At 51.7% G+C, this 72,089-nt stretch overlaps 2 protein-coding genes across 2 annotated transcripts; both read left to right on the top strand.

Moving 5' to 3' along the window:
• The first annotated feature begins 26,604 nt into the window (after positions 1 to 26,604).
• On the top strand, positions 26,605 to 29,439 carry LOC140408483 (interleukin-8-like). Its single transcript, XM_072495736.1, has 4 exons — positions 26,605 to 26,755; positions 27,502 to 27,637; positions 27,770 to 27,853; positions 28,692 to 29,439. The coding sequence occupies exons 1-4, from the start codon at positions 26,692 to 26,694 to the stop codon at positions 28,708 to 28,710; spliced, it is 303 nt and encodes a 100-aa protein (XP_072351837.1). The 5' UTR covers positions 26,605 to 26,691; the 3' UTR covers positions 28,711 to 29,439.
• Positions 29,440 to 53,679: 24,240 nt separating this feature from the next.
• Positions 53,680 to 56,514, top strand: LOC140408482 (interleukin-8-like). Its single transcript, XM_072495734.1, has 4 exons — positions 53,680 to 53,830; positions 54,577 to 54,712; positions 54,845 to 54,928; positions 55,767 to 56,514. The coding sequence occupies exons 1-4, from the start codon at positions 53,767 to 53,769 to the stop codon at positions 55,783 to 55,785; spliced, it is 303 nt and encodes a 100-aa protein (XP_072351835.1). The 5' UTR covers positions 53,680 to 53,766; the 3' UTR covers positions 55,786 to 56,514.
• The last annotated feature ends 15,575 nt before the right edge of the window (positions 56,515 to 72,089 follow it).

The following is a 72,089-nucleotide window of genomic DNA, read 5'->3' as shown; positions in this document are numbered from 1 at the left end:
GGGGCCGGTCGCGCAAGGAAGTAGGGGGGGAGAGGCCGGTCCGCCGATCGGGGAGCCCCGATCGCTGGCCAGACCCCATCGGAGGCCCCCCACGGGAACGGAGCCCCTCTCCACCCCCCCCAGGCCGCCCCCCAAGCCTTCGCGATGAGTAGCAGCTGGGTCCTGGGATCCAGCAGCTCTGCGACTGCTGTCTCGCCTGGGGGTTCCTGCCTTCACCTGATGTACATCAGCAGCTGGGTGATGCTCACCAGATTGTGCCCCAGAAGCCTGACAAACCTTTCCCACTGAGGTGTGTGTTTCTGCGCTGTTCTAGCCCCAACTAGAACAGTTGGGGCTGTTCTAGCCCCAACATTGAGGGGCTAGGCCGATGCCGGAGGAATTTCCGCCCCGCCAGCTGGCGGAAACGGCCTTTGTTGCCCCGCCAGCTGGCGCGGAAATGACATCTCGGGGCGGCGCATGCGCGGGAGGTCGACAGGTCCTCCGGGTGGGTCCAGTGGTTCCTCACCTCTGCGGCTTCCATCAACCTCCGCATTGGTGAATGCCCTGTCCTCGGCCACCCCCATCATCTCCAGGACCTGGGGCGACATTCTCCGACCCCACGCCGGGACGGAGAATCGCCGGGGGCTGGCGTGAATCCCGCCCCCGCCGGTTGCCGAAGTCTCCGGCACCGGATATTCGGCGGGGTCAGGAATCGCGCCGCGCCGGTTGGCGGCCCCCCCCGCTCGATTCTCCGGCCCGGATGGGCCTGTCCTGCCGGCGTAAATTAAATCACCTACCTTACCGGCGGGACAAGGCGGCGTGGGCGGGCTCCGGGGTCCTGGGGGGGGCGCGGGGCTATCTGACCCCGGGGGGTGCCCCCACAGTGGCCTGGCCCGCAATCGGGGCCCACCGATCCGCGGGCAGGCCTGTGCCGTGGGGGCACTCTTTCCCTTCCGCCTCCGCCACGGTCTCCACCATGGCGGAGGCGGAAGAGACTCCCTCCACTGCGCATGCGTGGGAAACTGTCAGCGGCCGCTGACGCTCCCGCGCATGCGCCGCCCCGAGATGTCATTTCCGTGCCAGCTGGCGGGGCAACAAAGGCCGTTTCCGCCAGCTGGCGGGGCGGAAATTCCTCCGGCGTCGGCCTAGCCCCTCAATGTTGGGGCTCGGCCCCCAAAGATGCGGAGCATTCCGCACCTTTGGGGCGGCGCGATGCCCGTCTGATTGGCGCCGTTTTGGGCGCCAGTCGGTGGACATCGCGCCGTTCCGGGAGAATTTCGCCCCTGTTCCTCGAAGTTGGTGAGGATTCTTAAGTCTGACACCCCGCCGCCAGTCTGGGCCCTCTCTCAATGGATGTGCGAGAGATCCTCCTGTGGAGGCACAGAGAGGGCATCGTTAGCCACATGCGTGGTTCACTGTGGTCGGGTGTGTGTGTGTGAAGGAAGAGTTTGGGGTGTTGAAGGGAGAGGGTGGGTGAAGGGAGGGTTGTGGGCCGCATGGAGATTTGGGGGAAGTGGATGCTCGCGTGGGGGCAGATAGGCCTCAGTGGGTGGGGTGGGCGCATTGGTGTCTAGTCACCCATGCTGCCGAGTGTAGGTCATTGACCTTTTTATGGAACAGGAGGCCAGTCCTCCTGGTAACGCTCCCAGAGCTCCCAGTCACCGCCATCTCGTCCCAGGCCACAGTGGCTGCCCTGTGGCTCACCCTCCGGGACCCTCGGAGGAACATGACATCCCTCCTGACCTCCACCGCATCGAGGAGCCTGGCCTAGCCTGCACCGCCGAATCCTGGGGCAGGTCTTCTCAGCGTTGTGGTTGCAAGCTGACTGGGTTTCGCTGTGCGACCTTGTTAGCGAGGGGCTGGCGAGCGCGCTCCCGGTGAATCGACTGGCGAGCCTTCATTTGCGGCGAGAAGTCCATAAGCCCTTGTTAAGTGGACCAATTAACGTTGAATAATGTTGCTGGTCTCGCTGGGCCGTGCACCAGGAAGCTCACAGCAGTTCCCACTCACTACCACACTTAGACATCTTTCCAGAGAATCATGACCATAAACTGTGCATTTTACATTAAATAAAGCTTAGATCCCAGACACTCATTGAGGGAGTCTTGAGTGACAAAGGATCCACGTTTGAAAGAGGTAATAGGTTTCGTAATGGGTGAGTTGTTATATTACCCTTGGTGGTAAGATGTTGTTGTTCTTTGCCTTTTTTTCCAGAATGGTCCGTTGAGTTGATGACAAAGAAACCACCAATTATTAAATTGAAAGAAAACTAATTTATTGGATAACGTTTAATTAAATGAAGTTCGCACACACTACTGAGCTACAGTTAATAATAAAGTAATCAGGGTGGCATTGGTGCAATGGCTAGCAGTGGGACTGCGATGCTGAGGACCCGGGTTTGAAACCCAGCCCTGGGGAACTGTCCGTGTGGAGTTTGCACATTCTCCCCATGTCTGCGTGGGTTTCACCCCTACAACCCAAAAGACGTGCACGTTAGGTGGATTGTCCATGCTAAATTGGTCCTTAATTGGAAAAAAAATAATTGGATACTCTAAATTTATTTAAAAATTAATAAACAAATAATAAAGCAATATTGAATCTGTCTAGCAGTAATCCAAATCATCACTAATAATATCCTCGTGTTAACTCTCTCTAATCTAATCTACTCCTCGTGCTGTTCTCATGCTTTCTCCTTTGCTAACCACCCAGCATTCCCTGAGGTCTGATTTAAGTACTGAGAACTGGTGGTGCCCTCTAGTGTTTGAATTACACAGTGTTTTAATAATTAACCCTTCACTAGCTTGCCAATATACATGTCATTACAAAGTCTTCCATCAGGGGGTAACTGGAATCTGTTTAACTGTGTAAGCACTGGACTGGTAATCTCCCTCTAGTGAGAGCTGATTCTGTGTCTTGCAGGTAGATAGGGCGGGATTCTCCACTCCCGCGCCGAAATGCCCACGCCGTCGTGAATGCCGTAGAGGTTCACGACGGCGCGAAACGGCCCTGATCCTGAACGATTCAGGCCCCGACAATGGGCTAGGATCGGGGCCGTGTCATCTACACGCGCCAAGCCTTGTCGCCGCGTAAAGGCGGCGCCGCATAGATGACGCGGCTGGCGCCGCATAACTGGCGTCACCCACGCATGCGCAGGTTGCCGTCCTCTCTAAGTCCGCCCCGCAAGGAGATGGCGGACTGATCTTGCGGGGCCGCGGAAGGAAGGAGGTCCTCCTTCAGAGAGGACGGCCCGACGATCGGTGGGCACCGATCGCGGGCCACCCCACATTTGAGGTACCCCCCGATGCAGGATCCCCCCTCGCCCCCCCGCAGGCCGCCACCCCCAACGTTCGCGCGCTGTTCCCGACGGCAGCGACCAGGTGTGGACGGCGCCGGGGGGAACCCGCCGTTTTGGCCTGGCCACTCGGCCCATCCTGGCCTGAGAATAGCGGGGGTGCCGAAGAATCGCCATTTTAGGTGTCTCCGGCGATTCTCCGGCCTGCGGCCCACGGAACTCGACCGGGCCGTTCACGCCGCTTGGGAGAATCGCGGGAGGGCGTCGGACCGGCGTCCCGGGAAATTTTGGCGGCCCAGGCGATTCTCCCAACCGGCGCGGGAGTGGAGAATCTCGCCCATAGTTTTTCCTCCTCTGGTTGCTTCGTCAGAAATAGATGTGTAAGATTAATCATTCAGGTCAGGGAATTCCTAAACTGGCAACTGTTGATGCCCAACGTGGGACTTGCGAGGTTTATCCTCATAAAAATATTTAAAACAAGATACGAGAAAAAAAGTGTGATTCCAAAGAGAAGGCGTTTGAACCTGAACACATGGCAAATAAACAAACTGCAGGAAAAATATCTAGAGCAGCCCAAGAAATATATGAAGTAGTAAAAGCAGAGGTCCCTCAATGGGTTAACAATTTGCAGCCAGAAAGTTTTGGCATCCAGAGACTGTGCTTATTAGTCAAGCTTCGACATGAACAATCTTGGCAGCAGTTCTTGCTGTCACAAGATATCTTCCTTCGGGGAGACAGGGCTTCCTGTAGCAGCAAGTATTAGCCTGCTTGATTAATAGTAGCAGACTACCCATTCTAATTAATAGGACCCCTCAACCAAGCAAAAGTTAAGCCAGTCCTTGCAATGATCTTTGTGCCAGCTTTAACAAAATAGTTTCTTTTAAAAAAGGTTAGCTAAGAGACAGCGGACTCATAGCAGCCTATGAAAAAAAACATCTCTCAGAAGAGATAATAGGGGCTCATGGGGACCCCGGTTCCATCAACGTCAATTATTCTCAGCGGGATCCCCTCAAGGATCCCCTTAACAACCAACACTAAACAGCAGCTGTGGTGATATGCATCACCGTCTCTAAACAAGGGGTTAATATAAATACACTACAACTAAGTAAACACTAGGGGCGTCATTCTCCGACCCCCCGTCGGGTCGGAGAATGGCCGTTGGCCGCCGTGAATCCCGCCCCCGCCCCCGCCGAAGTCTCCGCTCCCGGAGATTGGGCGGGGGCGGGAATCCGGCCGCGCCGGTTGGCGGGACCCCCCGCTGGATTCTCCGGCCCGGATGGGCCGAAGTCCCGCCCAGGAATTGCCTGTCCCGCCGACGTAAATCAAACCTGGTATTTACCGGCGGGACCAGGCGGCGTGGGCGGGCTCCAGGGTCCTGGGGGGGGGCGCGGGCCGATCTGACCCCGGGGGGTGCCCCCACGGTGGCCTGGCCCGCGATCGGGGCCCACCGATCCGCGGGCGGGTTTGTGCCGTGGGGGCACTCTTTCCCTTCCGCCTCCGCTACGGCCTCCACCATGGCGGAGGCGGAAGAGACTCTCCCCACTGCGCATGCGTGGGAAACTGACAGCAGCCGCTGACGCTCCCGCGCATGCGCCGCATTTCCGCGCCAGCTGGCGGGGAAACAAACGCCACTTCCGCCAGCTGGCGGGGCGGAAATCCCTCCGCCGTCGGCCTAGCCACTCAATGTTGGGGCTAGGCCGCCAAAGATGTGGAGCCTTCCGCACCTTTGGGCCGGCGCGATGCCCGTCTGATTGGCGCCGGCTTTGGCGCCAGTCGGCGGACATCCCGCCGTTGGGGGAGAATTTCGCCCAAGAGGGAGCACCAGAGATGTCATGACAGGCAGACATACAGCTAATGAACACATAGAATAGGACACAACCAATGGGCAGTCAAGACACCCAGAGGTGGCATTACCACAAGGGGGCATTACACAACCCATATAAAAGGACAGGGCACACATGCTCTGTCTTTTTCCACAGACAGACACTTAGAGAGTAGGACGGGGCAGATCAGAAGCATCACACCCACCACGTGGCTTACAGCAGACTGGTTAGTTAGACTGAGTTACTACAGCAAGATTAGCAGAAGAGTCGATCTCATAGAGAACTGTGCTAATGGTTCAATAAATCACATTGAACTTACTTCAAAGTCTGGAGTATCTTTTGGTCAAAGCTGCATCAAGTTGCAGCCTGTGTTATCCCAGAGTACATAACACATCATGGTACCAGTAGTGCCTGGTGAATCTATATAGTTCAACTCAGCAAAATCCGTGGCTGCCAGCAACAGCACCCAGGCAAGATAATCGAGATTCCGGTTCCTCAGCAGCTCAGGTACCACGACAATCTCAGTGCCAACTGGCGTGCATTCAAACAGAGATTTGAGATCTACCTGGTAGCGTCCGACGTAGATGGCGTGGCCAATGCTGAGAAGATAGATCTTCACTCACCATTGCGGGTGAAAGTGCAACAGAAATCTTCAGCTCCTTCAAGTACTCCGAAGGGCAGGACAAGAGAGACTTCCAGACCTGTCCTGGACAAGTTTGAAAACTACTGCGAGGTAAACACAAAGAAAATTGGTAAAACTGGCGCCTATACTCACCACGAGGCAAAGGTAGGCTTGCAGCAGGGGGGAACGGCAGTTTTGATAGGCAGCCATCTTGCGCAAGGAGCCGCACATTCGCAGTTCCCGAGAATACACGAACCAGCAAAACAGTGTTTTGCGCATGCGCGAGAAGCCGCGCATGCACAGTTGCATTGAGAGTGCACAGATCGACTCCACAGCGAGACCACTGCATGACTCCACACAGGGAACGATGCCAGATTCCACAGAGAGAGCGTTACAAGCCTCCACAGCGAGCTCGTTGACAGACTCCACGGTGGAAGCAACGCAAGACTCCAGAGCGCAGTCCTTGCATGAACAAGACCATGAAGATCTAGCAACTTTATCTGAGCAACCAGCAGCAGACGATGCAAGTCTGCCACGCTCAAGTGCACAGCAAGACGACTATGACAGTCTACCCAGATTATTTGAGCCCCCAGAAGAAGACTCTGACAGTCTATCCAGCTGATCTAACCGACAAGAAGACACTGAAGGTCTACCCAATGTATGTGCGACTAGTGACAAAGGCTTCACAATTTCCAGACAAGATGTGCGACATCTCAGCGAGACTGACCAATCTCAGCTAGTATGTACAGAGGCACTCGACAATCAAAGTGAGGCTACAGGTGACTCCAGTGACACTACGTTAATACAAACCTCATCTACTCGAGCCTCTCCACAAGAACCTGAAATGACTCCAGACGGGTAGCATCAAGAAACCAAAGGTGATTCAGGTGAACCAGAAAGGGTTCCAGACGGGGAGCATCGACACGCCAAGGATGATACAAGTGGACCGGACATGACTCCAGACGGGGAGCGCCGAGGAATCAGAGACGGCACGCTCAATGAAACAGCAGATGCCACGAAGGACACTGACACAAGTAACTTTGTGAAGGATTCAAATTCTCCACTCGATGTGGTCATTGAGTGCAACAAACACAACAACAAAACCTACAAAAACAACACAGACAACAACAAGCATGACAAAAACAACAATGCTGGAACAACAACTGGTATGACATGGTACAACTCTGCCAATGCAGGACACTGACAGCACAGCTGAAGACAATGGCAAGTGTGCAGACATACCATGGCATGATAACGCATCTTACAAATTCACATTTGCTCCACTACACAAAAGCAGACCAGCTTTCAAGGCAGCTGACATACGGCATCAATAACGCAAACACAGACCCCAGTCCAGGTCAGACAGGAAAGATGACATCAAGAATCGCTTCCACAAGCGTAAAAAAAAAGAGTCCAAATCAGACAACGAAGTGATTTGACCATTTGAACACCTCCTGATGACTTCCAGGTTACGTACACACCAGGACACTGACGGCACTTCCATAACAGCACAAGAAAGCCACTCGACCATATAAATTCATGAACTTTGGACTCATACATATTATTTGGTATTGTATAATCATCACTGTCATCATTATTTGTACATGTCATCACTTATCTACTTATTTTGTTCAATTTTCTTTAACATTGTACAGAAAATATGTAACACGTAAAAAGGGGGGATGTGGTAATATGCATCACCGTATATACACAAGGGGTTAATGTAAATACACTACACCTAAGTAAACACTAGAGGGAGCACCGGAGATTTCATGGCATGCAGACATACAGCTAATGAACACATAGAATATAATACGACCAATGGGCAGTCAAGCCACCCAGAGGTGGCATTACCACAAGGGGGCATTACACAACCCATATAAAAGGACAGGGCACACATGCTCTGTCTCTTTCCACAGACAGACACTTAGAGAGTAGGACAGGGGCAGATCAGAAGCATCACACCCACCACGTGGCTTACAGCAGACTGGTTAGTTAAACTGAGTTACTATAGCAAGATTAGCAGAAGAGTCGATCTCATAGAGAACTGTGCTAATGGTCCAATAAATCACATTGAACTTAATTCAACATCTGGAGTATCTCTTGGTCAAAGCTGCATCGAGTTGCAGACTGTGTTATCCCAGAGTACATAACACATCAGCAGTCTCCTAGAAATAAAATTCCTAATTCCAAATACTATGGTAATTAATGGGAAAATCAAGGAAAGATTTCCCGAAACCCCCCTCTCACCCCCCCCCCCCCCCCCCCCCACCCCCCTCACCCCCATGACAGGGAGGAAAATGAGAATGGCCTTAATTAAACATTGACAGGTCAGCAAACTCCAGGACATGTCCAGACTAATATGGTTAAATCTAAACAGACAAGGAGACACCAAGATCAGACTCATCAATAGGAAATTGGAGGGCAGCACAGTGGCTCAATGGTTAACACTGCTGCCTCATGTCGCTGAGGATCCGGGTTCGATCCCAGTCCTGGGTCACTGTCCGTGTGGAGTTTCCGTGTTTGCCTATGTCTCACCCCCACAACCCAAAGATGTGCAGGGTAGATGGATTGGCCACTCTAAATTGACCCTTAATTAGAAAAATAAGAATTGGGTTCTTAAATTTATTTTTAAAAAGCAATAGGAAATTGGCATACCCAATGCAAGCCAGGAGAATTAGTACCCATATGTTAATATTAAAATCAGAGATAAAATTGGAACAGCATTAATTGACACAGGAGCAAATATCTCAATTGTAGATCCTCTTGTAAATTTTAAGTCCCGGCTGGAGGAGCCCATACAACCAATAGAAATAATTGGAACCACTGGGGCAGTCACAATGGACTCAAATTTTTTAATTGCCCCATAAAATTAGATGGAATTCAGTACAATTTAAAAACTGCGATGTTCAAATATCAGACAGCTCCTTTTGGTAAAAATGCTTTGTTACGAATAGGAGCTAAAGATTCAAAATAGTTTTTTTAATACCACTCCAGTCAATTCTGAAGCAGATGAGAGAACCAGACATATTTTGAACCAGTTTGAATATCATGCAGACAGATCTACGAAGGCAAGTTCTAACACCACTTGAACAAATACTGGGAAATCTAGCAGCAGCACAACGATCACTGTGGCCAACTGGGAATAGAACCAACCATCGAGGGGTTAATCCATTTCCCGTTCAGGAATGAAATGGCATTTAGAAATTCATCGCAAAATCTTTTCAGTTTGAGTAATGGATATGTTGTCAGATTAACCCAAACATGGATGATATCTATCTAACCACAGACAATTTTAATCAACTCGATCTCACAGGTTATGTTTTTAAATGGTTCTGTGATCATGGCTATTTAATCAGTCAGAACAATCTGATCTTTGCAGACAGGAAATCAGCTTCCTCTGTGTGTGAGCCACAGACACAGGCAGAGATCTGACAGATGGGTTTCGAGAAAAAGTCGCCCAACTGCGCATTAAAGTTAAAAAGCAGGATTCCCCAATCCAGCGCTGGGTTGCAGAATCGCGAGGGAGGGGCGTGAATCCCGCGGTGCGCTCGCCGCGGCACTGATCGGGGGCCGCGGAGCGATTCTCCGCGCTCGACGGGCCGAATATCCACCGAGTTCAGCCGAGTCCCGCCGGCATCATTCGCGTGTGGTCCTACCCTGCGGGACCTCGGCGTTCTGGCTGCGGGGGCCGTCCTGGTGAGGAGAGGGGAGATCCGACTCCGGAGGGGGCCTCCACAGTGGCCAGGCCTGTGATCGGAGGCTACCCATTGGCGAGCGGGCTAATTCCGGGGGGTCTATGTTCCTCCGCGCCGGGCCCCCGTAGGGCTCCGCCATGTTGCCCGGGGGCCGGCGAGGAGATGCAACCCACGCTCATGCGCGGACACGCGCCGGCCGTGCTGGGGCACGTATCGGCAGCTGGAGCTGAGTGAAGCACTCCAGTGCCTTGTTGGCCCCTTGTGTGGCGCAGGATCGTTGCTCCTAGCGGCCAGATGATGTCGGCGTAAACCGCTCCGGGGTTTACGACGGCGTCAACATTTCGCCCTATTATAGGAGAACCCCGCCCAAAGACTTTCAATCAATTTTAGGATTAATAAATCACGATAAGGCATTCATCCCTAATTATTCTGCAAGAGCAAAACCTCTTTATGACTGATTTACACCCAAAAAAAATCCATTAATTTTCACCCATGATGACTATCAATCCCCAGGAAAACTGTTGGATGACGTACAAAAAGGCCATAAACACCATAAAAGGTCAGTTACAGCTTGTTTTTAAGATTAGAATTGAAACTAGGGCAGGGATAGCAGTAGCTTGCAATAAAGATGAAATGATTCCTCCTGGATAAGATTCTTACAATTTTACTATTAATGAACAACATTACAACGCTGTTGAAAGAACTCTGACTTTCATCCTACAAGTACTCATTAAAGTACGATCTTTACAAGGCCAGTCCTCAATTCTAATACAGACTTCAGGTGCGTCATTCTCCGACCCCCCGCCGGGTTGGAGAATGGCCGTTGGCCGCCGTGAATCCCGCCCCCGCCGAAGTCTCCGGTACCGGAGATTGGGCGGGGGCGGGAATCGGGCCGCGCCGGTTGGCGGGACCCCCCGCTGGATTCTCCGGCCCGGATGGGCCGAAGTCCCGCCCAGAAATTGCCGGTCCCGCCGACGTAAATCAAACCTGGTATTTACCGGCGGGACCAGGCGGCGTGGGCGGGCTCCGGGGTCCTGGGGGGTGGCGCGGGGCGATCTGACCCCGGGGGGTGCTCCCACGGTGGCCTGGCCCGCGATCGGGGCCCACCGATCCGCGGGCGGGCCTGTGCCGTGGGGGCACTCTTTCCCTTCCGCCTCCGCCACGGCCTCCACCATGGCGGAGGCGGAAGAGACTCTCCCCACTGCGCATGCGCGGGAAACTTTCAGCGGCCGCTGACGCTCCCGCGCATGCGCCGGGAAACTGTCAGCGGCCGCTGACGCTCCCGCGCATGCGCCGTATTTCCGCGCCAGCTGGCTGGGCAACAAACGTCATTTCCGCCAGCTGGCGGGGCGGATGTCCCTCCGGCGTCGGCCTAGCCCCTCAATGTTGGGGCTAGGCCGCCAAAGATGTGGAGCATTCCGCACCTTTGGGCCGGCGTGATGCCCGTCTGATTGGCGCTGTCTTTGGCGCCAGTCGGCGGACATCGCGCCGTTGGGGGAGGATTTTGCCCCTTGTCACGCTTTTTAAACGTTGAGCAGACAGCCAGAGAATGAAAGAAAAGCTACACTTATTAGATATGATAAATAGGGAGGCGCGGGCGTAGTGGTTAGCACTGCTGCCTCACGGAGCCGAGGACCCGGGTTCGTTCCTGGCCCCAGGTCACTGTCCGTATGGAGTTTGCACATTCTTCCCACATTCTCCCCGTGTCTGCGTGGGTCTCATCCCCACAACCCAAAGATGTGCAGGCTCGGTGGACAGGCCATGCTCAATTGCTTCTTAATTAAAGAAAAAGGACTTGTGGTAAATGGCTGACATTACTTCAGGACCTTACACTAGAGTGGGAAGTTGTTCCTGAACAATTTAATTTGCAATCCCTTCCTCAAATGCAAGATGGGGACCCCGAAGTAGAAAGAGACAATAACCCCCCACCCCCCCCAACACAATCTCACAGACTACAAAGGATTGTGATGGCTCTGCAATGAAAATACTCCAGCCAGATGGATTAATGAAATCCTCTGCAGATATAGGACTAATGAAAGGACAATTTCGGGAATCCAGATATATACCCAATCAAACCATAGCAATCCCGTTGGGACCCCATACTGCACAATATGCAGAAGCAATGGCATTAAAAGAAACCATGCAATGGGCAGACTCAAGAACAGCTTCTTCCCTACTGCCATCAGACTTTTGAATGGACCTACCTCATATTAAGTTGAACTTTTCTCTACACCCTAGCTATGACTGTAACATTACATTCTGCAGTCCCTCCTTCCTTCCCTATGTACGGTATGTGTCGTCTGTATGGCATGCAAGAGACAATACTTTTCATTGTATACTAATATATGCGACAACAATAAATCAAATCAAAATCAAATCTAAATACACAGAACTTGTATGGACAAATTCTATGAGAAACACATATGAGAGAGATCTCCCTATATGGGAAAGAACTAAATGGAAGATAGAAATAAGATGATTAATCATAAGTCCATATGGCAAACAGTTGCTGTATTGAGAACAGTAAAGCCAAACATATAGGTATTACATGTCCGTGGACTCACCAATAGCCAACAGTACAACTATAGAAGTAACTTAGCAGATGAACAGGCAAACACGCTGTAGGAATGGACCTAACTGAGGTTAGGAAGGCCAGGGTCAATGTCATAACTAGGCAACAAGTAGCAGAGAATCAAAATGAAGAGCTACACATACTGCTGGACTCAAGTAAAGAAAATGCGTCTGGTTACCTGCTAAAGTATCTCTACAAAACAAATCAAGAAGGGAAGGTTATTGACATAAAGGCCCAAAAAATCAGACCGAGTGGTCCCTCCTAAAACAAAACGATTGGGACTAATAAGTGAAGCTCATCAAAGTTCAGGTCATCTCCATGGAGGTGCCCAAGCAACATGTGCACTACTGGTGGCTATATATGTTAATTGATCGTAAATAATTTGTTGCAAATTGCAAAGAATGTCTCCTCCATAACAAAGAAGCAGTCAAGAGACCAGATGAACGAATGGTAAAATGGCAAATTGATTATATTGGACCATTTACCCTTCCTTGGGTAACAAATCTTATGGGCAAAAGAACCAATACGTCTTGGTAGTGGTAGATTGTACTGTGTTTACTTGGTTCGTCCCCATCATCCATTGTTCAGCACTCGCAACACCCATAACTCTCCTTAACTTACTGTTCCCTATTACAGTATTTCCAGCCTGTACACATGCAGATCGAGGCTTGGCCTTCATTGGTAAGGACTTTGAGTTCATGTGCGAACGATCAGTACTCTATACCACCCCAGAGTCAAACTCAATCAGTAGGATGTGGAGGGCAGGCATCAAAAAAGTTAAAATATGTCTTGCAAACTGATAATGAGCAAGGGATCAAAGTGGGCTATCCTGGTACCCAAAGTTCAAATGTGTTTTCATAACATGCCTTTAGCTAAGTTGGCCATGTGCCAGAATATAACACAACATCGATGAATTTATGGGATACACATGAAAGCACAATGGGCTAAACAGCTGGCTTGTAATGCAGAACAATGCCAGCAGCATGGGTTCAATTCCCGTACCGGCCTCCCCGAACTGGCGCCAGAATGTGGCGACTAGGGGCTTTTCACAGTAACTTCATCAAAGCCTACTTGTGACAATAAGCGATTATTATCATCCCAACATGCACCAATACCCCTTCCAGAGCCTGACTCAGAACTCATTAGAGAACTGATGTCACGAATGTCTGAAACCCCTGAATTAGAAATTCCACACAAAATTAATAATGAATCAACAGTAAATGAAAAAAATCGAAAGGTATCCTCAAGAGGGTAACTGAAGAGCTCGTCACAATTAATCAGGTCAAAGATCAACCTTTACAGGCATCCAATTGCAGCCAGTTTGCCCCACTAGCAGAGGGATAGCTCAGTTATCACAGAACACACCTCTGTGGAAATAGACTTTGGGAACTCAATTCCACCACTGGCACCTGGCGAATTAAACTCTGAAAAGCCACCTGGGAGGCGTGGGACATGCCCTATCCTGGGAAAATGGCTCAGTAAAAAAGGATGTCAAGGTTTTTATTGCTGGTGTACGATAACTGTATTATCATCCTTGAATCACAGCCTTATTTGTATGGACAATAGTGATCGTGATAGGGAACTAAACCCTCCAACAAACAGTTTTAATAGGTGAAGAACTACAAGCCCTGGGACAACTGCCTTTGGGCCAATCATGGATGGCACGGTAGCACAGTGGTTAGTACTATTGCTTCACAGCGCCAGGGTCCCAGGTTCAATTCCTTGCTTGGGTCACTGTCTGTGCGGAGTTTGCACGTTCTCCCCGTGTCTGCAAGGGTTTCCTCCGGGTGCTCCGGTTTCCTCCCACAAGTCCCGAACGACGCGCTGTTAGGTTAATTGGACATTCTGAATTCTCCCTCTGTGTACCTGAACAGGCGCCGGAATGTGGCGACTAGGGGCTTTTCACAGTAACTTCCATTGCATTGTTAATGTAAGCCTACTTGTGACACTAATAAAGATTATTATAACATTCTATACAACATTCTATACCTCACAACCCAACTATTCCAAATTTTCCATTCCCGGCGGAAATGTATGAACATCAGTCTTAGAACTAACTTGTCTTTCACCAGGAAAGGTTCTAATTCTGCAAAATATAATTGTAAATTCAGGAAAAATTGATAGGCAATCACCAAATAGTTTCCCATGCTAGACAATTTTTTCTACTGAAGGAATTAGAAGAAATGATCAAGGTTCTAAAAACATTTCCCCCAGAAATAATCTATGATATGATGGGCCGTTCTTACAGATCCTGAGGAACACCTCTTGGATCGGTATGACATTGTTATTTCAGAGAATGGACAGGAATTGAAAAGATAGAGTCATATCTTGGCTCTCACTTTAAATTCTCTCATGGTACACCCGTACTAGGTGACCATAATGGTTATATCATAAGACACAATTCCTCATCAATCTCTATCATCACAACTTAATATATGCTTGCACAATACCATCTTGGCATCACGTGCTGTATGGAATAGCACCTTCAGAATTTAAATTTAAAAAAACAAACATACTCCAAAGTCCAGGCAAGGTTACCATGGCATGTTCTTCTCTACCATATGACACCTGGTATTATCAATCAGGAGACCCAGATAAAGCATGGGAAGACAAAACGTCACTATGCCTCGATCACTGTGGTCAGGAAACAAATGGCACATTTCGATGGGAAAACTCAAAAGAGAATATTATTCTTCCTGGCTATTCTTCCAGTCAAGATAAACCAAAAGAGTAGCAATAACAGCAGCCAACGAAATGGGACACCCTCATGTCTCTGTTCCTCATACTGGGACCAAAACAGACACGCATCCTATCCGTCTAAATTCATTTACCCTAAATCCCGCTAATAGTATTTAGAATAAATTAAACTATGAGAGTCATTGTTATACTAATAAGTTTGACTCGATTAACTTGACTAGACCCTCGAATCGATATTCAAGTATTCTGTAAGTATCGAAGGACACTCAATAGCTGTCACTGTGACGCACCCGGGTGGCAAACTAGCGAAGATACTCGGCACCTGGCCTGGGCATATAATAACTTTTCCATTTACTATTGGAAACCTGCTAATGATTCTAGTTGCACCATCACAGCTGCCCACTCCATAAAATGGTATTTAAAACAGAAGCCCTCGATAAAGGGGCAGATTTGTTCAAAACCCTTCTCATATTACCCCCTGAACTAATCTATAGAAGTCTTAAGGTCAATTATACCAATCAACTGTGAGGATGCTTACATTGCTAAGCTAACTGTGGAAATAGTACCTCAGCAACCACCAGTACACAGAAATCTTCTCTGATTACTCTACTTGTGGCTCCACCACCCTATAGGGGCATAATGAGAAATTACACTTGGCAGAAGTTATTACCCCTGCATGAAAGAAAACAAGTACAACGGACCAGATTCTCTGATTCTGTGGCTAAGTGTGGAGGACACGTGGCGTTTTATATGGAAAAAAATCAGTGGCGCACCCTCATCGATGCTGCAACTGGTGAGGGACTACAGCCGCGCCATGCAAAACTCTAGGCATCCACTAAATAGATGGACGGAGAATGGCATGTGCACAGCGAAGACTGCAGTGGTCGCGCTATAAAACATGGCGCCGCCGTGCGTGGACCAGACCTGCCAGATAGTGTTCCCCTGGACACACCCTGGCCACACCCCGCCAGTCCCCACAACCCTCGCAGAAGCCCCCCCGCCAGCCAGCAGCACGGCTCCCGCCCGTCGAAATCTCGGCCCATCGGGAGCAGATCATCAGGGGAGGGCCGCCAGGTGACGCACTGAGCCCATCCCCACGACGTGCGGCGCGCGACACGATGACGCCGTATCGGAGGGGGCGGAGCATACGAAACCTGCATCAAATAGGCACTGCCCCCAATTTCGCCGTAAAATGGGATTCTCCGCCCGATCACCAATGACAAAATTGGCATCGGGGAACGAAGAATCTCGCCCAACGTATTTGTTATCATGAACCGCCTGTAAAAGACAGACACTGATGAGTGTACAGTTAAAAGGCACAAAACATTTAACCTCAGCCACCTCTTCACTCGTACAAACTTTAGGAATTTTCTCCCAGTGGTTAAGTGAGATCGCTTTGGATCTACAAAACATATCTTCCTCTGTCTCTATAATAACGAGTCTGACAATTGATTCACCTGTGCTGCTTCAAGATCAAACATCGGCAAACATTAAGGCTAAGTATGTAGCTGAGTTAATTTAAAACACCCTACACCAAATAGTCAAAGGAGAATTTCCAGATCCTCTTGTTTCCACCATCTTTAAATATCTCTCTCCTATTCAGCAGTTAAAGGCGCTGCAGAAATCCACTTCTAGAGTTATGTTACTCAGAGTGGGAAAAATTGAACAATGCAAACCAGACAGAATCGATACCCTGTGGTGGATTCGAGTATTGAGAATTTCTTTAATAGTGTCCGTGCCAAATATATAACCAGACCGGTGTTATTTCCGACTGTAAAACTGTGTCCATTTCGGACAAATTGCTTCCACATGAAATTGAAAAGTCCATGTATGAGTTCACGCTCCGTTCACTGTACTTGATCTGGCTGGACTGAATAGAACTTCCTTGTAGCCATTGGAATATTTTTCCGGTAACATGTGTATAGGGACAACCCTATATCTATGCTTTGATTGGCAAAAACACCATGATTGTAGGAATAAGTTCATAAGATATAGGAGCAGAATTAGGCCATTTGGCACATCGAGTCTGCTCTGCTACTCGATCATGGCTGACCTCATCCTGGCCTTGACTTCATCGTCCTGCCTGTTGTGTTCTGTGATCCCGCCGTTGTAATGAGGTACACAGAACATCTAGTTGTTTAACTAGAATGATGATTTATTAACAAACACATGGAAAGATAACTAACAGACTATACTATCGCCTGGATCTATTTTCCAGGTCTTCCATTTTTCTTCGCAGATCCTTGTTAGTGCCCATCACCTTCCGCATCTCCTTCCCCATCGAGGCAAGTTGATCACCGTGCTGCAATAACGTCTCCTCCACTTCCTTCAGCGCCTCCCCTTGCTCTCGCACCTCCGCCACTGCGCTCGCCACCTCCGTCCTCACCGGGGAAACCGCCTCCTCCACCAGCACACTCAAAACCTCCCTCATCTCGGGCAAAATTCTCCGTTATCGGCGCAAAAAACGGCGCAAATCCGACTTGCGTCACGTCGGAAAATTGGGTCGAAAGTCTTCGCCCCGAAATGGTCTAGCAGCGACGTAACGGGATCCGCGCTTGCGCACGTGGTTCACGCCGTGCAGCGTCATACGCGCCGCACAGCGTGACGGCTCATAAGGCCGCGCTGCTCCCCCCCACCCGACCGGAACACCCGACCGGAACACCCGACTGGATCGCTGGCCGCCGCTCAGCCCCAAGGTTCGAGTCACGGGATGTGGAGGCGCTCCTGGACGCGGTGGAGCAGAGGAGGGACGCCCTGTATCCCGGGCACGGCCGCAGAGTTGCCCCATGCCACAGCCGGCGGCTGTGGAGGGAGGTGGCAGAGGCCGTCACCGCTGCGGCCCTGACACCACGGACAGGCACCTAGTGCCACAAGAAGGTGAACGACCTCGTCAGAGCAGGCAGGGTGAGCCTCACCCATATCCCCCCTCCCCATGTCCCCCCTCCCCATATCCCCCCTCCCCCATATCCCCCTCCCCCATATCCCCCCTCCCCCATATCCCCCCTCCCCCATATCACCCATATCCCCCCCTCCCCCATATCCCCCATATCCCCCCTCCCCCATATCCCCCACATCCCCCTCCCCCATATCCCCCCTCCCCCATATCCCCCCTCCCCATATCCCCCCTCCCCCATATCCCCCATATCCCCCCTCCCCCATATCCCCCTCCCCATATCCCCCATATCCCCCCTCCCCCATATCCCCATCCCCCATATCCCCCCTCCCCCATATCCCCCCTCCCCCAGATCCCCCCTCCCCATATCCCCCCTCCCCCATATCCCCTATCCCCCATATCCCCCATATCCCCCCTCCCCCGTATCCCCCATATCCCCCTCTCCATATCCCCCTCCCCCATATCCCCCCTCCCCCATATCCCACTCCCCCATATCCCCCATATCCCCCCTCCCCCATATCCCCTCCCCCACATCCCCCATATCCCCAAGTGAATCCAGCCCTAACCTTAACCTCTGCAATGCGCGTGCAACCGATGGCGTGCATTCATATACCTGCCTAACAGTGTTGCCTTTTACCCCTGCCACCACCCCCCCCCCACAGGAGAAGCGCGCACACAACAATAGGGAGCATGTGAGGACTGGAGGAGGCCCCGCTGATGAGAGGCCACTGACCGAACACGAGGAAAGGGCCCTGAAACTGGCTGGCGAACCTGACGACCGGGAGGTTGCTGATGCAGAGGTCGGGGGCGTACTAGCGAGTGAGCCACCGACAGCCCGTCCCCATATCCCCCCTCCCCTATATCCCCCTCCCCGATATCACCTGATCACTGCCTGCGTGTCTAACCATGCATGCTTCATTGCGTATCGCAGGACCAAACGTCCAGGCACCCATCCCTGCAGATGCAGACCGCCCGCAGGATGCCCCTCGGAGGCCACGGGAGACAGAGAGACCCGGACCCTCCAGCATGCGACGCCCGCAGGATGCCCCTCGGAGGCCACGGGAGACAGAGAGACCCGGACCCTCCAGCATGCGACGCCCACAGGATGCCCCTCGGAGGCCACGGGAGACAGAGAGACCCGGACCCTCCAGCATGCGACGCCCGCAGGATGCCCCTCGGAGGCCACGGGAGACAGAGAGACCCGGACCCTCCAGCATGCGACGCCCGCAGGATGCCCCTCGGAGGCCACGGGAGGCAGAGAGACCCGGACCCTCCAGCAAGCGACCCCGCAGGATGCCCCTCGCACACCACGGGAGACGGAGAGACCTGGAGCAACAGGGAGACGACACCCCCGTCACGTGAGGGAGCGACCACCCAGCGACGAGGGGGGCAGCCACAGGCCCCCGTCACATCCGAGCCAGGACACCACTACCCAGGACACCACTACCCAGGACACCACTACCCAGGACACCACTACCCGGGACAGCACTGCCCAGGACACCCCTACCCGGGACAGCACTACCCAGGAAGACGAAATACCGGACAGTGACTCAGAGTGGATGGGTGGAGATGAACCCCCACCCCAAAGTGCCATGGACTCAGAGTGGGACGAAGAGCACGACACAATGCCACTGCTGTCACCAACACCCTCCACCATCGCAGAAACACTCACCTCGGTTGGGCACTTTAGTGATGAGGCGTCTGCTACATTCACTGGTGCGCACAACACAGCCGTCCCGGTACAGCAGGTGGAGGTAGGAGCAGCAGAGGGGCCGGGCGGTCGGAGGGCAGCCCAGCCCAAGCGAACATCTGCCGCCCAGATGGATCCCGGGTTCCTGGAGTTTCCACACCCACACATCGATCCGATGCAACCACCGACCCGGAGACGAGCGAAGAGGGTGACGGCCGGCTTGCGGCGGCTGCAGTCGCAGGTGGAGGAGTCCACCCGCGTCCAGGAGCTGGGAGTGGTGCCGGTCATGCGTGCCACCCAGGCTGACACCGCACGGGTGGCGTCCGCGGTGGAGGCAAAGGGTGCGACGGTGTCAGAGATGGGGAACGGTTTGCGAGGCCTGGGGCTTTCCGTGCAGGCGGCGTCTGTGGCCCAGGACATGGCTGCCCTCTCACAGGAGGCCATGAGCCAGTGACAGCGCCAGATGGCAGAGGCGCTCAACGCCATAGCCCAGTCGCTGCAGGCCATGGCCCAGTCTCAGCAGGCCATGGCCCAGTCTCTGCAGGCCATGGCCCAGTCTTAGCAGGCCATCGCTGAGGGCATCGGCGCCAGTGGCCATGTGCGAGCCGGCGTCGCACTGTCGCAGACAGGGTTTGCCAACCCCCTGGGCTCCATGGCTGCAAACCTGCAGACCCCTGTCGATACCAGCACGGGCCTCCAGGACTGGCAGCGCTAGATGCCGGGGGGGGCGTCGGATGGCCAGTCCGTTCGCATCCCCCACCCATGTAGAGGCCTGGGGGCCATCGGGCACCCCGAGGGAGGAGGAGGTGGTGTGGTCCGTCCCGGCTCCCCCTGTAGGGGAGGTCCTGGAACTCCGCGACACCTCGGACTCCCCCCCTTCCGTCCCAGGTGCATCGGGTGGGCAACGGGCAGGACAGGCTGGCAGCTCGCCATCCCAGTCGCCCGGGCCGCAGCCTGGCCCATCTAGGCCAGGACGCCCCAGGAAACGGCCGCCAAAGGGATCCAGTGTCAGAGGGCAGGAATCACAGGAGTCCACCTCCAGGTCTGCTGTACCGTCTGGGGAACCACGTAGACGTAGTCAAAGGGCCCGTAAGGCCAAACAATTAGACACTGAGTAAGTTGGCACGGGTGCAGGGCACAGATGAGTTTTAGGGGCTAGGGCACGTGCATGAACTCGTTTGGTTATTAAAGTCAATGTTACACCTACAGAAGCTGCCTTTGTGCTCTGTCCAAAGTGTGCGGGGGTGTCATGTACGTTGAGCGCAAGTGTGTGTGTGAGGGGTGGTCTTACCTCAGTCCCAGGTGAGTCTGCCCCCTTCCCCATGGGCCGCCATCAACATCCCCCGGGCAGAGGACGGGACCGTGCGCTGCAGTGTCACAGCCGCATGCAGGGATGGTCCGGGTGGATGGTGGTACTGTGGCCATGGGTCAGACATAGTCCAACGATGTGGAGCCAGGAGCTCACCGCAGGGCGGGTTGTCATCATCCTTCATGGCCTGCAATAGACACGCGTCCACCCGCAACTGTGTGAGCCCGGCCCGTTGTGCCGCAGGTGGATCGGCAATGGGGGGGGGGGTGGTGTGCATGCTGGTGGGGTGTGTGGGGTTGGGGAGGGGGGTGAGGGTGCTGGGTGGGTGGATGGGTGGGGGGTGTGGGTGGTCGGCTGTTGCCATGGTGTGCGGTCTGTGACCATACTACCCGATTCCCACGCCCATCTAGTCAGTGAAGAGGGCGGCTATCAGTCTGTCCCGTGCCCGCTGGGCCAGCCGGTAACGGTGGACAGCCACCCGCCTGTGTCTACCCCGTCTGCCCTGACCATTACCCCCATCCCCCTCATCTGGGGAGGAATGCGCCTCTTCCTGCTGCTCCTCCACTCCGCCCTCCTCTGCCTGCGGCACATCGCCCCTCTGCTGGGCTATGTTGTGCAGGACGCAGCACACCACAATGATGCGGCCGACCCTATCTGACCGATACTGGAGGGCGCCCCCAGAGAGGTCCAGGCACCTGAAATGCATCTCCAGCATGCCAAAGCACCTCTCGATCACTCCCCTTGTCGCTACATGGGCATCATTGTAGCGGTTCTCCGCCTCATTGCGTGGCCTCCGTACAGGCGTCATCAGCCACGATCGCAATGGGTAGCCCCTGTCGCCCAGCAACCAGCCCCTCAGCCGGGGATGGCGTCCCTCGTACATGCCGGGGATGGATGACCGTGACAACATGTATGAGTCGTGTACACTGCCTGGGCAATGGGCGCAGACGTGCAGGATCATCATGCGGTGGTCGCAGACCACCTGTATGTTCATCGAAATCGTCCCCTTCCTATTGGTGAACACGGCCCTGTTATCTGCAGGTGGCCGCACGGTGACGTGCATCCCATCAATCGCGCCCTGGACCATGGGGAACCCGGCCACGGCAGAGATGCCCACAGCCCGGGCATCTTGGCTGGCCCGGTCCACAGGGAAGCGGATGTAGCGGTGCGCCATGTCATCTAGGGCATCTGTCACTGCCCCGATGCACCGATGCACCGATGTCTGCGATATGCTGGACAGGTCCCCACTCGGTGCCTGGAATGACCCCGTTGCATAAAAGTTCAGGGCCACCGTAACCTTGACGGACACGGGGAGAGGGTGTCCCCCGCCAGTGCCACGCGGTGACAGGTGTGCCAGCAGGTGGCAGATGTGTGCCACGGTTTCCCGCCTCATCCGGAGTCTCCTCCTGCATTCCCGGTCCGTGAGGTCCTGGTATGACTGCCGGGGCCGGTACACACGGGGCGCCCTCGGGTGCCTCCGTTGCCGTGGGGCCGCGATGTCCTCCTCCCCCTCCTCGTCCTGTCGGTCAGGTGTCCCTCCAGCCTGGGCGGCTGCCGCCTGCCCCTCTGCGGCAGCCTGCGCCGCCTCTCTGGCACGCTCCTCCTCCTCCTCCTCATCCAGGGCAACATGGACATTAGCGGCTGCCGCCACGGCGGCCAACATCGCTGGATGATCGGAAAACATGACAGCCTGGTGGGAGGGGTGGGAACGACGACATGTCATCATTGCCCATATCCCCTCCTTCCCCCCAGCCAGATGGCATGGACCGCATGGGTCCAACTGTTGGAGGCTGGCACCTGGCCAGGTGGACAAACTCACTTGACCCCCCATCCCCCTCCCCGGCACGGACCCCTCCACCCCCCCCATCCCCCTCCCCGGCACGGACCCCCCATCCCCCTCCCCGGCACGGACCTCCCATCCTCCTCCCCGGCACAGACCCCCCCACCCCCCCATCCCCCTCCCCGGCACGGACCCCCCATCCCCCTCCCCGGCACGGAGCCCCCCATCCCCCTCCCCAGCACGGACCTCCCATCCTCCTCCCCGGCACGGACCCCCCCCTCCCATCCTCCTCCCCGGCACGGATCCCCCCCCATCCCCCTCACCGGCACGGACACCCCCACCCCCCTCCCCGGCACGGACCTCCCATCCTCCTCCCCGGCACGGACCCCCCCATCCCCCTCCCCATCTCCCATCCTCCTCCCCGGCACGGACCCCCCCATCCCCCTCCCCATCTCCCATCCTCCTCCCCGGCACAGACCCGCCCGGCCCCATCCCCCTCCCCGGCACGGACCCCCAATCCACCTCCCCGGCACGGACCCCCCCATCCCCCTCCCCGGCAGGGACCTCCCATCCTCCTCCCTGGCATGGACCCCCCCCCCCATCGTCCCCCCGGCACGGACACCCCCCCCATCCCCCTCCCCGGCACGGACCCCCCATCCCCCTCCCCGGCACGGCCCCCCCATCCCCCTCCCCGGCATGGACCTCCCATCCTCCTCCCCGGCACGGACCCCCCCCCCCATCCTCCTCCCCGGCAGGGACCCCCCCCCCCATCCCCCTCCCCGGCACGGACCCACCCATCCCCCTCCCCGGCACGGACCTGCCATCCTCCTCCCCGGCACGAACCCCCCCCCCCCCATCCCCCTGCCCGGCACGGACCCCCCCATCCCCCTCCCCGGCACGGACTTCCCATCCTCCTCCCCGGCACGGACCCCCCCCATCCCCCTCCCCGGCACGGACCCCCCCCCATCCCCGGCACGGACCCTCCCCCCCATCCTCCTGCCCGGCACAGACCCCCCCCATCCCCCTCCCCGGCATGGACCCCCCCATCCCCCTCCCCGGCACGGACCCCCCCCCAACCTCCTCCCCGGCATGGATCCCCCATCCTCCTCCCCGGCACGGACCCCCCCCCAACCTCCTCCCCAGCGCGGACCCCCCCCCATCCCCCTCCCCGGCACGGACCCCCCCATCCCCCTCCCCGGCACGGACCTCCCATCCTCCTCCCCGGCACGGACCCCCCCCATACCCCTTCCAGGCACGGACACCCCCATCCCCCTCCCCTGCACGGAACCCCCCATTCCCCTCCCCGGCACGGACCCCCCCCATCCCCCTCCCCGGCATGGACCCCCCCATCCCCCTCCCCGGCACGGACCCCCCCCCCCCATCCTCCTCCCCGGCACGGACCCCCCATCCTCCTCCCCGGCACGGGCCCCCCCCCCCCCCCCCATCCTCCCCGGCACGGACCCCCCCCCCCCCAGCACGGACCCACCATCCTCCTCCCCGGCACGGACCCCCCTCCCGGCACTCCCCCGGAGCCCTGCCCACTCTAACCACCCCCCCCCCCCCGCCGCACACACACACACACACACAACCCTAGACACACCTCTCCCCACACATTCAGACTGCGGCCACGCCATCGCCTGCCCAGCGGCCAACCCCCCAGGCCGTCACTCACCTCCACGCTGGTCGGCGTGAACCTGGAGCACAGGTTCACGCCGATGAAAAGGAGGTTTGATTGGCGTCGACGTGACCGGTCATCACGTCGACGGGACTTGGGCCCATCCGGAAGGGAGAATATCGGCAGGCCCAAAATCGGCTGCCTTGCGCACACCCGTGCCATTCTCCGACATCTGCGGCGCCATTAACGCCCCGCCGACTTTTCTCCCTTCGGAGACTTCGGTAACCGGCGGGGGCGGGATTTACGGCGGCCAACGGCCATTCTCCGACCTGCTGGGGGGTCGGAGAATGACGTCCCAGGAGAGAGTAGGCCATGCTAAATTGCCCACTGTGTCCAAAAAGGTTAAGTGGGCTACAGGGATACGGAGCAGGTGTGGGCTTAGCTAGGGTGCTGTTTCCAAGGGCTGGTACAGACTCGATGGGCCGAATGGCCTCCTTTTGCACTGTAAATTCTATGTTTCTCTGATTCTATAGTAGGAAGCAGGGGAGAGCAGGGAGCAGGAGAAAGCAGGAAAGAGCAGGGAGAAGAAGAGAGCATGGAGCAGGAGAGAGCAGGAAGAAGGAAGCTGGCAAGAACAGAAAGCAGGAGAGAGAAGGAAGCAACGGCAGGCAGGAAGCAGGAGAGAGCAGGAAGTAAGAGAAAGCAGGAGGCAGGAAAGAGCAGAGAGAAGGAGAGAGCAGGGAGAAGGAGAGAGCAGGAAGCTGGGGAGAGCAGGAAGCAGGAGAGAGGAGGAAGCAGGAGAGAGCAGGAAGTAAGAGAAAGCAGGAGGCAGGAAAGAGCAGAGAGAAGGAGAGAGAGCAGGGAGAAGGAGAGAGCAGGAAGCTGGGGAGAGCAGGAAGCAGGAGAGAGCAGGAAGTAAGAGAAAGCAGGAGGCAGGAATGAGCAGAGAGAAGGAGAGAGCAGGGAGAAGGAGAGAGCAGGAAGCTGGGGAGAGCAGGAAGCTGGGGAAAGCAGGAAGCAGCTGATAGCAGGAAGCAGATGAGAGCAGGAAGCAGGAGGGAGCAGGAGACAGCAGGAAGCAGGGGAAAGGTAGGAGTAGGAGAGAGCAGGAGGTAGGGAGCACAAGAGTGGGAAGTAGGAAGTAGGAGAGAGTAAAGAGCAGGAAGCAGGAGATAGAAAGCATGAGAATAAGGAGTAGGATGCAGGAGAGAGCAGGAGGTAGGAATGAGTGGAGCCATCAACATTCCTGCCTGACGCCTGAGAATGGTTGAGTCTCATCTAAGGACACCTGAAATGGGGCTTGGGGCTCCATCTCTGCCCTGCCTCATTGTCCCTTCCACAGGATTACATAGAATGTACAGCACAGAAACAGGTCATCCAGCCCAACCAAGCCAAGCCAGTCTTTATGCTCCAGTTGAGCCTTTTCCCATCTAAACCTATCATTGCAATTCTCTTTTTCCTCCTCCCTCAGTTTCCCCTGAAATGCATCAATCATTTGCTTCAACCATTCCTTGTTGTAGCGGGTTCCACAATCTCACCGCCCTTCATTAGTAGTTTCTTCTGAATTCTTTACTGCACTAACGTCTAGGGAGGAACATTGGGCGGGATTCTCCACTCCCACGCCGAAGTGGCCGCGCCGTCGTGAATGCCGTCGAGGTTCACGATGGCGCGGAACGGTTTGGTCCCGACCGATTCAGGCCCTGACAATGGGCCAGGATCGGGGCCGCGTCATCTACCCGCGCCAGGCCTTGTCGCCCGCGTAAAAGCGGCGCCACATAGATGACGCGGCCGGCGCCGCATAACGGACGTCATCTGCGCATGCGTGGTTGCCGTCCTCTCTAAATCCGCCCCGCAAGAAGATGGGGGACGGATCTTGCGGGGCCGCGGAAGGAAGGAGGTCCTCCTTCAGAGGACACATTTGAGGTACCCCACATTTGAGGTACCCCCCGATGCAGGATCCCCCCTCGCCCCCCCGCTGGCCGCCACCCCCAGCGTTCGCGCGCTGTTCCCGACGGCAGCGACCAGGTGTGGACGGCGCCGGGGGGAACCCGCCGTTTTGGCCTGGCCGCTCGGCCCATCCTGGCCTGAGAATAGCGGGGGTGCCGGAGAATCGCCATTTTGGGTGTCTCCGCCGATTCTCCGGCCTGCGAAACTCGACCGGGCCGTTCCCGCCGCTTGGGAGAATCGCGGGAGGGCGTCGGACCATTGTCCCCGGAAATGTTGGCGGCCCAGGCGATTCTCCCAACCGGCGTGGGAGTGGAGAATCGCGCCCTCTAACTTCACCCGCTGTATTTCTGCCTTGTTCGTTTTCTTCAGGGACAGTGTTCATTTTAAAATTAATTTTCGCTTTAATATCACCTACATTGAATGTGTCATTGTGTCCATTACAAAGTGCTGTGAAAACCTTCCATTCATTTTAGTTGGAATTAAGATTTAATTTTGACCACCTGGCTTTGGGAAAGAAAGTAAGAATTCTAATTGAAGTGCTCTGATAGATGTAATTAACAAATGAACACATTTCCAGTTTAATTCTACCATACATTGTTTCATCAATGATTACATTTGTTGTAATTCCACACATCCGGAGAAATTCCAAAATGAGCCAACTCCACCGAGTGAGTCACAGATTTCTGGCTATAAATACAGCGTGCGAGGCTCAGCAGCTCAGTCACAGGCAGCAGCAGCAAGAAGATAAAAGAATCACCAAACAAGTAAAGCACAATGAACAGCAAAGATACTCTCGTTGTTCTTGCCCTCCTGGCACTGGGTGTGTTATCCATACAAGGTAAGCAATCTCTAGTTTCACAGCGTCTATACAGCATCTATAATTATATGGCTCCTTTTCCCTGCTGGCTCTGCTGCATATTGTAGATGACATTGTATAGCAAGAGGAATTCTTATCAGTATTTATTGAAACATATGCCAATTGTTCAATGTTTGTTTGACTCTTTAGACAGAAGACTTCAGGAGAGTTGGGAGTATATGTAATTAGGATGAATGGGATAAATTTTATCATGGGCTTCCGAACACAAGTATCAAGTTGCACGGCTGGTCCCAAGCTGGGACCATAATTATTCAGATCGGTTGCTTGGCTCACTGGAACAGAAAGATGATTTGCCTCACAGTGCGCCTCCTGTCAGCTGGGCCCAGCTCCCTGCTAGCTCACCAATCACTACTGTCTCCGTTTCCTCTACTGGCGGCTGGTAAAATTCAGTCCAATGAGTGAGTGTCAAAATCATTGGAAAATTGATGGAAGTTACTTAAAGAACTTTGGCACAGGGGAAATTTGAAACTTTGTTCTTTCTTCGATTAATTTGAGTGCTACCAATTATTACAACAGGAATGCAAGCCCTTCTTTCAGCTTGGGGTGTTGATTTGCTGAGGTTCCTGTTGGACTGCTTGGTATCAGAAAGGTACAGCCAGGAAAATTATTATAGAGGATAGCTAGCAGTTTAGTCCCAGGAGAGAAAGTGGGGCACTTGAGAAACACCAGTGCAAATCTGGAAATCAATCCATTTGTTTAATTTACAGCTGCATCAATTGGAAACACAGGAATGAACCTACGCTGCCAGTGTATCAAAACACATTCAAAATTCATCCACCCTAAGCACATCGAGAACATCGAAATTATACCAAGTGGTCCTCACTGTGGGAACGTCGAAATTATGTAAGTGTTTAATTCCTCTTCAGTTTCCTGTATTGAAAAAACACAGCAATTATTCTAGCTTTAAATAGGAGTTCAAGCTTCTTACAAGAGGGTGGATGGCAAATAATAAATGTCATTCTACATTTCTTTCAGTGCCACCCTTAAAAGTACGAATCGTGTGTGTCTCCATCCTGAAGCTGGCTGGGTGAAGAGAGTTATTGACAGGATGATCAAACAGTAAGTTTCAATCTGTGTAGGGTGGGGAGAAGGACGGTTTCTTTTTTCACTGTACTTTTATTTAGTTTCCCACTTTCTGTCAGATCACAATATCTAATTCTGTCCAGTCAGGTGTGGTATAAGTCAGGCCTCCCTTCATTTACTCGAACCAAACCTCCGTAAAATACTCTTGCTCATTTTCTCATCATATCATTCAGAGTGGAACGGGTGAATTGAAAACCTAGGCCCCAATGTCTCAGTGAATCAGGACACCTTGTGACTGAGCACTGGCCAGGAGAATGCCAGGGATTGTTGGTTTGTGCTGGGTTAGACAACTGAGAGCTGAAAGCGCCCAGTGTTGGTTACATAGACCCAAACCTAGTGAAGGAACGCAGTCCACACGACGGTTCCTGCTCCTCGTCACTATCCAGTGAGTGCCCCCATTACCACGGGTGATTTTGAAATGGACTCAAGGCAGGTGCAGGGTGGGAAATAATAGCCTCATAGTCAAACTGCTCAAGAACACTCCAGGAATGGACACCCAAAGGAGATACCAGAGTATATGAAACTATAGTCCCCAGGTGGAACAAGATTGTCAACACAATGCTGGGCTGAGGCTGCAGTCAATGTTGAATATGTTAGTAGATGACATGACCCCTTAGGGATGATCTTCAATCTGAATGTTTAACATTCTGATTCTATTAAATATATTATTATTTAGTATTTCATTCCGCTTCAAGTAAATGCTGTAAATATATCCAGTTAATTTCCTACCAAATATACTTTGAAAGCATTTTGTATTTCAAAAATATCCTTGTATGGCATAAACTTAATTTCTTCATTCTCTCATTTCCCATAGTTCCAAGAAGATGAATTAACCTCGCCAAAGAGAAGCTCAAAACACTGATAGAAAGTTGGGATTTTACATCTGCCTGCCTGGCTTGGTGCAGACTCGTCACAGCCAGAGGTTGAACTTAGCTTTAAGTGTTTCTGTTTATTCAACTGTTTTAGCATCTGGAACACTGAAGCATGAACATTTCCTTCAGTAATTAGGTCCCAGCGCTATGGAATAATTACTTTTCATTGTTATTCAAACAAATTCTAAACACTTGCTGCTATGTAGCAGTGTTACAGGATGTAATTACTCAATGGTGTATTGTTTAGTATGACAAATTGTCAGGAAAGTGTTTGCTATTTATGTCTATTTTATTATTGAGATATCTCTTAAAATGGTTGATTTTACTTCTGGGTTCCAAGAGTTATGTTGCATTAATAATTAAAATGGTTATTAATTTGTGATTGTTTTCCTAATAAGAATTTGGGCAGGATTCTCCGGTCCCCCAGTCTTGTGTTTCTCGGTGGCATTCCGTTCGTTGGAGGAGGGATTCTATCCTCCTGCCGCTTGTCAATTTGATTTCCCACTGGAAAGATCTATGCGAGCGGGAGTGCGTTGCTGGGAACAGTGAATGGCAGTGGCTGGAGAATTCCAGCCTTTATCTGAAGCTTTTCTCTTTAATTTATTATAATATTATTAATATGTAATGGAAAGATTGGGGCTGATCTTGTCTTGATTTATTTATTTAAAATAAACATTTTAAAAATTGGAATTGTTTTGTCTTGCTTTGCAAGTTGCCAGAATGTCCTGTTTCCTGAATAATGCAGCAAGCAACAAAAAGATAGCTGTAACCATTATTGATCCGCAGGTATAGATGACCTTTACCTGTGACACACCTTTAAGAAGTGTCCACAGGTGACCTATAGGGGACAGGACACATGGGTTTGCTGCATTGTTCATTCACATTCCCGGTGGTGGCTTTCACTGGTGTAAAACCGACGTGAGGAGCTGATCAACGTTGAAGCTTCTGGGTAGGTTTTTTAAAAATGCAGCAGGATGAATTTCCTCCGCCTTTTCGGAATACTAGCAGGGACTTTTGCTCAGAAAGGAACATTGGTCGGGGGCTGCTTCTGCCACTTCTGTGCCTTTACAACAACAACTCGCATTCTATAACACTTTTGATAGAGTTTTAAAAGTCCCAAGGCGTTTTCACAGCAGCAAAACATGGACATGGAGTGTCGCAAGGATATAGTTGGGCACATGGCCAAACGTTATGTCACCAAGATGGGCTCTAAGGAAGGTCTTAAGAGAAAGATGGAGAGGCTCAAGGAGGCCGTCGCAGAGTTTAAGGCCTATAGTCATCAATAATGGGGTATCTAAAACAAGGTCAGTCATTTAGTACAGAAAGGAGAACATTTCTTCACTCAAAGGATTGTGAATCTTTGGAATTCTCTACCCCAGGAAGCAATGGATTCTCAGCCATTAGCCAAGTAAGAGCAAGATGGAAGCCAGAGTGTCGGGCAGGCAGTGAGTTAAGGGTTATTAAGATAATGCAGGAAGGTGGAATTGAAGCTGAAGTGATCAAACATGAGTAAGGGGTATATATGCCAGGTCATTCATTCCCTTTGCAGGGGACTAGCTCATTTATTTGGCTTTGACATCACGATGAAGCAGCGGAGAGACATTTTATGGGGTTTTCCGATTTCCCCAAGCTCCCGGATGCTTTTGAGAGCGCATAAATCACAATCCTACAGCACCATCTCACCTGAGACTAGGAAGGGATTCCACTCCATGAATATGCAGCTAGTTTGTGACGGTACTCAGAGCCACCTTCATGTCAACACTCCATATCCAAGATTAACCCACCACCCCACACCCCCCCACCACAGGCCCCGAAGATTTCCAGGGGTATGGGATGCCCGGCAATAGCCGAGGTGGTTCAAACTTCCAATTGGAAATTCCCCTGCAATGTGAATTAGATAATGTGATTTAAAACCCAAACTTTGCATGGTTCTGGTGTGCTACATCCATAATTACCAAGATAAAATTAAAAACCACTTCTAGCTCCTGGGTAATTATTGTACAGTCAAGTTCCCCCCAGCGTTCGCGCGCTGGTCCCGATGGCAGCGACCAGGTGTGGACGGCGCCGGGGGGAACCCGCCGTTTTGGCCTGGCCGCTCAGCCCATCCTGGCCTGAGAATAGCGGGGGTACCAGAGAATCGCCATTTTGGGTGTCTCCGGCGATTCTCCGGCCTGCGTCCCACGGAACTTGACCGGGCCGTTCACGGCGCTTGGGAGAATCGCAGGGGGGGCGTCGGACCGGCGTCCCGGGAAATTTTGGCGGCCCAGGCGATTCTCCCAACCGGCGCGGGAGTGGAGAATCTCGCCCTTAGTTTTTCCTCCTCTGGTTGCTTAGTCAGAAATGGATGTGTAAGATTAATCATTCAGGTCAGGGAATTCCTAAACTGGCAACTGTTGATGCCCAACGTGGGACTTGCGAGGTTTATCCTCATAAAAATATTTAAAACAAGATACGAGAAAAAAAGTGTGATTCCAAAGAGAAGGCGTTTGAACCTGAACACATGGCAAATAAACAAACTGCAGGAAAAATATCTAGAGCAGCCCAAGAAATATATGAAGTAGTAAAAGCAGAGGTCCCTCAATGGGTTAACAATTTGCAGCCAGAAAGTTTTGGCATCCAGAGACTGTGCTTATTAGTCAAGCTTCGACATGAACAATCTTGGCAGCAGTTCTTGCTGTCACAAGATATCTTCCTTCGGGGAGACAGGGCTTTCTGTAGCAGCAAGTATTAGCCTGCTTGATTAATAGTAGCAGACTACCCATTCTAATTAATAGGACCCCTCAACCAAGCAAAAGTTAAGCCAGTCCTTGCAATGATCTTTGTGCCAGCTTTAACAAAATAGTTTCTTTTAAAAAAGGTTAGCTAAGAGACAGCGGACTCATAGCAGCCTATGAAAAAAAACATCTCTCAGAAGAGATAATAGGGGCTCATGGGGACCCCGGTTCCATCAACGTCAATTATTCTCAGCGGGATCCCCTCAAGGATCCCCTTAACAACCAACACTAAACAGCAGCTGTGGTGATATGCATCACCGTCAGGGCAGCACGGTAGCCTTGTGGATAGCACAATTGCTTCACAGCTCCAGGGTCCCAGGTTCGATTTCAGCTTGGGTCACTGTCTGTGCGGAGTCTGCACATCCTCCCCGTGTGAGCGTGGGTTTCCTCCGGGTGCTCCGGTTTCCTCCCACAGTCCAAAGATGTGCAGGTTAGGTGGATTGGCCATGATAAATTGCCCTTAGTGTCCAAAATTGCCCTTAGTGTTGGGTGGGGTTACTGGGTTATGGGGATAGGGTGGCGGTGTTGACCTTGGGTGGGGTGCTCTTTCCAAGAGCCGGTGCAGACTCGATGGGCCGAATGGCCTCCTTCTGCACTGTAAATTCTATGATAATCTATGACCGTCTCTAAACAAGGGGTTAATATAAATACACTACAACTAAGTAAACACTAGAGGGAGCACCGGAGATGTCATGACAGGCAGACATACAGCTAATGAACACATAGAATAGGACACAACCAATGGGCAGTCAAGACACCCAGAGGTGGCATTACCACAAGGGGGCATTACACAACCCATATAAAAGGACAGGGCACACATGCTCTGTCTCTTTCCACAGACAGACACTCAGAGAGTAGGACGGGGCAGATCAGAAGCATCACACCCACCACGTGGCTTACAGCAGACTGGTTAGTTAGACTGAGTTACTACAGCAAGATTAGCAGGAGAGTCGAACTCATAGAGAACTGTGCTAATGGTTCAATAAATCACATTGAACTTACTTCAAAGTCTGGAGTATCTTTTGGTCAAAGCTGCATCAAGTTGCAGCCTGTGTTATCCCAGAGTACATAACACATCATGGTACCAGTAGTGCCTGGTGAATCTATATAGTTCAACTCAGCAAAATCTGTGGCTGCCAGCAACAGCACCCAGGCAAGATAATCGAGATTCCGGTTCCTCAGCAGCTCAGGTACCACGACAATCTCAGTGCCAACTGGCGTGCATTCAAACAGAGATTTGAGATCTACCTGGTAGCGTCCGACCTAGATGGCGTAGCCAATGCTGAGAAGATAGATCTTCACTCACCATTGCGGGTGAAAGTGCAACAGAAATCTTCAACTCCTTCAAGTACTCCAAAGGGCAGGACAAGAGAGACTTCCAGACCAGTCCTGGACAAATTTGAAAACTACTGCGAGGTAAACACAAAGAAAATTGGTAAAACTGGCGCCTATACTCACCACGAGGCAAAGGTAGGCTTGCAGCAGGGGGGAACGGCAGTTTTGATAGGCAGCCATCTTGCGCAAGGAGCTGCACATGCGCAGTTCCCGAGAAGACACGAACCAGCAAAACAGTGTTTTGCGCATGCGCGAGAAGCCGCGCATGCGCATTTGCATTGAGAGTGCACAGATCGACTCCACAGCGAGACCACTGCATGACTCCACACAGGGAACGATGCCAGATTCCACAGAGAGAGAGTTACAAGCCTCCACAGCGAGCTCGTTGACAGACTCCACGGTGGAAGCAGCGCAAGACTCCAGAGCGCAGTACTTGCATGAACAAGACCATGAAGATCTAGCAACTTTATCTGAGCAACCAGCAGCAGACGATGCAAGTCTGCCACGCTCAAGTGCACAGCAAGACGACTATGACAGTCTACCCAGATTATTTGAGCCCCCAGAAGAAGACTCTGACAGTCTATCCAGCTCATCTAACTGACAAGAAGACACTGAAGGTCTACCCAATGTATGTGCGACGAGTGACAAAGGCTTCACAATTTCCAGACAAGATGTGCGACATCGCAGCGAGACTGACCGATCTCAGCTAGTATGTACAGAGGCACTCGACAATCAAAGTGAGGCTACAGGTGACTCCAGTGACACTACGTTAATACAAACCTCATCTACTCGAGCCTCTCCACAAGAACCTGAAATGACTCCAGACGGGGAGCATCAAGAAACCAAAGGTGATTCAGGTGAACCAGAAAGGGTTCCAGACGGGGAGCATCGACACGCCAAGGATGATACAAGTGGACCGGACATGACTCCAGACGGGGAGCGCCGAGGAATCAGAGACGGCACGCTCAATGAAACAGCAGATGCCACGAAGGACACTGACACAAGTAACTTTGTGAAGGATTCAAATTCTCCACTCGGTGTGGTCATTGAGTGCAACAAACACAACAACAAAACCTACAAAAACAACAACACAGACAACAACAAGCATGACAAAAACAACAATGCTGGAACAACAACTGGTACGACATGGTACAACTCTGCCAATGCAGGACACTGACAGCACAGCTGAAGACAATGGCAAGTGTGCAGACATACCATGGCATGATAACGCATCTTACAAATTCACATTTGCTCCACTACACAAAAGCAGACCAGCTTTGAAGGCAGCTGACATACGGCATCAATAACGCAAACACAGACCCCAGTCCAGGTCAGACAGCAAAGATGACATCAAGAATCGCTTCCACAAGCGTAAAAAAAAAGAGTCCAAATCAGACAACGAAGTGATTTGACCATTTGAACACCTCCTGATGACTTCTAGGTTACGTACATACCAGGACACTGACGGCACTTCCATAACAGCACAAGAAAGCCACTCGACCATATAAATTCATGAACTTTGGACTCATACATATTATTTGGTATTGTATAATCATCACTGTCATCATTATTTGTACATGTCATCACTTATCTACTTATTTTGTTCAATTTTCTTTAACATTGTACAGAAAATATGTAACATGTAAAAAGGGGGGATGTGGTAATATGCATCACCGTATATACACAAGGGGTTCATGTAAATACACGACAACTAAGTAAACACTAGAGGGAGCACCGGAGATTTCATGACATGCAGACATACAGCTAATGAACAGAGAGAATAGAATACGACCAATGGGCAGTGAAGCCACCCAGAGGTGGCATTACCACAAGGGGGCATTACACAACCCATATAAAAGGACAGGGCACACATGCTCTGTCTCTTTCCACAGACAGACACTTAGAGAGTGGGACGGGGCAGATCAGAAGCATCACACCCACCACGTGGCTTACAGCAGACTGGTTAGTTAGACTGAGTTACTACAGCAAGATTAACAGGAGAGTCGATCTCATAGAGAACTGTGCTAATGGTTCAATAAATCACATTGAACTTACTTCAACATCTGGAGTATCTCTTGGTCAAAGCTGCATCGAGTTGCAGACTGTGTTATCCCAGAGTACATAACACATCAGCAGCCTCCTAGAAATAGAATTCCTAATTCCAAATACTATGGTAATTAATGGGAAAATCAAGGACAGATTTCCCGAAACCCCCACCTCACCCCGCCCCCCCCACCCCCACCCCCCACCCCCACCCCCCCTCACCCCCATGACAGGGAGGAAAATGAGAATGGCCTGAATTAAACATTGACAGGTCAGCAAACTCCAGGACATGTCCAGTCTAATATGGTTAAATCTAACCAGAGAAGGAGACACCAAGATCAGACTCAACAATAGGAAATTGGAGGGCAGCACAGTGGCTCAATGGTTAACACTGCTGCCTCATGTCGCTGAGGATCCGGGTTCGATCCCAGTCCTGGGTCACTGTCCGTGTGGAGTTTCCGTGTTTGCCTATGTCTCACCCCCACAACCCAAAGATGTGCAGGGTCGATGGATTGGCCACTCTAAATTGACCCTTAATTAGAAAAATAAGAATTGGGTTCTTAAATTTATTTTTAAAAAGCAATAGGAAATTGGCATACCCAATGCAAGCCAGGAGAATTAGTACCCATATGTTAATATTAAAATCAGAGATAAAATTGGAACAGCATTAATTGACACAGGAGCAAATACCTCAATTGTAGATCCTCTTGTAAATTTTAAGTCCCGGCTGGCGGAGCCCATACAACCAATAGAAATAATTGGAACCACTGGGGCAGTCACAATGGACTCAAATTTTTTAATTGCCCCATAAAATTAGATGGAATTCAGTACAATTTAAAAACTGCGATGTTCAAATATCAGACAGCTCCTTTTGGTAAAAATGCTTTGTTACGAATAGGAGCTAAAGATTCAAAATGTTGTTTTTAATACCACTCCAGTCAATTCTGAAGCAGATGAGAGAACCAGACATATTTTGAACCAGTTTGAATATCATGCAGACAGATCTACGAAGGCAAGTTCTAACACCACTTGAACAAATACTGGGAAATCTAGCAGCAGCACAACGATCACTGTGGCCAACTGGAAATAGAACCAACCATCGAGGGGTTAATCCGTTTCCCGTTCAGGAATGAAATTGCATTTAGAAATTCATCGCAAAATCTTTTCAGCTTGAGTAATGGATATGTTGTCAGATTAACCCAAACATGGATGATATCTATCTAAGCACAGACAATTTTAATCAACTCGATCTCACAGGTTATGTTTTTAAATGGTTCTGTGATCATGGCTATTTAATCAGTCAGAACAATCTGATCTTTGCAGACAGGAAATCAGCTTCCTCTGTGTGTGAGCCACAGACACAGGCAGAGATCTGACAGATGGGTTTCGAGAAAAAGTCGCCCAACTGCGCATTAAAGTTAAAAAGCAGGATTCCCCGATCCAGCGCTGGGTTGCAGAATCGCGAGGGAGGGGCGTGAATCCCGCGGTGCGGTCGCCGCGGCACTGATCGGGGGCCGCGGAGCATTTCTCCGCGCTCGACGGGCCGAATATCCACCGAGTTCAGCCGAGTCACGCCGGCATCATTCGCATGTGGTCCTACCCTGCGGGATCTCGGCGTTCTGGCTGCGGGGGCCGTCCTGGTGAGGAGAGGGGAGATCCGACTCCGGAGGGGGCCTCCACAGTGGCCAGGCCTGTGATCGGAGGCTACCCATTGGCGAGCGGGCTAATTCCGGGGGGTCTATGTTCCTCCGCGCCGGGCCCCCGTAGGGCTCCGCCATGTTGCCCGGGGGCCGGCGAGGAGATGCAACCCACGCTCATGCGCGGACACGCGCCGGCCGTGCTGGGGCACGTATTGGCAGCTGGAGCTGAGTGAAGCACTCCAGTGCCTTGTTGGCCCCTTGTGTGGCGCAGGATCGTTGCTCCTAGCGGCCAGATGATGTCGTCGTAAACCGCTCCGGGGTTTACGACGGCGTCAACATTTCGCCCTATTATAGGAGAACCCCGCACAAAGACTTTCAATCAATTTTAGGATTAATAAATCACGATAAGGCATTCATCCCTAATTATTCTGCAAGAGCAAAACCTCTTTATGACTGATTTACACCCAAAAAAAATCCATTAATTTTCACCCATGATGACTATCAATCCCCAGGAAAATTGTTGGATGACGTACAAAAAGGCCATAAACACCATAAAAGGTCAGTTACAGCTTGTTTTTAAGATTAGAATTGAAACTAGGGCAGGGATAGCAGTAGCTTGCAATAAAGATGAAATGATTCCTCCTGGATAAGATTCTTACAATTTTACTATTAATGAACAACATTACAACGCTGTTGAAAGAACTCTGACTTTCATCCTACAAGTACTCATTAAAGTACGATCTTTACAAGGCCAGTCCTCAATTCTAATACAGACTTCAGGTGCGTCATTCTCCGACCCCCCGCCGGGTTGGAGAATGGCCGTTGGCCGCCGTGAATCCCGCCCCCGCCGAAGTCTCCGGTACCGGAGATTGGGCGGGGGCGGGAACCGGGCCGCGCCGGTTGGCGGGACCCCCCGCTGGATTCTCCGGCCCGGATGGGCCGAAGTCCCGCCCAGAAATTGCCGGTCCCGCCGACGTAAATCAAACCTGGTATTTACCGGCGGGACCAGGCGGCGTGGGCGGGCTCCGGGGTCCTGGGGGGTGGCGCGGGGCGATCTGACCCCGGGGGGTGCTCCCACGGTGGCCTGGCCCGCGATCGGGGCCCACCGATCCGCGGGCGGGCCTGTGCCGTGGGGGCACTCTTTCCCTTCCGCCTCCGCCACGGCCTCCACCATGGCGGAGGCGGAAGAGACTCTCCCCACTGCGCATGCGCGGGAAACTTTCAGCGGCCGCTGACGCTCCCGCGCATGCGCCGTATTTCCGCGCCAGCTGGCTGGGCAACAAACGTCATTTCCGCCAGCTGGCGGGGCGGATGTCCCTCCGGCGTCGGCCTAGCCCCTCAATGTTGGGGCTAGGCCGCCAAAGATGTGGAGCATTCCGCACCTTTGGGCCGGCGTGATGCCCGTCTGATTGGCGCTGTCTTTGGCGCCAGTCGGCGGACATCGCGCCGTTGGGGGAGGATTTTGCCCCTTGTCACGCTTTTTAAACGTTGAGCAGACAGCCAGAGAATGAAAGAAAAGCTACACTTATTAGATATGATAAATAGGGAGGCGCGGGCGTAGTGGTTAGCACTGCTGCCTCACGGAGCCGAGGACCCGGGTTCGTTCCTGGCCCCAGGTCACTGTCCGTATGGAGTTTGCACATTCTTCCCACATTCTCCCCGTGTCTGCGTGGGTCTCATCCCCACAACCCAAAGATGTGCAGGCTCGGTGGACAGGCCATGCTCAATTGCTTCTTAATTAAAGAAAAAGGACTTGTGGTAAATGGCTGACATTACTTCAGGACCTTACACTAGAGTGGGAAGTTGTTCCTGAACAATTTAATTTGCAATCCCTTCCTCAAATGCAAGATGGGGACCCCGAAGTAGAAAGAGACAATAACCCCCCACCCCCCCAACACAATCTCACAGACTACAAAGGATTGTGATGGCTCTGCAATGAAAATACTCCAGCCAGATGGATTAATGAAATCCTCTGCAGATATAGGACTAATGAAAGGACAATTTCGGGAATCCAGATATATACCCAATCAAACCATAGCAATCCCCTTGGGACCCCATACTGCACAATATGCAGAAGCAATGGCATTAAAAGAAACCATGCAATGGGCAGACTCAAGAACAGCTTCTTCCCTGCTGCCATCAGACTTTTGAATGGACCTACCTCATATTAAGTTGAACTTTTCTCTACACCCTAGCTATGACTGTAACATTACATTCTGCAGTCCCTCCTTCCTTCCCTATGTACGGTATGTGTCGTCTGTATGGCATGCAAGAGACAATACTTTTCATTGTATACTAATATATGTGACAACAATAAATCAAATCAAAATCAAATCTAAATACACAGAACTTGTATGGACAAATTCTGTGAGAAACACATATGAGAGAGATCTCCCTATATGGGAAAGAACTAAATGGAAGATAGAAATAAGATGATTAATCATAAGTCCATATGGCAAACAGTTGCTGTATTGAGAACAGTAAAGCCAAACATATAGGTATTACATGTCCGTGGACTCACCAATAGCCAACAGTACAACTATGGAAGTAACTTAGCAGATGAACAGGCAAACACGCTGTAGGAATGGACCTAACTGAGGTTAGGAAGGCCAGGGTCAATGTCATAACTAGGCAACAAGTAGCAGAGAATCAAAATGAAGAGCTACACATACTGCTGGACTCAAGTAAAGAAAATGCGTCTGGTTACCTGCTAAAGTATCTCTACAAAACAAATCAAGAAGGGAAGGTTATTGACATAAAGGCCCAAAAAATCAGACCGAGTGGTCCCTCCTAAAACAAAACGATTGGGACTAATAAGTGAAGCTCATCAAAGTTCAGGTCATCTCCATGGAGGTGCCCAAGCAACATGTGCACTACTGGTGGCTATATATGTTAATTGATCGTAAATAATTTGTTGCAAATTGCAAAGAATGTCTCCTCCATAACAAAGAAGCAGTCAAGAGACCAGATGAACGAATGGTAAAATGGCAAATTGATTATATTGGACCATTTACCCTTCCTTGGGTAACAAATCTTATGGGCAAAAGAACCAATACGTCTTGGTAGTGGTAGATTGTACTGTGTTTACTTGGTTCGTCCCCATCATCCATTGTTCAGCACTCGCAACACCCATAACTCTCCCTAACTTACTGTTCCCTATTACAGTATTTCCAGCCTGTACACATGCAGATCGAGGCTTGGCCTTCATTGGTAAGGACTTTGAGTTCATGTGCGAACGATCAGTACTCTATACCACCCCAGAGTCAAACTCAATCAGTAGGATGTGGAGGGCAGGCATCAAAAAAGTTAAAATATGTCTTGCAAACTGATAATGAGCAAGGGATCAAAGTGGGCTATCCTGGTACCCAAAGTTCAAATGTGTTTTCATAACATGCCTTTAGCTAAGTTGGCCATGTGCCAGAATATAACACAACATCGATGAATTTATGGGATACACATGAAAGCACAATGGGCTAAACAGCTGGCTTGTAATGCAGAACAATGCCAGCAGCATGGGTTCAATTCCCGTACCGGCCTCCCCGAACTGGCGCCAGAATGTGGCGACTAGGGGCTTTTCACAGTAACTTCATCAAAGCCTACTTGTGACAATAAGCGATTATTATCATCCCAACATGCACCAATACCCCTTCCAGAGCCTGACTCAGAACTCATTAGAGAACTGATGTCACGAATGTCTGAAACCCCTGAATTAGAAATTCCACACAAAATTAATAATGAATCAACAGTAAATGAAAAAAATCGAAAGGTATCCTCAAGAGGGTAACTGAAGAGCTCGTCACAATTAATCAGGTCAAAGATCAACCTTTACAGGCATCCAATTGCAGCCAGTTTGCCCCACTAGCAGAGGGATAGCTCAGTTATCACAGAACACACCTCTGTGGAAATAGACTTTGGGAACTCAATTCCACCACTGGCACCTGGCGAATTAAACTCTGAAAAGCCACCTGGGAGGCGTGGGACATGCCCTATCCTGGGAAAATGGCTCAGTAAAAAAGGATGTCAAGGTTTTTATTGCTGGTGTACGATAACTGTATTATCATCCTTGAATCACAGCCTTATTTGTATGGACAATAGTGATCGTGATAGGGAACTAAACCCTCCAACAAACAGTTTTAATAGGTGAAGAACTACAAGCCCTGGGACAACTGCCTTTGGGCCAATCATGGATGGCACGGTAGCACAGTGGTTAGTACTATTGCTTCACAGCGCCAGGGTCCCAGGTTCAATTCCTTGCTTGGGTCACTGTCTGTGCGGAGTTTGCACGTTCTCCCCGTGTCTGCAAGGGTTTCCTCCGGGTGCTCCGGTTTCCTCCCACAAGTCCCGAACGACGCGCTGTTAGGTTAATTGGACATTCTGAATTCTCCCTCTGTGTACCTGAACAGGCGCCGGAATGTGGCGACTAGGGGCTTTTCACAGTAACTTCCATTGCATTGTTAATGTAAGCCTACTTGTGACACTAATAAAGATTATTATAACATTCTATACAACATTCTATACCTCACAACCCAACTATTCCAAATTTTCCATTCCCGGCGGAAATGTATGAACATCAGTCTTAGAACTAACTTGTCTTTCACCAGGAAAGGTTCTAATTCTGCAAAATATAATTGTAAATTCAGGAAAAATTGATAGGCAATCACCAAATAGTTTCCCATGCTAGACAATTTTTTCTACTGAAGGAATTAGAAGAAATGATCAAGGTTCTAAAAACATTTCCCCCAGAAATAATCTATGATATGATGGGCCGTTCTTACAGATCCTGAGGAACACCTCTTGGATCGGTATGACATTGTTATTTCAGAGAATGGACAGGAATTGAAAAGATAGAGTCATATCTTGGCTCTCACTTTAAATTCTGTCATGGTACACCCGTACTAGGTGACCATAATGGTTATATCATAAGACACAATTCCTCATCAATCTCTATCATCACAACTTAATATATGCTTGCACAATACCATCTTGGCATCACGTGCTGTATGGAATAGCACCTTCAGAATTTAAATTTAAAAAAACAAACATACTCCAAAGTCCAGGCAAGGTTACCATGGCATGTTCTTCTCTACCATATGACACCTGGTATTATCAATCAGGAGACCCAGATAAAGCATGGGAAGACAAAACGTCACTATGCCTCGATCACTGTGGTCAGGAAACAAATGGCACATTTCGATGGGAAAACTCAAAAGAGAATATTATTCTTCCTGGCTATTCTTCCAGTCAAGATAAACCAAAAGAGTAGCAATAACAGCAGCCAACGAAATGGGACACCCTCATGTCTCTGTTCCTCATACTGGGACCAAAACAGACACGCATCCTATCCGTCTAAATTCATTTACCCTAAATCCCGCTAATAGTATTTAGAATAAATTAAACTATGAGAGTCATTGTTATACTAATAAGTTTGACTCGATTAACTTGACTAGACCCTCGAATCGATATTCAAGTATTCTGTAAGTATCGAAGGACACTCAATAGCTGTCACTGTGACGCACCCGGGTGGCAAACTAGCGAAGATACTCGGCACCTGGCCTGGGCATATAATAACTTTTCCATTTACTATTGGAAACCTGCTAATGATTCTAGTTGCACCATCACAGCTGCCCACTCCATAAAATGGTATTTAAAACAGAAGCCCTCGATAAAGGGGCAGATTTGTTCAAAACCCTTCTCATATTACCCCCTGAACTAATCTATAGAAGTCTTAAGGTCAATTATACCAATCAACTGTGAGGATGCTTACATTGCTAAGCTAACTGTGGAAATAGTACCTCAGCAACCACCAGTACACAGAAATCTTCTCTGATTACTCTACTTGAGGCTCCACCACCCTATAGGGGCATAATGAGAAATTACACTTGGCAGAAGTTATTACCCCTGCATGAAAGAAAACAAGTACAACGGACCAGATTCTCTGATTCTGTGGCTAAGTGTGGAGGACACGTGGCGTTTTATATGGAAAAAAATCAGTGGCGCACCCTCATCGATGCTGCAACTGGTGAGGGACTACAGCCGCGCCATGCAAAACTCTAGGCATCCACTAAATAGATGGACGGAGAATGGCATGTGCACAGCGAAGACTGCAGTGGTCGCGCTATAAAACATGGCGCCGCCGTGCGTGGACCAGACCTGCCAGATAGTGTTCCCCTGGACACACCCTGGCCACACCCCGCCAGTCCCCACAACCCTCGCAGAAGCCCCCCCGCCAGCCAGCAGCACGGCTCCCGCCCGTCGAAATCCCGGCCCATCGGGAGCAGATCATCAGGGGAGGGCCGCCAGGTGACGCACTGAGCCCATCCCCACGACGTGCGGCGCGCGACACGATGACGCCGTATCGGAGGGGGCGGAGCATACGAAACCTGCATCAAATAGGCACTGCCCCCAATTTCGCCGTAAAATGGGATTCTCCGCCCGATCACCAATGACAAAATTGGCATCGGGGAACGAAGAATCTCGCCCAACGTATTTGTTATCATGAACCGCCTGTAAAAGACAGACACTGATGAGTGTACAGTTAAAAGGCACAAAACATTTAACCTCAGCCACCTCTTCACTCGTACAAACTTTAGGAATTTTCTCCCAGTGGTTAAGTGAGATCGCTTTGGATCTACAAAACATATCTTCCTCTGTCTCTATAATAACGAGTCTGACAATTGATTCACCTGTGCTGCTTCAAGATCAAACATCGGCAAACATTAAGGCTAAGTATGTAGCTGAGTTAATTTAAAACACCCTACACCAAATAGTCAAAGGAGAATTTCCAGATCCTCTTGTTTCCACCATCTTTAAATATCTCTCTCCTATTCAGCAGTTAAAGGCGCTGCAGAAATCCACTTCTAGAGTTATGTTACTCAGAGTGGGAAAAATTGAACAATGCAAACCAGACAGAATCGATACCCTGTGGTGGATTCGAGTATTGAGAATTTCTTTAATAGTGTCCGTGCCAAATATATAACCAGACCGGTGTTATTTCCGACTGTAAAACTGTGTCCATTTCGGACAAATTGCTTCCACATGAAATTGAAAAGTCCATGTATGAGTTCACGCTCCGTTCACTGTACTTGATCTGGCTGGACTGAATAGAACTTCCTTGTAGCCATTGGAATATTTTTCCGGTAACATGTGTATAGGGACAACCCTATATCTATGCTTTGATTGGCAAAAACACCATGATTGTAGGAATAAGTTCATAAGATATAGGAGCAGAATTAGGCCATTTGGCACATCGAGTCTGCTCTGCTACTCGATCATGGCTGACCTCATCCTGGCCTTGACTTCATCGTCCTGCCTGTTGTGTTCTGTGATCCCGCCGTTGTAATGAGGTACACAGAACATCTAGTTGTTTAACTAGAATGATGATTTATTAACAAACACATGGAAAGATAACTAACAGACTATACTATCGCCTGGATCTATTTTCCAGGTCTTCCATTTTTCTTCGCAGATCCTTGTTAGTGCCCATCACCTTCCGCATCTCCTTCCCCATCGAGGCAAGTTGATCACCGTGCTGCAATAACGTCTCCTCCACTTCCTTCAGCGCCTCCCCTTGCTCTCGCACCTCCGCCACTGCGCTCGCCACCTCCGTCCTCACCGGGGAAACCGCCTCCTCCACCAGCACACTCAAAACCTCCCTCATCTCGGGCAAAATTCTCCGTTATCGGCGCAAAAAACGGCGCAAATCCGACTTGCGTCACGTCGGAAAATTGGGTCGAAAGTCTTCGCCCCGAAATGGTCTAGCAGCGACGTAACGGGATCCGCGCTTGCGCACGTGGTTCACGCCGTGCAGCGTCATACGCGCCGCACAGCGTGACGGCTCATAAGGCCGCGCTGCTCCCCCCCACCCGACCGGAACACCCGACCGGAACACCCGACTGGATCGCTGGCCGCCGCTCAGCCCCAAGGTTCGAGTCACGGGATGTGGAGGCGCTCCTGGACGCGGTGGAGCAGAGGAGGGACGCCCTGTATCCCGGGCACGGCCGCAGAGTTGCCCCATGCCACAGCCGGCGGCTGTGGAGGGAGGTGGCAGAGGCCGTCACCGCTGCGGCCCTGACACCACGGACAGGCACCTAGTGCCACAAGAAGGTGAACGACCTCGTCAGAGCAGGCAGGGTGAGCCTCACCCATATCCCCCCTCCCCATGTCCCCCCTCCCCATATCCCCCCTCCCCCATATCCCCCTCCCCCATATCCCCCCTCCCCCATATCCCCCCTCCCCCATATCACCCATATCCCCCCCTCCCCCATATCCCCCATATCCCCCCTCCCCCATATCCCCCACATCCCCCTCCCCCATATCCCCCCTCCCCCATATCCCCCCTCCCCATATCCCCCCTCCCCCATATCCCCCATATCCCCCCTCCCCCATATCCCCCTCCCCATATCCCCCATATCCCCCCTCCCCCATATCCCCATCCCCCATATCCCCCCTCCCCCATATCCCCCCTCCCCCAGATCCCCCCTCCCCATATCCCCCCTCCCCCATATCCCCTATCCCCCATATCCCCCATATCCCCCCTCCCCCGTATCCCCCATATCCCCCTCTCCATATCCCCCTCCCCCATATCCCCCCTCCCCCATATCCCACTCCCCCATATCCCCCATATCCCCCCTCCCCCATATCCCCTCCCCCACATCCCCCATATCCCCAAGTGAATCCAGCCCTAACCTTAACCTCTGCAATGCGCGTGCAACCGATGGCGTGCATTCATATACCTGCCTAACAGTGTTGCCTTTTACCCCTGCCACCACCCCCCCCCCACAGGAGAAGCGCGCACACAACAATAGGGAGCATGTGAGGACTGGAGGAGGCCCCGCTGATGAGAGGCCACTGACCGAACACGAGGAAAGGGCCCTGAAACTGGCTGGCGAACCTGACGACCGGGAGGTTGCTGATGCAGAGGTCGGGGGCGTACTAGCGAGTGAGCCACCGACAGCCCGTCCCCATATCCCCCCTCCCCTATATCCCCCTCCCCGATATCACCTGATCACTGCCTGCGTGTCTAACCATGCATGCTTCATTGCGTATCGCAGGACCAAACGTCCAGGCACCCATCCCTGCAGATGCAGACCGCCCGCAGGATGCCCCTCGGAGGCCACGGGAGACAGAGAGACCCGGACCCTCCAGCATGCGACGCCCGCAGGATGCCCCTCGGAGGCCACGGGAGACAGAGAGACCCGGACCCTCCAGCATGCGACGCCCACAGGATGCCCCTCGGAGGCCACGGGAGACAGAGAGACCCGGACCCTCCAGCATGCGACGCCCGCAGGATGCCCCTCGGAGGCCACGGGAGACAGAGAGACCCGGACCCTCCAGCATGCGACGCCCGCAGGATGCCCCTCGGAGGCCACGGGAGGCAGAGAGACCCGGACCCTCCAGCAAGCGACCCCGCAGGATGCCCCTCGCACACCACGGGAGACGGAGAGACCTGGAGCAACAGGGAGACGACACCCCCGTCACGTGAGGGAGCGACCACCCAGCGACGAGGGGGGCAGCCACAGGCCCCCGTCACATCCGAGCCAGGACACCACTACCCAGGACACCACTACCCAGGACACCACTACCCAGGACACCACTACCCGGGACAGCACTGCCCAGGACACCCCTACCCGGGACAGCACTACCCAGGAAGACGAAATACCGGACAGTGACTCAGAGTGGATGGGTGGAGATGAACCCCCACCCCAAAGTGCCATGGACTCAGAGTGGGACGAAGAGCACGACACAATGCCACTGCTGTCACCAACACCCTCCACCATCGCAGAAACACTCACCTCGGTTGGGCACTTTAGTGATGAGGCGTCTGCTACATTCACTGGTGCGCACAACACAGCCGTCCCGGTACAGCAGGTGGAGGTAGGAGCAGCAGAGGGGCCGGGCGGTCGGAGGGCAGCCCAGCCCAAGCGAACATCTGCCGCCCAGATGGATCCCGGGTTCCTGGAGTTTCCACACCCACACATCGATCTGATGCAACCACCGACCCGGAGACGAGCGAAGAGGGTGACGGCCGGCTTGCGGCGGCTGCAGTCGCAGGTGGAGGAGTCCACCCGCGTCCAGGAGCTGGGAGTGGTGCCGGTCATGCGTGCCACCCAGGCTGACACCGCACGGGTGGCGTCCGCGGTGGAGGCAAAGGGTGCGACGGTGTCAGAGATGGGGAACGGTTTGCGAGGCCTGGGGCTTTCCGTGCAGGCGGCGTCTGTGGCCCAGGACATGGCTGCCCTCTCACAGGAGGCCATGAGCCAGTGACAGCGCCAGATGGCAGAGGCGCTCAACGCCATAGCCCAGTCGCTGCAGGCCATGGCCCAGTCTCAGCAGGCCATGGCCCAGTCTCTGCAGGCCATGGCCCAGTCTTAGCAGGCCATCGCTGAGGGCATCGGCGCCAGTGGCCATGTGCGAGCCGGCGTCGCACTGTCGCAGACAGGGTTTGCCAACCCCCTGGGCTCCATGGCTGCAAACCTGCAGACCCCTGTCGATACCAGCACGGGCCTCCAGGACTGGCAGCGCTAGATGCCGGGGGGGGCGTCGGATGGCCAGTCCGTTCGCATCCCCCACCCATGTAGAGGCCTGGGGGCCATCGGGCACCCCGAGGGAGGAGGAGGTGGTGTGGTCCGTCCCGGCTCCCCCTGTAGGGGAGGTCCTGGAACTCCGCGACACCTCGGACTCCCCCCCTTCCGTCCCAGGTGCATCGGGTGGGCAACGGGCAGGACAGGCTGGCAGCTCGCCATCCCAGTCGCCCGGGCCGCAGCCTGGCCCATCTAGGCCAGGACGCCCCAGGAAACGGCCGCCAAAGGGATCCAGTGTCAGAGGGCAGGAATCACAGGAGTCCACCTCCAGGTCTGCTGTACCGTCTGGGGAACCACGTAGACGTAGTCAAAGGGCCCGTAAGGCCAAACAATTAGACACTGAGTAAGTTGGCACGGGTGCAGGGCACAGATGAGTTTTAGGGGCTAGGGCACGTGCATGAACTCGTTTGGTTATTAAAGTCAATGTTACACCTACAGAAGCTGCCTTTGTGCTCTGTCCAAAGTGTGCGGGGGTGTCATGTACGTTGAGCGCAAGTGTGTGTGTGAGGGGTGGTCTTACCTCAGTCCCAGGTGAGTCTGCCCCCTTCCCCATGGGCCGCCATCAACATCCCCCGGGCAGAGGACGGGACCGTGCGCTGCAGTGTCACAGCCGCATGCAGGGATGGTCCGGGTGGATGGTGGTACTGTGGCCATGGGTCAGACATAGTCCAACGATGTGGAGCCAGGAGCTCACCGCAGGGCGGGTTGTCATCATCCTTCATGGCCTGCAATAGACACGCGTCCACCCGCAACTGTGTGAGCCCGGCCCGTTGTGCCGCAGGTGGATCGGCAATGGGGGGGGGGGTGGTGTGCATGCTGGTGGGGTGTGTGGGGTTGGGGAGGGGGGTGAGGGTGCTGGGTGGGTGGATGGGTGGGGGGTGTGGGTGGTCGGCTGTTGCCATGGTGTGCGGTCTGTGACCATACTACCCGATTCCCACGCCCATCTAGTCAGTGAAGAGGGCGGCTATCAGTCTGTCCCGTGCCCGCTGGGCCAGCCGGTAACGGTGGACAGCCACCCGCCTGTGTCTACCCCGTCTGCCCTGACCATTACCCCCATCCCCCTCATCTGGGGAGGAATGCGCCTCTTCCTGCTGCTCCTCCACTCCGCCCTCCTCTGCCTGCGGCACATCGCCCCTCTGCTGGGCTATGTTGTGCAGGACGCAGCACACCACAATGATGCGGCCGACCCTATCTGACCGATACTGGAGGGCGCCCCCAGAGAGGTCCAGGCACCTGAAATGCATCTCCAGCATGCCAAAGCACCTCTCGATCACTCCCCTTGTCGCTACATGGGCATCATTGTAGCGGTTCTCCGCCTCATTGCGTGGCCTCCGTACAGGCGTCATCAGCCACGATCGCAATGGGTAGCCCCTGTCGCCCAGCAACCAGCCCCTCAGCCGGGGATGGCGTCCCTCGTACATGCCGGGGATGGATGACCGTGACAACATGTATGAGTCGTGTACACTGCCTGGGCAATGGGCGCAGACGTGCAGGATCATCATGCGGTGGTCGCAGACCACCTGTATGTTCATCGAAATCGTCCCCTTCCTATTGGTGAACACGGCCCTGTTATCTGCAGGTGGCCGCACGGTGACGTGCATCCCATCAATCGCGCCCTGGACCATGGGGAACCCGGCCACGGCAGAGATGCCCACAGCCCGGGCATCTTGGCTGGCCCGGTCCACAGGGAAGCGGATGTAGCGGTGCGCCATGTCATCTAGGGCATCTGTCACTGCCCCGATGCACCGATGTCTGCGATATGCTGGACAGGTCCCCACTCGGTGCCTGGAATGACCCCGTTGCATAAAAGTTCAGGGCCACCGTAACCTTGACGGACACGGGGAGAGGGTGTCCCCCGCCAGTGCCACGCGGTGACAGGTGTGCCAGCAGGTGGCAGATGTGTGCCACGGTTTCCCGCCTCATCCGGAGTCTCCTCCTGCATTCCCGGTCCGTGAGGTCCTGGTATGACTGCCGGGGCCGGTACACACGGGGCGCCCTCGGGTGCCTCCGTTGCCGTGGGGCCGCGATGTCCTCCTCCCCCTCCTCGTCCTGTCGGTCAGGTGTCCCTCCAGCCTGGGCGGCTGCCGCCTGCCCCTCTGCGGCAGCCTGCGCCGCCTCTCTGGCACGCTCCTCCTCCTCCTCCTCATCCAGGGCAACATGGACATTAGCGGCTGCCGCCACGGCGGCCAACATCGCTGGATGATCGGAAAACATGACAGCCTGGTGGGAGGGGTGGGAACGACGACATGTCATCATTGCCCATATCCCCTCCTTCCCCCCAGCCAGATGGCATGGACCGCATGGGTCCAACTGTTGGAGGCTGGCACCTGGCCAGGTGGACAAACTCACTTGACCCCCCATCCCCCTCCCCGGCACGGACCCCTCCACCCCCCCCATCCCCCTCCCCGGCACGGACCCCCCATCCCCCTCCCCGGCACGGACCTCCCATCCTCCTCCCCGGCACAGACCCCCCCACCCCCCCATCCCCCTCCCCGGCACGGACCCCCCATCCCCCTCCCCGGCACGGAGCCCCCCATCCCCCTCCCCAGCACGGACCTCCCATCCTCCTCCCCGGCACGGACCCCCCCCTCCCATCCTCCTCCCCGGCACGGATCCCCCCCCATCCCCCTCACCGGCACGGACACCCCCACCCCCCTCCCCGGCACGGACCTCCCATCCTCCTCCCCGGCACGGACCCCCCCATCCCCCTCCCCATCTCCCATCCTCCTCCCCGGCACGGACCCCCCCATCCCCCTCCCCATCTCCCATCCTCCTCCCCGGCACAGACCCGCCCGGCCCCATCCCCCTCCCCGGCACGGACCCCCAATCCACCTCCCCGGCACGGACCCCCCCATCCCCCTCCCCGGCAGGGACCTCCCATCCTCCTCCCTGGCATGGACCCCCCCCCCCATCGTCCCCCCGGCACGGACACCCCCCCCATCCCCCTCCCCGGCACGGACCCCCCATCCCCCTCCCCGGCACGGCCCCCCCATCCCCCTCCCCGGCATGGACCTCCCATCCTCCTCCCCGGCACGGACCCCCCCCCCCATCCTCCTCCCCGGCAGGGACCCCCCCCCCCATCCCCCTCCCCGGCACGGACCCACCCATCCCCCTCCCCGGCACGGACCTGCCATCCTCCTCCCCGGCACGAACCCCCCCCCCCCCATCCCCCTGCCCGGCACGGACCCCCCCATCCCCCTCCCCGGCACGGACTTCCCATCCTCCTCCCCGGCACGGACCCCCCCCATCCCCCTCCCCGGCACGGACCCCCCCCCATCCCCGGCACGGACCCTCCCCCCCATCCTCCTGCCCGGCACAGACCCCCCCCATCCCCCTCCCCGGCATGGACCCCCCCATCCCCCTCCCCGGCACGGACCCCCCCCCAACCTCCTCCCCGGCATGGATCCCCCATCCTCCTCCCCGGCACGGACCCCCCCCCAACCTCCTCCCCAGCGCGGACCCCCCCCCATCCCCCTCCCCGGCACGGACCCCCCCATCCCCCTCCCCGGCACGGACCTCCCATCCTCCTCCCCGGCACGGACCCCCCCCATACCCCTTCCAGGCACGGACACCCCCATCCCCCTCCCCTGCACGGAACCCCCCATTCCCCTCCCCGGCACGGACCCCCCCCATCCCCCTCCCCGGCATGGACCCCCCCATCCCCCTCCCCGGCACGGACCCCCCCCCCCCATCCTCCTCCCCGGCACGGACCCCCCATCCTCCTCCCCGGCACGGGCCCCCCCCCCCCCCCCCATCCTCCCCGGCACGGACCCCCCCCCCCCCAGCACGGACCCACCATCCTCCTCCCCGGCACGGACCCCCCTCCCGGCACTCCCCCGGAGCCCTGCCCACTCTAACCACCCCCCCCCCCCGCCGCACACACACACACACACACAACCCTAGACACACCTCTCCCCACACATTCAGACTGCGGCCACGCCATCGCCTGCCCAGCGGCCAACCCCCCAGGCCGTCACTCACCTCCACGCTGGTCGGCGTGAACCTGGAGCACAGGTTCACGCCGATGAAAAGGAGGTTTGATTGGCGTCGACGTGACCGGTCATCACGTCGACGGGACTTGGGCCCATCCGGAAGGGAGAATATCGGCAGGCCCAAAATCGGCTGCCTTGCGCACACCCGTGCCATTCTCCGACATCTGCGGCGCCATTAACGCCCCGCCGACTTTTCTCCCTTCGGAGACTTCGGTAACCGGCGGGGGCGGGATTTACGGCGGCCAACGGCCATTCTCCGACCTGCTGGGGGGTCGGAGAATGACGTCCCAGGAGAGAGTAGGCCATGCTAAATTGCCCACTGTGTCCAAAAAGGTTAAGTGGGCTACAGGGATACGGAGCAGGTGTGGGCTTAGCTAGGGTGCTGTTTCCAAGGGCTGGTACAGACTCGATGGGCCGAATGGCCTCCTTTTGCACTGTAAATTCTATGTTTCTCTGATTCTATAGTAGGAAGCAGGGGAGAGCAGGGAGCAGGAGAAAGCAGGAAAGAGCAGGGAGAAGAAGAGAGCATGGAGCAGGAGAGAGCAGGAAGAAGGAAGCTGGCAAGAACAGAAAGCAGGAGAGAGAAGGAAGCAACGGCAGGCAGGAAGCAGGAGAGAGCAGGAAGTAAGAGAAAGCAGGAGGCAGGAAAGAGCAGAGAGAAGGAGAGAGCAGGGAGAAGGAGAGAGCAGGAAGCTGGGGAGAGCAGGAAGCAGGAGAGAGGAGGAAGCAGGAGAGAGCAGGAAGTAAGAGAAAGCAGGAGGCAGGAAAGAGCAGAGAGAAGGAGAGAGAGCAGGGAGAAGGAGAGAGCAGGAAGCTGGGGAGAGCAGGAAGCAGGAGAGAGCAGGAAGTAAGAGAAAGCAGGAGGCAGGAATGAGCAGAGAGAAGGAGAGAGCAGGGAGAAGGAGAGAGCAGGAAGCTGGGGAGAGCAGGAAGCTGGGGAAAGCAGGAAGCAGCTGATAGCAGGAAGCAGATGAGAGCAGGAAGCAGGAGGGAGCAGGAGACAGCAGGAAGCAGGGGAAAGGTAGGAGTAGGAGAGAGCAGGAGGTAGGGAGCACAAGAGTGGGAAGTAGGAAGTAGGAGAGAGTAAAGAGCAGGAAGCAGGAGATAGAAAGCATGAGAATAAGGAGTAGGATGCAGGAGAGAGCAGGAGGTAGGAATGAGTGGAGCCATCAACATTCCTGCCTGACGCCTGAGAATGGTTGAGTCTCATCTAAGGACACCTGAAATGGGGCTTGGGGCTCCATCTCTGCCCTGCCTCATTGTCCCTTCCACAGGATTACATAGAATGTACAGCACAGAAACAGGTCATCCAGCCCAACCAAGCCAAGCCAGTCTTTATGCTCCAGTTGAGCCTTTTCCCATCTAAACCTATCATTGCAATTCTCTTTTTCCTCCTCCCTCAGTTTCCCCTGAAATGCATCAATCATTTGCTTCAACCATTCCTTGTTGTAGCGGGTTCCACAATCTCACCGCCCTTCATTAGTAGTTTCTTCTGAATTCTTTACTGCACTAACGTCTAGGGAGGAACATTGGGCGGGATTCTCCACTCCCACGCCGAAGTGGCCGCGCCGTCGTGAATGCCGTCGAGGTTCACGATGGCGCGGAACGGTTTGGTCCCGACCGATTCAGGCCCTGACAATGGGCCAGGATCGGGGCCGCGTCATCTACCCGCGCCAGGCCTTGTCGCCCGCGTAAAAGCGGCGCCACATAGATGACGCGGCCGGCGCCGCATAACGGACGTCATCTGCGCATGCGTGGTTGCCGTCCTCTCTAAATCCGCCCCGCAAGAAGATGGGGGACGGATCTTGCGGGGCCGCGGAAGGAAGGAGGTCCTCCTTCAGAGGACACATTTGAGGTACCCCACATTTGAGGTACCCCCCGATGCAGGATCCCCCCTCGCCCCCCCGCTGGCCGCCACCCCCAGCGTTCGCGCGCTGTTCCCGACGGCAGCGACCAGGTGTGGACGGCGCCGGGGGGAACCCGCCGTTTTGGCCTGGCCGCTCGGCCCATCCTGGCCTGAGAATAGCGGGGGTGCCGGAGAATCGCCATTTTGGGTGTCTCCGCCGATTCTCCGGCCTGCGAAACTCGACCGGGCCGTTCCCGCCGCTTGGGAGAATCGCGGGAGGGCGTCGGACCATTGTCCCCGGAAATGTTGGCGGCCCAGGCGATTCTCCCAACCGGCGTGGGAGTGGAGAATCGCGCCCTCTAACTTCACCCGCTGTATTTCTGCCTTGTTCGTTTTCTTCAGGGACAGTGTTCATTTTAAAATTAATTTTCGCTTTAATATCACCTACATTGAATGTGTCATTGTGTCCATTACAAAGTGCTGTGAAAACCTTCCATTCATTTTAGTTGGAATTAAGATTTAATTTTGACCACCTGGCTTTGGGAAAGAAAGTAAGAATTCTAATTGAAGTGCTCTGATAGATGTAATTAACAAATGAACACATTTCCAGTTTAATTCTACCATACATTGTTTCATCAATGATTACATTTGTTGTAATTCCACACATCCGGAGAAATTCCAAAATGAGCCAACTCCACCGAGTGAGTCACAGATTTCTGGCTATAAATACAGCGTGCGAGGCTCAGCAGCTCAGTCACAGGCAGCAGCAGCAAGAAGATAAAAGAATCACCAAACAAGTAAAGCACAATGAACAGCAAAGATACTCTCGTTGTTCTTGCCCTCCTGGCACTGGGTGTGTTATCCATACAAGGTAAGCAATCTCTAGTTTCACAGCGTCTATACAGCATCTATAATTATATGGCTCCTTTTCCCTGCTGGCTCTGCTGCATATTGTAGATGACATTGTATAGCAAGAGGAATTCTTATCAGTATTTATTGAAACATATGCCAATTGTTCAATGTTTGTTTGACTCTTTAGACAGAAGACTTCAGGAGAGTTGGGAGTATATGTAATTAGGATGAATGGGATAAATTTTATCATGGGCTTCCGAACACAAGTATCAAGTTGCACGGCTGGTCCCAAGCTGGGACCATAATTATTCAGATCGGTTGCTTGGCTCACTGGAACAGAAAGATGATTTGCCTCACAGTGCGCCTCCTGTCAGCTGGGCCCAGCTCCCTGCTAGCTCACCAATCACTACTGTCTCCGTTTCCTCTACTGGCGGCTGGTAAAATTCAGTCCAATGAGTGAGTGTCAAAATCATTGGAAAATTGATGGAAGTTACTTAAAGAACTTTGGCACAGGGGAAATTTGAAACTTTGTTCTTTCTTCGATTAATTTGAGTGCTACCAATTATTACAACAGGAATGCAAGCCCTTCTTTCAGCTTGGGGTGTTGATTTGCTGAGGTTCCTGTTGGACTGCTTGGTATCAGAAAGGTACAGCCAGGAAAATTATTATAGAGGATAGCTAGCAGTTTAGTCCCAGGAGAGAAAGTGGGGCACTTGAGAAACACCAGTGCAAATCTGGAAATCAATCCATTTGTTTAATTTACAGCTGCATCAATTGGAAACACAGGAATGAACCTACGCTGCCAGTGTATCAAAACACATTCAAAATTCATCCACCCTAAGCACATCGAGAACATCGAAATTATACCAAGTGGTCCTCACTGTGGGAACGTCGAAATTATGTAAGTGTTTAATTCCTCTTCAGTTTCCTGTATTGAAAAAACACAGCAATTATTCTAGCTTTAAATAGGAGTTCAAGCTTCTTACAAGAGGGTGGATGGCAAATAATAAATGTCATTCTACATTTCTTTCAGTGCCACCCTTAAAAGTACGAATCGTGTGTGTCTCCATCCTGAAGCTGGCTGGGTGAAGAGAGTTATTGACAGGATGATCAAACAGTAAGTTTCAATCTGTGTAGGGTGGGGAGAAGGACGGTTTCTTTTTTCACTGTACTTTTATTTAGTTTCCCACTTTCTGTCAGATCACAATATCTAATTCTGTCCAGTCAGGTGTGGTATAAGTCAGGCCTCCCTTCATTTACTCGAACCAAACCTCCGTAAAATACTCTTGCTCATTTTCTCATCATATCATTCAGAGTGGAACGGGTGAATTGAAAACCTAGGCCCCAATGTCTCAGTGAATCAGGACACCTTGTGACTGAGCACTGGCCAGGAGAATGCCAGGGATTGTTGGTTTGTGCTGGGTTAGACAACTGAGAGCTGAAAGCGCCCAGTGTTGGTTACATAGACCCAAACCTAGTGAAGGAACGCAGTCCACACGACGGTTCCTGCTCCTCGTCACTATCCAGTGAGTGCCCCCATTACCACGGGTGATTTTGAAATGGACTCAAGGCAGGTGCAGGGTGGGAAATAATAGCCTCATAGTCAAACTGCTCAAGAACACTCCAGGAATGGACACCCAAAGGAGATACCAGAGTATATGAAACTATAGTCCCCAGGTGGAACAAGATTGTCAACACAATGCTGGGCTGAGGCTGCAGTCAATGTTGAATATGTTAGTAGATGACATGACCCCTTAGGGATGATCTTCAATCTGAATGTTTAACATTCTGATTCTATTAAATATATTATTATTTAGTATTTCATTCCGCTTCAAGTAAATGCTGTAAATATATCCAGTTAATTTCCTACCAAATATACTTTGAAAGCATTTTGTATTTCAAAAATATCCTTGTATGGCATAAACTTAATTTCTTCATTCTCTCATTTCCCATAGTTCCAAGAAGATGAATTAACCTCGCCAAAGAGAAGCTCAAAACACTGATAGAAAGTTGGGATTTTACATCTGCCTGCCTGGCTTGGTGCAGACTCGTCACAGCCAGAGGTTGAACTTAGCTTTAAGTGTTTCTGTTTATTCAACTGTTTTAGCATCTGGAACACTGAAGCATGAACATTTCCTTCAGTAATTAGGTCCCAGCGCTATGGAATAATTACTTTTCATTGTTATTCAAACAAATTCTAAACACTTGCTGCTATGTAGCAGTGTTACAGGATGTAATTACTCAATGGTGTATTGTTTAGTATGACAAATTGTCAGGAAAGTGTTTGCTATTTATGTCTATTTTATTATTGAGATATCTCTTAAAATGGTTGATTTTACTTCTGGGTTCCAAGAGTTATGTTGCATTAATAATTAAAATGGTTATTAATTTGTGATTGTTTTCCTAATAAGAATTTGGGCAGGATTCTCCGGTCCCCCAGTCTTGTGTTTCTCGGTGGCATTCCGTTCGTTGGAGGAGGGATTCTATCCTCCTGCCGCTTGTCAATTTGATTTCCCACTGGAAAGATCTATGCGAGCGGGAGTGCGTTGCTGGGAACAGTGAATGGCAGTGGCTGGAGAATTCCAGCCTTTATCTGAAGCTTTTCTCTTTAATTTATTATAATATTATTAATATGTAATGGAAAGATTGGGGCTGATCTTGTCTTGATTTATTTATTTAAAATAAACATTTTAAAAATTGGAATTGTTTTGTCTTGCTTTGCAAGTTGCCAGAATGTCCTGTTTCCTGAATAATGCAGCAAGCAACAAAAAGATAGCTGTAACCATTATTGATCCGCAGGTATAGATGACCTTTACCTGTGACACACCTTTAAGAAGTGTCCACAGGTGACCTATAGGGGACAGGACACATGGGTTTGCTGCATTGTTCATTCACATTCCCGGTGGTGGCTTTCACTGGTGTAAAACCGACGTGAGGAGCTGATCAACGTTGAAGCTTCTGGGTAGGTTTTTTAAAAATGCAGCAGGATGAATTTCCTCCGCCTTTTCGGAATACTAGCAGGGACTTTTGCTCAGAAAGGAACATTGGTCGGGGGCTGCTTCTGCCACTTCTGTGCCTTTACAACAACAACTCGCATTCTATAACACTTTTGATAGAGTTTTAAAAGTCCCAAGGCGTTTTCACAGCAGCAAAACATGGACATGGAGTGTCGCAAGGATATAGTTGGGCACATGGCCAAACGTTATGTCACCAAGATGGGCTCTAAGGAAGGTCTTAAGAGAAAGATGGAGAGGCTCAAGGAGGCCGTCGCAGAGTTTAAGGCCTATAGTCATCAATAATGGGGTATCTAAAACAAGGTCAGTCATTTAGTACAGAAAGGAGAACATTTCTTCACTCAAAGGATTGTGAATCTTTGGAATTCTCTACCCCAGGAAGCAATGGATTCTCAGCCATTAGCCAAGTAAGAGCAAGATGGAAGCCAGAGTGTCGGGCAGGCAGTGAGTTAAGGGTTATTAAGATAATGCAGGAAGGTGGAATTGAAGCTGAAGTGATCAAACATGAGTAAGGGGTATATATGCCAGGTCATTCATTCCCTTTGCAGGGGACTAGCTCATTTATTTGGCTTTGACATCACGATGAAGCAGCGGAGAGACATTTTATGGGGTTTTCCGATTTCCCCAAGCTCCCGGATGCTTTTGAGAGCGCATAAATCACAATCCTACAGCACCATCTCACCTGAGACTAGGAAGGGATTCCACTCCATGAATATGCAGCTAGTTTGTGACGGTACTCAGAGCCACCTTCATGTCAACACTCCATATCCAAGATTAACCCACCACCCCACACCCCCCCACCACAGGCCCCGAAGATTTCCAGGGGTATGGGATGCCCGGCAATAGCCGAGGTGGTTCAAACTTCCAATTGGAAATTCCCCTGCAATGTGAATTAGATAATGTGATTTAAAACCCAAACTTTGCATGGTTCTGGTGTGCTACATCCATAATTACCAAGATAAAATTAAAAACCACTTCTAGCTCCTGGGTAATTATTGTACAGTCAAGTTCCCCCCAGCGTTCGCGCGCTGGTCCCGATGGCAGCGACCAGGTGTGGACGGCGCCGGGGGGAACCCGCCGTTTTGGCCTGGCCGCTCAGCCCATCCTGGCCTGAGAATAGCGGGGGTACCAGAGAATCGCCATTTTGGGTGTCTCCGGCGATTCTCCGGCCTGCGTCCCACGGAACTTGACCGGGCCGTTCACGGCGCTTGGGAGAATCGCAGGGGGGGCGTCGGACCGGCGTCCCGGGAAATTTTGGCGGCCCAGGCGATTCTCCCAACCGGCGCGGGAGTGGAGAATCTCGCCCTTAGTTTTTCCTCCTCTGGTTGCTTAGTCAGAAATGGATGTGTAAGATTAATCATTCAGGTCAGGGAATTCCTAAACTGGCAACTGTTGATGCCCAACGTGGGACTTGCGAGGTTTATCCTCATAAAAATATTTAAAACAAGATACGAGAAAAAAAGTGTGATTCCAAAGAGAAGGCGTTTGAACCTGAACACATGGCAAATAAACAAACTGCAGGAAAAATATCTAGAGCAGCCCAAGAAATATATGAAGTAGTAAAAGCAGAGGTCCCTCAATGGGTTAACAATTTGCAGCCAGAAAGTTTTGGCATCCAGAGACTGTGCTTATTAGTCAAGCTTCGACATGAACAATCTTGGCAGCAGTTCTTGCTGTCACAAGATATCTTCCTTCGGGGAGACAGGGCTTTCTGTAGCAGCAAGTATTAGCCTGCTTGATTAATAGTAGCAGACTACCCATTCTAATTAATAGGACCCCTCAACCAAGCAAAAGTTAAGCCAGTCCTTGCAATGATCTTTGTGCCAGCTTTAACAAAATAGTTTCTTTTAAAAAAGGTTAGCTAAGAGACAGCGGACTCATAGCAGCCTATGAAAAAAAACATCTCTCAGAAGAGATAATAGGGGCTCATGGGGACCCCGGTTCCATCAACGTCAATTATTCTCAGCGGGATCCCCTCAAGGATCCCCTTAACAACCAACACTAAACAGCAGCTGTGGTGATATGCATCACCGTCAGGGCAGCACGGTAGCCTTGTGGATAGCACAATTGCTTCACAGCTCCAGGGTCCCAGGTTCGATTTCAGCTTGGGTCACTGTCTGTGCGGAGTCTGCACATCCTCCCCGTGTGAGCGTGGGTTTCCTCCGGGTGCTCCGGTTTCCTCCCACAGTCCAAAGATGTGCAGGTTAGGTGGATTGGCCATGATAAATTGCCCTTAGTGTCCAAAATTGCCCTTAGTGTTGGGTGGGGTTACTGGGTTATGGGGATAGGGTGGCGGTGTTGACCTTGGGTGGGGTGCTCTTTCCAAGAGCCGGTGCAGACTCGATGGGCCGAATGGCCTCCTTCTGCACTGTAAATTCTATGATAATCTATGACCGTCTCTAAACAAGGGGTTAATATAAATACACTACAACTAAGTAAACACTAGAGGGAGCACCGGAGATGTCATGACAGGCAGACATACAGCTAATGAACACATAGAATAGGACACAACCAATGGGCAGTCAAGACACCCAGAGGTGGCATTACCACAAGGGGGCATTACACAACCCATATAAAAGGACAGGGCACACATGCTCTGTCTCTTTCCACAGACAGACACTCAGAGAGTAGGACGGGGCAGATCAGAAGCATCACACCCACCACGTGGCTTACAGCAGACTGGTTAGTTAGACTGAGTTACTACAGCAAGATTAGCAGGAGAGTCGAACTCATAGAGAACTGTGCTAATGGTTCAATAAATCACATTGAACTTACTTCAAAGTCTGGAGTATCTTTTGGTCAAAGCTGCATCAAGTTGCAGCCTGTGTTATCCCAGAGTACATAACACATCATGGTACCAGTAGTGCCTGGTGAATCTATATAGTTCAACTCAGCAAAATCTGTGGCTGCCAGCAACAGCACCCAGGCAAGATAATCGAGATTCCGGTTCCTCAGCAGCTCAGGTACCACGACAATCTCAGTGCCAACTGGCGTGCATTCAAACAGAGATTTGAGATCTACCTGGTAGCGTCCGACCTAGATGGCGTAGCCAATGCTGAGAAGATAGATCTTCACTCACCATTGCGGGTGAAAGTGCAACAGAAATCTTCAACTCCTTCAAGTACTCCAAAGGGCAGGACAAGAGAGACTTCCAGACCAGTCCTGGACAAATTTGAAAACTACTGCGAGGTAAACACAAAGAAAATTGGTAAAACTGGCGCCTATACTCACCACGAGGCAAAGGTAGGCTTGCAGCAGGGGGGAACGGCAGTTTTGATAGGCAGCCATCTTGCGCAAGGAGCTGCACATGCGCAGTTCCCGAGAAGACACGAACCAGCAAAACAGTGTTTTGCGCATGCGCGAGAAGCCGCGCATGCGCATTTGCATTGAGAGTGCACAGATCGACTCCACAGCGAGACCACTGCATGACTCCACACAGGGAACGATGCCAGATTCCACAGAGAGAGAGTTACAAGCCTCCACAGCGAGCTCGTTGACAGACTCCACGGTGGAAGCAGCGCAAGACTCCAGAGCGCAGTACTTGCATGAACAAGACCATGAAGATCTAGCAACTTTATCTGAGCAACCAGCAGCAGACGATGCAAGTCTGCCACGCTCAAGTGCACAGCAAGACGACTATGACAGTCTACCCAGATTATTTGAGCCCCCAGAAGAAGACTCTGACAGTCTATCCAGCTCATCTAACTGACAAGAAGACACTGAAGGTCTACCCAATGTATGTGCGACGAGTGACAAAGGCTTCACAATTTCCAGACAAGATGTGCGACATCGCAGCGAGACTGACCGATCTCAGCTAGTATGTACAGAGGCACTCGACAATCAAAGTGAGGCTACAGGTGACTCCAGTGACACTACGTTAATACAAACCTCATCTACTCGAGCCTCTCCACAAGAACCTGAAATGACTCCAGACGGGGAGCATCAAGAAACCAAAGGTGATTCAGGTGAACCAGAAAGGGTTCCAGACGGGGAGCATCGACACGCCAAGGATGATACAAGTGGACCGGACATGACTCCAGACGGGGAGCGCCGAGGAATCAGAGACGGCACGCTCAATGAAACAGCAGATGCCACGAAGGACACTGACACAAGTAACTTTGTGAAGGATTCAAATTCTCCACTCGGTGTGGTCATTGAGTGCAACAAACACAACAACAAAACCTACAAAAACAACAACACAGACAACAACAAGCATGACAAAAACAACAATGCTGGAACAACAACTGGTACGACATGGTACAACTCTGCCAATGCAGGACACTGACAGCACAGCTGAAGACAATGGCAAGTGTGCAGACATACCATGGCATGATAACGCATCTTACAAATTCACATTTGCTCCACTACACAAAAGCAGACCAGCTTTGAAGGCAGCTGACATACGGCATCAATAACGCAAACACAGACCCCAGTCCAGGTCAGACAGCAAAGATGACATCAAGAATCGCTTCCACAAGCGTAAAAAAAAAGAGTCCAAATCAGACAACGAAGTGATTTGACCATTTGAACACCTCCTGATGACTTCTAGGTTACGTACATACCAGGACACTGACGGCACTTCCATAACAGCACAAGAAAGCCACTCGACCATATAAATTCATGAACTTTGGACTCATACATATTATTTGGTATTGTATAATCATCACTGTCATCATTATTTGTACATGTCATCACTTATCTACTTATTTTGTTCAATTTTCTTTAACATTGTACAGAAAATATGTAACATGTAAAAAGGGGGGATGTGGTAATATGCATCACCGTATATACACAAGGGGTTCATGTAAATACACGACAACTAAGTAAACACTAGAGGGAGCACCGGAGATTTCATGACATGCAGACATACAGCTAATGAACAGAGAGAATAGAATACGACCAATGGGCAGTGAAGCCACCCAGAGGTGGCATTACCACAAGGGGGCATTACACAACCCATATAAAAGGACAGGGCACACATGCTCTGTCTCTTTCCACAGACAGACACTTAGAGAGTGGGACGGGGCAGATCAGAAGCATCACACCCACCACGTGGCTTACAGCAGACTGGTTAGTTAGACTGAGTTACTACAGCAAGATTAACAGGAGAGTCGATCTCATAGAGAACTGTGCTAATGGTTCAATAAATCACATTGAACTTACTTCAACATCTGGAGTATCTCTTGGTCAAAGCTGCATCGAGTTGCAGACTGTGTTATCCCAGAGTACATAACACATCAGCAGCCTCCTAGAAATAGAATTCCTAATTCCAAATACTATGGTAATTAATGGGAAAATCAAGGACAGATTTCCCGAAACCCCCACCTCACCCCGCCCCCCCCACCCCCACCCCCCACCCCCACCCCCCCTCACCCCCATGACAGGGAGGAAAATGAGAATGGCCTGAATTAAACATTGACAGGTCAGCAAACTCCAGGACATGTCCAGTCTAATATGGTTAAATCTAACCAGAGAAGGAGACACCAAGATCAGACTCAACAATAGGAAATTGGAGGGCAGCACAGTGGCTCAATGGTTAACACTGCTGCCTCATGTCGCTGAGGATCCGGGTTCGATCCCAGTCCTGGGTCACTGTCCGTGTGGAGTTTCCGTGTTTGCCTATGTCTCACCCCCACAACCCAAAGATGTGCAGGGTCGATGGATTGGCCACTCTAAATTGACCCTTAATTAGAAAAATAAGAATTGGGTTCTTAAATTTATTTTTAAAAAGCAATAGGAAATTGGCATACCCAATGCAAGCCAGGAGAATTAGTACCCATATGTTAATATTAAAATCAGAGATAAAATTGGAACAGCATTAATTGACACAGGAGCAAATACCTCAATTGTAGATCCTCTTGTAAATTTTAAGTCCCGGCTGGCGGAGCCCATACAACCAATAGAAATAATTGGAACCACTGGGGCAGTCACAATGGACTCAAATTTTTTAATTGCCCCATAAAATTAGATGGAATTCAGTACAATTTAAAAACTGCGATGTTCAAATATCAGACAGCTCCTTTTGGTAAAAATGCTTTGTTACGAATAGGAGCTAAAGATTCAAAATGTTGTTTTTAATACCACTCCAGTCAATTCTGAAGCAGATGAGAGAACCAGACATATTTTGAACCAGTTTGAATATCATGCAGACAGATCTACGAAGGCAAGTTCTAACACCACTTGAACAAATACTGGGAAATCTAGCAGCAGCACAACGATCACTGTGGCCAACTGGAAATAGAACCAACCATCGAGGGGTTAATCCGTTTCCCGTTCAGGAATGAAATTGCATTTAGAAATTCATCGCAAAATCTTTTCAGCTTGAGTAATGGATATGTTGTCAGATTAACCCAAACATGGATGATATCTATCTAAGCACAGACAATTTTAATCAACTCGATCTCACAGGTTATGTTTTTAAATGGTTCTGTGATCATGGCTATTTAATCAGTCAGAACAATCTGATCTTTGCAGACAGGAAATCAGCTTCCTCTGTGTGTGAGCCACAGACACAGGCAGAGATCTGACAGATGGGTTTCGAGAAAAAGTCGCCCAACTGCGCATTAAAGTTAAAAAGCAGGATTCCCCGATCCAGCGCTGGGTTGCAGAATCGCGAGGGAGGGGCGTGAATCCCGCGGTGCGGTCGCCGCGGCACTGATCGGGGGCCGCGGAGCATTTCTCCGCGCTCGACGGGCCGAATATCCACCGAGTTCAGCCGAGTCACGCCGGCATCATTCGCATGTGGTCCTACCCTGCGGGATCTCGGCGTTCTGGCTGCGGGGGCCGTCCTGGTGAGGAGAGGGGAGATCCGACTCCGGAGGGGGCCTCCACAGTGGCCAGGCCTGTGATCGGAGGCTACCCATTGGCGAGCGGGCTAATTCCGGGGGGTCTATGTTCCTCCGCGCCGGGCCCCCGTAGGGCTCCGCCATGTTGCCCGGGGGCCGGCGAGGAGATGCAACCCACGCTCATGCGCGGACACGCGCCGGCCGTGCTGGGGCACGTATTGGCAGCTGGAGCTGAGTGAAGCACTCCAGTGCCTTGTTGGCCCCTTGTGTGGCGCAGGATCGTTGCTCCTAGCGGCCAGATGATGTCGTCGTAAACCGCTCCGGGGTTTACGACGGCGTCAACATTTCGCCCTATTATAGGAGAACCCCGCACAAAGACTTTCAATCAATTTTAGGATTAATAAATCACGATAAGGCATTCATCCCTAATTATTCTGCAAGAGCAAAACCTCTTTATGACTGATTTACACCCAAAAAAAATCCATTAATTTTCACCCATGATGACTATCAATCCCCAGGAAAATTGTTGGATGACGTACAAAAAGGCCATAAACACCATAAAAGGTCAGTTACAGCTTGTTTTTAAGATTAGAATTGAAACTAGGGCAGGGATAGCAGTAGCTTGCAATAAAGATGAAATGATTCCTCCTGGATAAGATTCTTACAATTTTACTATTAATGAACAACATTACAACGCTGTTGAAAGAACTCTGACTTTCATCCTACAAGTACTCATTAAAGTACGATCTTTACAAGGCCAGTCCTCAATTCTAATACAGACTTCAGGTGCGTCATTCTCCGACCCCCCGCCGGGTTGGAGAATGGCCGTTGGCCGCCGTGAATCCCGCCCCCGCCGAAGTCTCCGGTACCGGAGATTGGGCGGGGGCGGGAACCGGGCCGCGCCGGTTGGCGGGACCCCCCGCTGGATTCTCCGGCCCGGATGGGCCGAAGTCCCGCCCAGAAATTGCCGGTCCCGCCGACGTAAATCAAACCTGGTATTTACCGGCGGGACCAGGCGGCGTGGGCGGGCTCCGGGGTCCTGGGGGGTGGCGCGGGGCGATCTGACCCCGGGGGGTGCTCCCACGGTGGCCTGGCCCGCGATCGGGGCCCACCGATCCGCGGGCGGGCCTGTGCCGTGGGGGCACTCTTTCCCTTCCGCCTCCGCCACGGCCTCCACCATGGCGGAGGCGGAAGAGACTCTCCCCACTGCGCATGCGCGGGAAACTTTCAGCGGCCGCTGACGCTCCCGCGCATGCGCCGTATTTCCGCGCCAGCTGGCTGGGCAACAAACGTCATTTCCGCCAGCTGGCGGGGCGGATGTCCCTCCGGCGTCGGCCTAGCCCCTCAATGTTGGGGCTAGGCCGCCAAAGATGTGGAGCATTCCGCACCTTTGGGCCGGCGTGATGCCCGTCTGATTGGCGCTGTCTTTGGCGCCAGTCGGCGGACATCGCGCCGTTGGGGGAGGATTTTGCCCCTTGTCACGCTTTTTAAACGTTGAGCAGACAGCCAGAGAATGAAAGAAAAGCTACACTTATTAGATATGATAAATAGGGAGGCGCGGGCGTAGTGGTTAGCACTGCTGCCTCACGGAGCCGAGGACCCGGGTTCGTTCCTGGCCCCAGGTCACTGTCCGTATGGAGTTTGCACATTCTTCCCACATTCTCCCCGTGTCTGCGTGGGTCTCATCCCCACAACCCAAAGATGTGCAGGCTCGGTGGACAGGCCATGCTCAATTGCTTCTTAATTAAAGAAAAAGGACTTGTGGTAAATGGCTGACATTACTTCAGGACCTTACACTAGAGTGGGAAGTTGTTCCTGAACAATTTAATTTGCAATCCCTTCCTCAAATGCAAGATGGGGACCCCGAAGTAGAAAGAGACAATAACCCCCCACCCCCCCAACACAATCTCACAGACTACAAAGGATTGTGATGGCTCTGCAATGAAAATACTCCAGCCAGATGGATTAATGAAATCCTCTGCAGATATAGGACTAATGAAAGGACAATTTCGGGAATCCAGATATATACCCAATCAAACCATAGCAATCCCCTTGGGACCCCATACTGCACAATATGCAGAAGCAATGGCATTAAAAGAAACCATGCAATGGGCAGACTCAAGAACAGCTTCTTCCCTGCTGCCATCAGACTTTTGAATGGACCTACCTCATATTAAGTTGAACTTTTCTCTACACCCTAGCTATGACTGTAACATTACATTCTGCAGTCCCTCCTTCCTTCCCTATGTACGGTATGTGTCGTCTGTATGGCATGCAAGAGACAATACTTTTCATTGTATACTAATATATGTGACAACAATAAATCAAATCAAAATCAAATCTAAATACACAGAACTTGTATGGACAAATTCTGTGAGAAACACATATGAGAGAGATCTCCCTATATGGGAAAGAACTAAATGGAAGATAGAAATAAGATGATTAATCATAAGTCCATATGGCAAACAGTTGCTGTATTGAGAACAGTAAAGCCAAACATATAGGTATTACATGTCCGTGGACTCACCAATAGCCAACAGTACAACTATGGAAGTAACTTAGCAGATGAACAGGCAAACACGCTGTAGGAATGGACCTAACTGAGGTTAGGAAGGCCAGGGTCAATGTCATAACTAGGCAACAAGTAGCAGAGAATCAAAATGAAGAGCTACACATACTGCTGGACTCAAGTAAAGAAAATGCGTCTGGTTACCTGCTAAAGTATCTCTACAAAACAAATCAAGAAGGGAAGGTTATTGACATAAAGGCCCAAAAAATCAGACCGAGTGGTCCCTCCTAAAACAAAACGATTGGGACTAATAAGTGAAGCTCATCAAAGTTCAGGTCATCTCCATGGAGGTGCCCAAGCAACATGTGCACTACTGGTGGCTATATATGTTAATTGATCGTAAATAATTTGTTGCAAATTGCAAAGAATGTCTCCTCCATAACAAAGAAGCAGTCAAGAGACCAGATGAACGAATGGTAAAATGGCAAATTGATTATATTGGACCATTTACCCTTCCTTGGGTAACAAATCTTATGGGCAAAAGAACCAATACGTCTTGGTAGTGGTAGATTGTACTGTGTTTACTTGGTTCGTCCCCATCATCCATTGTTCAGCACTCGCAACACCCATAACTCTCCCTAACTTACTGTTCCCTATTACAGTATTTCCAGCCTGTACACATGCAGATCGAGGCTTGGCCTTCATTGGTAAGGACTTTGAGTTCATGTGCGAACGATCAGTACTCTATACCACCCCAGAGTCAAACTCAATCAGTAGGATGTGGAGGGCAGGCATCAAAAAAGTTAAAATATGTCTTGCAAACTGATAATGAGCAAGGGATCAAAGTGGGCTATCCTGGTACCCAAAGTTCAAATGTGTTTTCATAACATGCCTTTAGCTAAGTTGGCCATGTGCCAGAATATAACACAACATCGATGAATTTATGGGATACACATGAAAGCACAATGGGCTAAACAGCTGGCTTGTAATGCAGAACAATGCCAGCAGCATGGGTTCAATTCCCGTACCGGCCTCCCCGAACTGGCGCCAGAATGTGGCGACTAGGGGCTTTTCACAGTAACTTCATCAAAGCCTACTTGTGACAATAAGCGATTATTATCATCCCAACATGCACCAATACCCCTTCCAGAGCCTGACTCAGAACTCATTAGAGAACTGATGTCACGAATGTCTGAAACCCCTGAATTAGAAATTCCACACAAAATTAATAATGAATCAACAGTAAATGAAAAAAATCGAAAGGTATCCTCAAGAGGGTAACTGAAGAGCTCGTCACAATTAATCAGGTCAAAGATCAACCTTTACAGGCATCCAATTGCAGCCAGTTTGCCCCACTAGCAGAGGGATAGCTCAGTTATCACAGAACACACCTCTGTGGAAATAGACTTTGGGAACTCAATTCCACCACTGGCACCTGGCGAATTAAACTCTGAAAAGCCACCTGGGAGGCGTGGGACATGCCCTATCCTGGGAAAATGGCTCAGTAAAAAAGGATGTCAAGGTTTTTATTGCTGGTGTACGATAACTGTATTATCATCCTTGAATCACAGCCTTATTTGTATGGACAATAGTGATCGTGATAGGGAACTAAACCCTCCAACAAACAGTTTTAATAGGTGAAGAACTACAAGCCCTGGGACAACTGCCTTTGGGCCAATCATGGATGGCACGGTAGCACAGTGGTTAGTACTATTGCTTCACAGCGCCAGGGTCCCAGGTTCAATTCCTTGCTTGGGTCACTGTCTGTGCGGAGTTTGCACGTTCTCCCCGTGTCTGCAAGGGTTTCCTCCGGGTGCTCCGGTTTCCTCCCACAAGTCCCGAACGACGCGCTGTTAGGTTAATTGGACATTCTGAATTCTCCCTCTGTGTACCTGAACAGGCGCCGGAATGTGGCGACTAGGGGCTTTTCACAGTAACTTCCATTGCATTGTTAATGTAAGCCTACTTGTGACACTAATAAAGATTATTATAACATTCTATACAACATTCTATACCTCACAACCCAACTATTCCAAATTTTCCATTCCCGGCGGAAATGTATGAACATCAGTCTTAGAACTAACTTGTCTTTCACCAGGAAAGGTTCTAATTCTGCAAAATATAATTGTAAATTCAGGAAAAATTGATAGGCAATCACCAAATAGTTTCCCATGCTAGACAATTTTTTCTACTGAAGGAATTAGAAGAAATGATCAAGGTTCTAAAAACATTTCCCCCAGAAATAATCTATGATATGATGGGCCGTTCTTACAGATCCTGAGGAACACCTCTTGGATCGGTATGACATTGTTATTTCAGAGAATGGACAGGAATTGAAAAGATAGAGTCATATCTTGGCTCTCACTTTAAATTCTGTCATGGTACACCCGTACTAGGTGACCATAATGGTTATATCATAAGACACAATTCCTCATCAATCTCTATCATCACAACTTAATATATGCTTGCACAATACCATCTTGGCATCACGTGCTGTATGGAATAGCACCTTCAGAATTTAAATTTAAAAAAACAAACATACTCCAAAGTCCAGGCAAGGTTACCATGGCATGTTCTTCTCTACCATATGACACCTGGTATTATCAATCAGGAGACCCAGATAAAGCATGGGAAGACAAAACGTCACTATGCCTCGATCACTGTGGTCAGGAAACAAATGGCACATTTCGATGGGAAAACTCAAAAGAGAATATTATTCTTCCTGGCTATTCTTCCAGTCAAGATAAACCAAAAGAGTAGCAATAACAGCAGCCAACGAAATGGGACACCCTCATGTCTCTGTTCCTCATACTGGGACCAAAACAGACACGCATCCTATCCGTCTAAATTCATTTACCCTAAATCCCGCTAATAGTATTTAGAATAAATTAAACTATGAGAGTCATTGTTATACTAATAAGTTTGACTCGATTAACTTGACTAGACCCTCGAATCGATATTCAAGTATTCTGTAAGTATCGAAGGACACTCAATAGCTGTCACTGTGACGCACCCGGGTGGCAAACTAGCGAAGATACTCGGCACCTGGCCTGGGCATATAATAACTTTTCCATTTACTATTGGAAACCTGCTAATGATTCTAGTTGCACCATCACAGCTGCCCACTCCATAAAATGGTATTTAAAACAGAAGCCCTCGATAAAGGGGCAGATTTGTTCAAAACCCTTCTCATATTACCCCCTGAACTAATCTATAGAAGTCTTAAGGTCAATTATACCAATCAACTGTGAGGATGCTTACATTGCTAAGCTAACTGTGGAAATAGTACCTCAGCAACCACCAGTACACAGAAATCTTCTCTGATTACTCTACTTGAGGCTCCACCACCCTATAGGGGCATAATGAGAAATTACACTTGGCAGAAGTTATTACCCCTGCATGAAAGAAAACAAGTACAACGGACCAGATTCTCTGATTCTGTGGCTAAGTGTGGAGGACACGTGGCGTTTTATATGGAAAAAAATCAGTGGCGCACCCTCATCGATGCTGCAACTGGTGAGGGACTACAGCCGCGCCATGCAAAACTCTAGGCATCCACTAAATAGATGGACGGAGAATGGCATGTGCACAGCGAAGACTGCAGTGGTCGCGCTATAAAACATGGCGCCGCCGTGCGTGGACCAGACCTGCCAGATAGTGTTCCCCTGGACACACCCTGGCCACACCCCGCCAGTCCCCACAACCCTCGCAGAAGCCCCCCCGCCAGCCAGCAGCACGGCTCCCGCCCGTCGAAATCTCGGCCCATCGGGAGCAGATCATCAGGGGAGGGCCGCCAGGTGACGCACTGAGCCCATCCCCACGACGTGCGGCGCGCGACACGATGACGCCGTATCGGAGGGGGCGGAGCATACGAAACCTGCATCAAATAGGCACTGCCCCCAATTTCGCCGTAAAATGGGATTCTCCGCCCGATCACCAATGACAAAATTGGCATCGGGGAACGAAGAATCTCGCCCAACGTATTTGTTATCATGAACCGCCTGTAAAAGACAGACACTGATGAGTGTACAGTTAAAAGGCACAAAACATTTAACCTCAGCCACCTCTTCACTCGTACAAACTTTAGGAATTTTCTCCCAGTGGTTAAGTGAGATCGCTTTGGATCTACAAAACATATCTTCCTCTGTCTCTATAATAACGAGTCTGACAATTGATTCACCTGTGCTGCTTCAAGATCAAACATCGGCAAACATTAAGGCTAAGTATGTAGCTGAGTTAATTTAAAACACCCTACACCAAATAGTCAAAGGAGAATTTCCAGATCCTCTTGTTTCCACCATCTTTAAATATCTCTCTCCTATTCAGCAGTTAAAGGCGCTGCAGAAATCCACTTCTAGAGTTATGTTACTCAGAGTGGGAAAAATTGAACAATGCAAACCAGACAGAATCGATACCCTGTGGTGGATTCGAGTATTGAGAATTTCTTTAATAGTGTCCGTGCCAAATATATAACCAGACCGGTGTTATTTCCGACTGTAAAACTGTGTCCATTTCGGACAAATTGCTTCCACATGAAATTGAAAAGTCCATGTATGAGTTCACGCTCCGTTCACTGTACTTGATCTGGCTGGACTGAATAGAACTTCCTTGTAGCCATTGGAATATTTTTCCGGTAACATGTGTATAGGGACAACCCTATATCTATGCTTTGATTGGCAAAAACACCATGATTGTAGGAATAAGTTCATAAGATATAGGAGCAGAATTAGGCCATTTGGCACATCGAGTCTGCTCTGCTACTCGATCATGGCTGACCTCATCCTGGCCTTGACTTCATCGTCCTGCCTGTTGTGTTCTGTGATCCCGCCGTTGTAATGAGGTACACAGAACATCTAGTTGTTTAACTAGAATGATGATTTATTAACAAACACATGGAAAGATAACTAACAGACTATACTATCGCCTGGATCTATTTTCCAGGTCTTCCATTTTTCTTCGCAGATCCTTGTTAGTGCCCATCACCTTCCGCATCTCCTTCCCCATCGAGGCAAGTTGATCACCGTGCTGCAATAACGTCTCCTCCACTTCCTTCAGCGCCTCCCCTTGCTCTCGCACCTCCGCCACTGCGCTCGCCACCTCCGTCCTCACCGGGGAAACCGCCTCCTCCACCAGCACACTCAAAACCTCCCTCATCTCGGGCAAAATTCTCCGTTATCGGCGCAAAAAACGGCGCAAATCCGACTTGCGTCACGTCGGAAAATTGGGTCGAAAGTCTTCGCCCCGAAATGGTCTAGCAGCGACGTAACGGGATCCGCGCTTGCGCACGTGGTTCACGCCGTGCAGCGTCATACGCGCCGCACAGCGTGACGGCTCATAAGGCCGCGCTGCTCCCCCCCACCCGACCGGAACACCCGACCGGAACACCCGACTGGATCGCTGGCCGCCGCTCAGCCCCAAGGTTCGAGTCACGGGATGTGGAGGCGCTCCTGGACGCGGTGGAGCAGAGGAGGGACGCCCTGTATCCCGGGCACGGCCGCAGAGTTGCCCCATGCCACAGCCGGCGGCTGTGGAGGGAGGTGGCAGAGGCCGTCACCGCTGCGGCCCTGACACCACGGACAGGCACCTAGTGCCACAAGAAGGTGAACGACCTCGTCAGAGCAGGCAGGGTGAGCCTCACCCATATCCCCCCTCCCCATGTCCCCCCTCCCCATATCCCCCCTCCCCCATATCCCCCTCCCCCATATCCCCCCTCCCCCATATCCCCCCTCCCCCATATCACCCATATCCCCCCCTCCCCCATATCCCCCATATCCCCCCTCCCCCATATCCCCCACATCCCCCTCCCCCATATCCCCCCTCCCCCATATCCCCCCTCCCCATATCCCCCCTCCCCCATATCCCCCATATCCCCCCTCCCCCATATCCCCCTCCCCATATCCCCCATATCCCCCCTCCCCCATATCCCCATCCCCCATATCCCCCCTCCCCCATATCCCCCCTCCCCCAGAT

This window comes from Scyliorhinus torazame, chromosome 3, assembly GCF_047496885.1.
Source record: "Scyliorhinus torazame isolate Kashiwa2021f chromosome 3, sScyTor2.1, whole genome shotgun sequence".
NCBI lineage: Eukaryota > Metazoa > Chordata > Chondrichthyes > Carcharhiniformes > Scyliorhinidae > Scyliorhinus > Scyliorhinus torazame.
This window is presented reverse-complemented; position numbering and strand designations above follow the sequence as displayed.

Excerpts from the sequence above, each read along its gene's own strand:
- LOC140408483 (XM_072495736.1), top strand. The coding sequence starts at position 26,692 with ATGAACAGCAAAGATACTCTCGTTGTTCTTGCCCTCCTGGCACTGGGT. Across the intron at positions 26,756-27,501 it reads GGGTGTGTTATCCATACAAG|CTGCATCAATTGGAAACACA; the intron begins GTAAGCAATCTC and ends TTTAATTTACAG. Across the intron at positions 27,638-27,769 it reads TGTGGGAACGTCGAAATTAT|TGCCACCCTTAAAAGTACGA; the intron begins GTAAGTGTTTAA and ends CATTTCTTTCAG.
- LOC140408482 (XM_072495734.1), top strand. The coding sequence starts at position 53,767 with ATGAACAGCAAAGATACTCTCGTTGTTCTTGCCCTCCTGGCACTGGGT. Across the intron at positions 53,831-54,576 it reads GGGTGTGTTATCCATACAAG|CTGCATCAATTGGAAACACA; the intron begins GTAAGCAATCTC and ends TTTAATTTACAG. Across the intron at positions 54,713-54,844 it reads TGTGGGAACGTCGAAATTAT|TGCCACCCTTAAAAGTACGA; the intron begins GTAAGTGTTTAA and ends CATTTCTTTCAG.